This window comes from Homarus americanus, unplaced genomic scaffold, assembly GCF_018991925.1.
Source record: "Homarus americanus isolate GMGI-L3 unplaced genomic scaffold, GMGI_Hamer_2.0 scaffold57965, whole genome shotgun sequence".
Taxonomy (NCBI): Eukaryota; Metazoa; Arthropoda; class Malacostraca; order Decapoda; family Nephropidae; genus Homarus; species Homarus americanus.
This window is the reverse complement of record NW_024725031.1, coordinates 4,193,111-4,262,602: the sequence shown is the minus strand read 5'-3', so window position 1 is coordinate 4,262,602 and position 69,492 is coordinate 4,193,111. Positions and strand designations below refer to the sequence as shown.

Genomic DNA, 69,492 nt, shown 5'->3' with positions numbered 1-69,492 from the left:
TTCCTAATGCCCGGGATTAGTCTTGTCATTCTCCTCTGAATTCTTTCCAAGGATTCTATATCCATTCTGTAATACGGTGACCAGAACTGAACTGCGTAATCCAGGTGTAGTCTCACAAGAGCAAGATACAGTTTTAGGATGACCTCGCTAGTCTTGAAACTAACACTCCTTTGTATGAACCCAAGTACTTTATTAGCCTTGTTACCAGCAAAAACACATTGTTTACTTGGTTTAAGGTTCCTACTTATCATTACTCCTAAATCACTCTCGCAGTCGGATTTCTCTATGGCATCGTTGTTCATCTGGTATCTGGTTTCCCTGTTTACATCTCCTATACTGAGTACTTTACATTTGTCCACGTTGAATTTCATCTGCCATTTTTCAGATCATTCGAAAAATTTGTTTAGATCTTCCTGTAGTTTTGCGGAGTCCTCGTCAGATTTAATAACACGTCCTATTTTAGTGTCATCAGCAAATTTGCTTATGTTGCGGTCTATGCCGATATCTATTTCGTTTATGTATATAATAAATAATAATTGTCCAAGTACTGAGCCTTGGGGAACTCCACTTGTGACTTTGCTGCAATGGGACTTAGTGCCATTAATGCTCACTCGCTGTGTACTGTCCTGTAACCACGCCCTAATCCATTTAAGGATATTACCTTTGATGCCATGTCATTCTCCTCTGAATTCTTTCCAAGGATTCTTGACACTGAAACGGTTTGGTCTGATATATTCCGGCTATATCTGGTTCCCTGCGGTTTGTGTTCGGCTTAGTGATGTGCTCGCCCCAGTGCTTAGAAAGTTACACCTGGACAAAACATCACAGGACAACATCCCGTTACCAGTACTTAAGAAAAAACAAATCTTGAGTGGGGTGCCGGGTCATTTTTGAATCTCCTAACTCTCCGTTTTTTAATAATGTTGAGTACATAATACTTTATACTTATAGGCCCGAAGCCAAAATTTTATCAGGGCGGGTAAAGTATACAGAGTCAAAGGACACATTTGTAATTTTACATGTCAAAAGTCCAACGCTGCTGAATGAACTAATAGTCGTCGGGAACTTGATAATTATGTCCTAAGTCCTTGTGATTGAGAAAAAGAGGGAAGGAGGAGAAGAAAAAGTGTGAGTGTATTCATATCGACGGGAAATGTCAGCGTTTATTCTCCAAAATCGTGGTAACCAGTTTGATTTTTCTTGCTTTTTCATAACACCCTCACATGCTCTAGTGAAGAGTGCACATAATAGTAAATTGAAAATATATACATACAAATCATAATTATATGCACCATATTATAGTACGTATAACACCACTCACCATACCATTTAATTACTTCTTACACTAATCTAACCTAACCTAATCTAACCCCTAAGTAGCGATTTTTTTTGCTCTTATTCTTCCCAGTGTGTTTGATACTCTTGCCGGCCTGTCCTAGGATGATGCTAGGATGACACTTTATAGTATAACATAAGAACATAAATATAAAGAAAAATGGCAATAGGCCTATTGACCCACACTAGGCAGCCCTGTTTACACCCAACCTGCCCAACCAATACGGTCTTTTTTTTTTCTTTTTTTAGGTTAGGTTAGGTTAGGTTTTAACACAAACTTGAAATATTTAGTGATAATTAGTTAAACTCGTATCTTGGTACTGTTGATGAAGTAAACAAGACAGACAATGGCGGTGTTTACCAGTGTGGGGGCGGTTACTTATGGTGGAGAACGTGACAACTCACTCCAAGCACCCTGGGTACGAATTCATATAAAAACTACGTGTAACATGCAGTAAGCAGGTGCTGATAATAAATGAACCAGCTCACCTCATAGGTTTTTCTTTTTTTGCGGCTTAGTAAGTATTGCTTCATGTGTCTGACCTTGTGTTTTTCTCAACCTCACAGATGCGTTTCATGCTTGTTCTCGTACTCCTCACACTATACCAAGACGTGTGAGTGTACTTCTATCAGTCTAGTCACGTTGTATCAGTCTCACAGTTCCCCAGTGTGTGTAATCTGTCGACCCCCCTCTCGTTTAGCCTGTCATGCAGTAAACAACATTAAGTCTGTTACCTATGGTGTAGATGAAGAATGATTCCCCAAACTGAGATTCAGTGAAGTGGCTGCTGGTCATATGGGCCCTGGCTCTAATAGGTCCCAGTTCCATTGGATCCCAACCTAGTGGGGGCCCACTAGGATTGCAAGAATTTGGTTGGGATCCGATGGGACTGGGTGTTTTAGGGTCTGGGGCCTATTTGACCAGTCACCAGAGAAAGCTTCATACGCTTGTGTGTATTTAGGCATAGACAGATTGGCCTAACAATATGGCCACCTGATAACAAGAACGCATTGTTATCACTGTAAAGGCCTGGGACTTAGGGATAGAAATCCCTTACCAGCTTAATCAGGAACTTATAAAAGGAAAGTCAAGGACCAGGGTTTCCTGAGGAATAACAAACAACCGTTTGAGATTGACATCTCTTTACTATAAAAATATAACACAAAACTCTGACACCACTCAACAAACATGAAATAACAATTACGGGAGTCAAACAATTAAGAGAATCAACAATTAATGCAGTCAAACAGTTAATGGAAGTCCAACAATTAATGGAATCAAACATTCAATAGAATTAAACAATGAACAGATATTTCCTACGGCAGCGGCCCTGGGGAAGGTTCTGGAACGCTGTGATCCACTCTCAGGGGGAAGGTCCATTCAGCTCCTCACTCGAGCAACAGCGGCCGATGTCTTGATACAGCGGGAGAAACACCGGGGCACAGACGGAGGAGATGAACTGAGTCGTGGCAGCCGAGGTAGTGGTTTGGGGTAGGTGTCCAGAGATTGACAGTCTATAGGTGAAGGTCTGGGGACACAGCCTTTGATGACAACACCACCAGAATTTGAGAGAGCAGCGGGGAGGTGTGTCTGGGCAATGTCTGTCCGTGTCGCTGGTAGCAGCCACTTCCTCACCTCCGTCTAACCCCACCCCTCTCCAAGTGGGGGTCGCGCCAGCAAACGACCAAGTGAGCAGCGGTAACGAACAGGAAGATCGTTACCGCCCTTACTTGAGGATATCTCTTGGCCTAGTAGTACACGAAACGTTACCAATAAGTTCATTAATAACACAATAATACCGATCGTAATACAAGATTTACCTTATATAGAAGCAGGTAAATATCTCACTGGCTCTCATATTACAGTGTCCAGTACATGACAGTATAGCAGGTTAAAATTGTACAGACCAGTTTTCACAAAAGAGAACTGCAAACTTCCCCAGAAGAACTTATCTTACACCAGCAGTTTTGGGGTTACAATATATCCACTAACACCAGCTAAATATATTCCCATCATCTACATCCACTCCTTTGCTTGATCCATATTTTTTCTCCTATAAGTTGATCCATATTAGCACTTTCTCCTTGACACCAAATAGTGGCAACTATAATCCCCGCAACTTCCCTTTAGTCAAACTTTATTACCATTTTCCTCTTTCATTCCTCGCACTTCTCGGTTTAGGAATTTTCCCCCATCTTTTCATTAGCATAAAACACACAGCTCTTTAAAAATATGGTATATATCCCTTCTATTATATACCTGATGTTATTATTTACACTTTTTTACTTATAAGATGAGGTTTTATCTGGTGAGGGTGTACTGGGAGCTGCGAGGTTTGAACCTAGTACCGTTGATGCCATATTTGTGAGGTCACGCGAATTTATCTCCCAAACGACGGGCCGCCTCGCCTCCACACCCTGTAGATAGGCGTTAAAGGTAGAGGAATTTTCCATTGCTATTACCTGTTAATAAAGCACCTGAGGTTGTTATCCCGCCTTAATAATACATGGGCAATAACAAGCATTCGTCCAGCGTCCAGAAAATGAATGTTAATAAAGATGACATAATGTATTCTTCTGGTTAACTTTTTTTTTCATATATCAACCCTCTTAGGTGCATTATTTTATCTACATTTACGAGAAATGTTTTTTAATTTACCATTTCTACTATTTCCCAGCAACTGGGCGGCCGAGAATTCAAAATTTTCCCTATTTTGACTTTCGTTATCCATATTAACTTTACGATCCTTTGAGAAGCTGAACACCTGGAGCTGAATGATATGACCCATCACTGATAGCAATAAAATCTGTATCGCATTATGATTAGATAACATCTTTTAACAACACTACGAAAATCTGTACTGATATGAGTGAAACGTTCCAAATTACAGTTTTCGGAATGCGTTGACAAGATAAAGTACCTGAAAGACAAAATATAATCCATGAATCTAAATCAATATTGTCAACAAACTGATTATGTTTTCTATACAAAGCGACGGGGTTCGACTGTAGGACTCCGGTGGGTGAGGGTTCATTCCCATATTTGTTGACGTTAGTTACTATTGGTCAACCGTGGCTTCTAAACTCTACCCAGTTATCAGGGACGCAGCTTATCAAAATCATATTCAAGGAGGGAGCTGGTGAAAAAAATATATACGTCCGTTCTAAATGGTCACTTTCCCTGCAGTATCCGTCATTATTCAAAGTTAGTCCCGGACATAAAGGCCTTAACGTTACAATTTGGGGAAAACAAAACCATTTAGAGGCATTAGCTTGGTTGATTGATTGATAAGTTTATTGAGATATAAGAAAATATAAATCATCCCCACCCCAGTCCAGGAATGTCCCTCCCAGGACTCACATAAATCCCAAATACAGATATATCTCATATAATCAATAATAGTACATATAGTTATAATCTAGATGCAAAATTTCTATTTTTCTTTAATATTTCATCTATTTTCCTATTTTTAAACTTCCATTCTATTTGCTTGGGGACATTATTTATCTGGGCATCTCTATATACATTAAGCAATGGGCATCCCAGTATATAATGTGGCAGGGTATGGGATCTGGATGTTCTACAAACTCTACATTCCTTATCCTGTTCATTTCTCTCAGCTCCAAGTTCCCAGTAATATTTATATCCTAATCTTAACCTCATATACACTCAATCTTTCCACCTGCTCCTATCTTTCCCATATGTAAAATTTGTGTTCATGAGAACCTGATGGTAATGTTTCATTGTTTCACTTTTCTCATATATTTCATTCCTTTTTAAATTATCTTCTATTGGTTGTATTTTCCGCAATTTGCTCCTTAATTGTTTCAAAGTTTTAATACATATTATGTCGGTCTCGGCCTTTTCCGTGGCTCTTTCTTCTATTATATCTATTGCTTCATTAAGACCAATCCTCACATGTGAAGGGACCCATACAAATCGAACACTATGGCCTTTTTTCCTTATTGTATTTACTAATTTTCTTCATGAACTAATAATGTGTTCAAAGACTGGACTCCCGCTGTTCAAAGAATCCAAAGCTGCTCTACTATCAACAAAAAAATATGCATCTTTATTCCTCTATACAAAATTGTCCAATCCTACTAACACTGCGTATAACTCAGCTTGTGTTGATGATATAAAATTGCTCAGCCGGAGTCCAATTTTGGTGTCATCAGCTAGGGAAGCTTTAGAATGGAGCTCTAAGTTGGGAGAAATCTGAATGAAAACCCACCCATCCTCCAGTGCGGTTTATACCCACGGGGCTAGGACGACCTGACCTTACTCTCGTTTCGGATACACTGACAGGTGTTGTGTGTGTGACTTGCCGTAGCTACAAACAGGGAATCATACTCCTTGTGCTTACAGAAAATCCTCCAGCACACACACACACGCACACACCTCCAGCACCGAGCATAAGGTAAACATATACACAGGGACCTTTCTGTCGTGGGCATGATTTCATCTCGTGCAGTGGCTATGGCTGGGTGCGCGAGATCTACCCAGTGGTGCCCCTGGAGCGAGCATAAGGCCATCACGTGAACAGAACTAGCCAGAGTGAGCATTTTGTCGTGTCATACAGCAGCTGACAGGGGACATAAGGTATGCGTGTTTACCTGCCCTTGCTGCACACCTACAGTTATGAAGAAACGTACACACGCGTTCACAAGCACATACACATTATACAAACAATGCAGTTACCTAACACTCATGAACATACACACACACAAACAAACGTGCTCTCTCTCTCTCACTCTCTCTCTCTCTCTCTCTCACGACCCTGGAAGTTCGTAGCTGAGGTTGATGATGTAAACATTGTAGAGAGTACTGTGAAGGTGCTGACGTCACTTACATCTGATAATATTACAGGTGGAGACAAAGTACACGTGTTGTAGATTTGAGTAGATATGAAAAAAAAACAGAACCTGCTGAGTAGATGTGGTCGTAGATGATAGTGTAGTGGTAGCAGGTAATGATGTAGTGGTATCAGGTGGTGTAATAGTTGTGTTATGGTGGCAGAAGGTGATGTTATAGTGGTATTAGATCATGTAGCTGTAGCCCCTCTAGAACCTTGTGCTGTGCTGGAGGTGGAGATAATCATTAAAAAAACAACACTACCTTGGTCACGTGGAGCCCAACCTGTTGCTAGGCTCACCTTTCTCTCACAGTGCAACCACCCACACGTATACACCACATCCATAAACTATACACAATATTCCTTTACGTGTATATGTGTATTTTCTGCGGTAATTCTTTTCTCTTTTTTTTTTTAGTTTTCTTAATATGGTGATGGTAACAGGGGTATTGACGACCTTCTCTGTTACCTCTAAACGGAACTGGATCCTGTAGCCGTTTGTTTCTCTCTGTTTATCGTTTTTGTTTTTATTATCCTGTTTATGCTGTTTTATTATACTATTTCTGTTTATACTTCTATATTCTACTACTACTGTTTACACTGCTCTATTGTACAGATGACTTCACGAGTTTTCCACCATAATATGCACACTCGCGTCCTCTTCTAGCATGGTGTGTGTTAAGTCCTATGTGACTTAGTGTTGTTAACCACATATTTATTTAATCAAGACAAAATAAATTAACACATTCATTAATATGCCTTCGACAGTGTTCTTTTTTTTCTTGATTTATCTTTGAGCTTCCCGCCGTAATCAGTACGTTTAGAAGTTGGGCAGTGTGGTACAAGAGGCAGATCCGGAACTTTACAGGTTAGAGGAAGTAGGTAACTAGTAAACGTGCCAAGGACTAAACCCTGAGACACTGAAGAAGGTTTAAGTTTATCCATAGAAAATGGTACTGCAGTCTATTTCAACAATATTACTACATGTTTACACACACACACACACACACACACACATATATATATATATATATATATATATATATATATATATATATATATATATATATATATATATATATATATATATATATATATATATATATATATATATATATATATATATATATATATATACATATACGAGGTAGTAGTAGGTAGTAGGCAGCTACCAAACAGGGAGGTACTACCGCTTGGGAAGATATTGAAAGCATATTGTGTTGTCTAATGGTGGACCCTGCTGCTATATGGCATCACGAAAATTGTGACCAAGTCCCGGGTTGCTGATCTGACTTTCTGCCTCATTAACACACAATTGCAGGGTCTCAAGTGTTTCTCTTGCTACTGACGACACAACATACATAATATGTATAAGATATGTTATATCGTTTCTTACTATCGATATTTTTTTATTTTTTTATTTTTTTATGGTCTTTTATTATTATTATTATTATTATTATTATTATTATTATTATTATTATTATTATTACCAAAACAGAGCGATGAGACTCATCCTCGGCTGCCCTATGACCACCAGAATAGAAGTCATGCGAACTAATCCTATGCGAACTAATCCTGTTTCCTGTCTACTATCGAATTGCTGCTCTCAATGCCATCCTTGGTGTTAAACTTCTTCGCAGTGAGAAACCGACTCCCCTGTCGCGCTCACTGAACTCACATCTTGACTCCCTCCTGCGCCGGCCTGTCCCCATTACCTCTCCCTCCCTCTCTGAACACTGGCCCGTCCACACTGCTGCAGACATCCTGTGTTATCACCTCCACACCCCCTCGACCTCTCTCCCTCCCGAGTACACTCATCCACCTCTACCGCCGTGGACCTCCCCGTGTGTTGATGTTGTCGTCCACACCTTCCCTGGTTCGTAAATCCACCTAACTGAGGTATATGCTCAAACTTAACTGCCTTGAGCAGATTGATGTTGTCGCCTCTTCTCTTACGACCTCCCTCCTTCCTATCCTCGTCTACTGTGATGGGTCTGTCACCACGCTGGGCTGCGTTGGGGCAGCTGTGTGGATTCCTGAGCGCCAGGCCCGCAAGAAAATCAGGGTCCACGACTGAGCCTCCTCCACTGACACTGAAAGCATAGCCATCCTCGCGGGCATTCATGAGGGGGCGACCTATGCTCGCACTGAACGCCGGAACCTCCTTATAATCAGTGACAGCACTTTAGCGCTAGCGAGGCTCAAATTACCCTCCCCCTCCTCCCGTGCCGCCCAACACACCCTAGCCGCCGTCGCCAGGCTAGAACAAACTGATGACATCCGTGTCAAGTTTATTTGGATCCCGTCACATATATGAATAACTGCCTGTGACACTGTTGATCGACTTGCCAAAGAAGCAACACAAGAAGAAGATATTGAAGCCACCCTCGCCCACTCCCTGAATCATCTCAAATCCCGCATACACGCCACACAACGAGAAGCATTCGACGTAAAATGGAAACACCTGAAACAACGGGATAGCATCACACTTTGCCACTATGACGCTGTAACCGGTGACGCCAACCGCCACTACAAAAAGTATCAATCTCTGACTCGATCTCAACAGATTATATACATGAGACTGCGCCTAGGGTACAGGTACCTATGGTAGTACATTGGCAACCCTGAGCCTGGCCGCACTGTTTGTAAACTTTGTGGTCAACCCGACTCTCACACCCTCCCTCACTACATCCTCACTTGCCCTATGACCTCCTCCTACAGGTGTTGTTTTTTTTTGTTTTTTTTTATTATTATTTATTGGGCACTCCCCTACATCCTTGTGTAAGGTAAAGCGCAGAAGCGTTCACAGCGCCCAACAGGGAACCATGCTAAGTTCATGCTTGCCTTTATGTCTCATGAGTCAAGGGCATAGAAGCCTGAAGAGTCAATGGTTTATGTCATCAAGTTATTGGAAGCTCCAACAACTTGTCCCTGAATACGAATTCGCAACTTTCGATTTACACCAGGTACCTGCTTTACTGCTAGGTGAACAGGGACCAAGGGAGGCTAGGAAGTGTCTCCGAACAACTTCCACCTGTTACATTTTCGCCCCCAGACCCTGATGTGGGTCATTGACCTGTGCCCTGGTGGGCTAATCCCTTAAAAAAAAGTGTCAGTGGCTTATACAGTAGAATAGAATAGAGTCAGTAGTTTATGTCATCAAGTTATTGGAAACTCTCGGGATGATCCAGTGCGAACCCTCGCTGTGAACAGGTATTAAAGGAGACAGAGTGGTAAAAGTGTAAGATTAATTTTTTTGTTTAACAAATTTATTGGCAGAGCTTGTAGTACAGTTTGCCTATTCTGAGTAATTCAGTCAGGTCTTGACACTGAGGGTGGTATCACTTCTCACTGTCATGCAGGACAGAGGTTCATACACAAAGAGTTGCATCATATTCATTAACAGCTATAAATGTATAGAGGTCAGATTCATATGGGTAATGTCACTGTTCACTGCCATGCAGGGCAGAGGTTCGTACACAAAGAGTTGCATCATATTCATTGACAGTGCATATACATATGTAAACACACACACACACATATACATACATATACATATATACATACACATATACATGTACATGCACATATACATACACACACGCACACATACATACATATACGTCGGTCAGAGTCATGTGGGTAATGTCACTTTCCACTGCCATACAGGACAGAGGTTCGTACACAAAGAATGCATCATATTCATTGACACTATATATAGGTCAGATTCATGTGGGTAATGCCACTGTTCACTGCCACGCAGGACAGAGGTTCGTACACAAAGAAGGAAATACATCACATTCACCAGCAGCATATATAGGTCAGTGGATCACATACATTGGAGTCATATTCTAATTGAAGACTAATCAGTGTGGGCTAGCAAATTTGGGATAAACAGCAAGAATGTCCTCAAGCACACCTGATTCAATGAAGTAATTACATAGTTCAAGATACAATAAGTCAGGTGGCCTGAAGTCTTTGACAGTGTCAAAGCTCCCACTCAGTATATGGAACATCACATTCATCGTGCTGTTTGCCCAGCATAAAGTTAATAAGATTACTTCTCTCTACAGACTTCGCATCAAGGAGTCCCCGAGTCCTAGCTGGTAACATGTCATAGCTAGACACATGAGCCCACTTTGAGAGCCAGAGCTTGACGTGTGTTTGTGCTTGTGTTGTGCAATATATGGAAATGTGACTTGAGGTAAAAGCTGATCCTCGCTCGCTGCTCGCTCCCTGGCCCGTCAACAACTCACCGCTCTCAATAAGCCCCTCCACTGATCTTTGTCTTGTGTTATATGTATCCGGGGTATGTGGTGATCCTCTGTCAGGATATCCACATCGTCTTGTACACAATCTGCCCCCCCCCCCTACCCCCTTTGAGGAGTGGTCCTGTGGCATGGTTTCTGTTGGGTTTAGGGGTCTGTGACAGTCTGCTGGTGTGTCTTGGAAATCACAGCAGTTGTCAGGAGATCCCATGTCTTTGCAATATGTATGTCCCTCCCTCACTTGCCTCCAGTAGATGTTCAGAGGGAGGGTACCGCTAGTTATAAAATACTCGTGTTTATGTCCAGTATCCAGTGTAGTGATTCATTTTGTACACGTTGCAGTCTGAGAGGAGGGGGGAGGGGAGCAGCAGAAGAGTGGTTTCTGCCTCTCGGAAGCTGTACAGTTTAGCTAGTGCATTACATTACGTATACTACCTTAATTTTCTTAACATGGGTATTCAGGCTCAGACCATCATCATAATCTAGACCAAAAGCTTTGTTACTGTACGTTAATGGGATTTGAGAAGAATTAATATATACTCGGAGGGATAATGTGTCTAAACATCCTGAGAATCATAGGGATGTGGTCAGATCTGCCTGTATAATTCTTGTGTATACCGTGGAGGAACCACCAAGAAATTATAGGTGTTTTTGGTATAATTCATTAAGTTGCAGACGTATTCAGGCTGTGATGGAAGGTTCTAGGATGTGTTTGTGGACGGACAGATGAGTCATGTCTTGTCAAGTTAGCGTGTTGTGGTATTGTGGGGGTACGTGAGATGTTTCTCCTCCATCCTGTGTGAGTGCGAATCTCCGGGGTCACCATTTGTGGGGTTTCGTGATGTTGGTTCACACTCAGGATGGGATGGAGAAAGGAAACTTACAATGTGCTCTCTGTATACATATTGTATTGGAAGTACAATGCAGCTTGGTGCTGGGAAGGCAGCATGGTTACAAGTGTTGAGTAGAGAGAGCTGGTTGGTGAGGGTGCTCAGAGGAGGACCAGCTTGTGGGTCGCCATGGTCGCCGGCTGGAGCGGAGGTGGAGGTGTTGCTTGCTGGTGGCTGTAGGTAGAAAGAGAAAGAGGTAGGTCACCACGAGGTGGGGTCTTATATAGCGGGGGTAGGCGTGGCTTAATAGTTGACCTCAGTCATTGTTAGGCGGCGCTGGTTGCCGACCTAGACCACGAGGCATACACTGGGGAATTCGAGGATCGGCTAGTCAGCGACAAACGGCGTTTGTAGGGGAGGAATCCACTACAGTATTATGTGTATCAATAGGGACAGGAGCAGAAGTGATTACAGCAACAAGAATGGGGACTTTTTTGTTAGCTAGTGGTGGTGGTGGGGGGGGGGGATAAAGTTCAGGGTAACCTAAACCTTAATGGCTGGTTTCCTGTGAGTGTCAAGAAACCTGGGAAGTATATATATGTTCCTGCTGGTGGGTTGCTAGACGGTTGCGCAGAGTAGGTCATGGTATCTACCCTCCCTCTACTCCTTCGACCATCACCGCTACTACCCCTCCTCTTCTTCAGATACTCATGGTCCAATGTGACATATAATAACTGTGATAAGAATATTAATGATAACTGTAGTTTTATTATACACGTATGGGGTTGATCTCACTTTACCGGTAATTTATTATCCACGACGTTGGGCTTCCGTGTCCTTCTCTACAACTTTTGGTGCTTCATCACACTCACGACGATCAATGTTATAAATATTTTACTGATAAACACATTATTAGTCATGCTTCAACACTAAGATCTCTCTATATAGAATCAAACTCAGGTAAGGTAAAGAGATAAACGTTCCTTCAATATGTTAATGTTAAGGTTACGTATGGTTAGGCCTTTATGTCAGTTTGGGCAGGTTTGGTTAAGATCTGTTAGTTTGGCTTATTCTATATGGGTATATACAGTACAATGGTGTACCGAGTGTTGTGGTGCCTTTAGATATGTAATACAGGACTCTTGAACACACAGTGGAAGTAAGTGTTATGGACTGACCTTTGGCAAGTCGATTTACTGTCTACCTTTACTTTGAATACAACATGAACCATAGTGAATTTGTGCGGCGATTTTGTTAAATATTTATCCATCTATGAACACCTGTATGCATGTTTCCCCTACTTTTACTCTTGTCTGTTATATTATTTATTGACGGGTGTTAGTATGTCCGTTCCATACATGCTAAGCTGAAGTGAAGATGGACCGTAGTTAGGTTCTCACCCTGCAGTATGGCGGAGTATAGTCATGATAGGACGGACTTTTGAGGTTAGTTGTGATGATGGCGTCAATTACCTTACGTGTGGTAAAGTTAAGTAAGTGTACCATTAATCATTCTCAAGTTAAGAACTAAATTCAGTGCAACTCGATCTAAAACTTGTGGAACGCTGACACAGACGCCTGACCGAGGTAACACCGTCACCTGTTCTTCCAGTAGAGGAATAAAATAAACGGACAGGTTAGGATATAATAGATTGTTCTTCTGTGATCACAAGTCTGTGGTATTCCCCTGCAGCCGCTGAGCCAGGTACAGTATGATGGAGATTGAAGGACAGTCAGAAGTAGGAAATCAATTATTCCAAGACCAGTGATGGCATTTAATGTTGACTCTGGTGATGGAGAGTTGTGAAAATCAACAGTGGCACTTGGCGTAACATGGGACTCTCGATAATGGAGCCGGGACCAGTTTCTCAGAGGTTCCTACGTAAATATTTTTCTCCCTGCGACAGATAAGAAAACCACTTGTTAGGGTAGAGTCCTATTGTAACATCAAGGTTAATGACGTTGTAATTTTACTGCCTCACCTTAACTGAGTCATTAACGTGTAAATCTGAGGCTCCGGATTATCAAAGATTTATGCAAGATTTATTTATTTTATTAATTAAGGGCGAGAGATGTCCGACTACCATCAAGAGACAACTGAACCAAACCAGATTTACGCAATGTCCTGGCAGGTGGGTTTGGCTTGAGGCGAGGAAGTAAGAACTGGCACAAATCAATGTTTCTGAGACAAGTAACAGTATAAGTGGAGAAGAAGAAAACGAAGGAGCATAACAAACTAATCTTAACCAAATCAACCTAAACCGAACCTTATTTAAACCACACAAAAATATATTTGTACTCAGAGAATATATTATCTTTATCTAATCTGTGCGCTGTTCAATAAGTGCATGCGTAGTTGTTATGGATATCAACATACTGTTAGTTGAAGGAGTACAGGTTATGTCAGTTCAGGCCCAGTGTTACGTACACCACTCTCATGGCACCATCATTACCATAATTATGAATTATCAGAACATCTGTAATAGGTTCTGTCAGGTGTTAGTGACCCATTGATCACTTTCACTTTATTAGCGACATAGAGGGTACGAATAATATGCATCAAGTCAATAATATGCATGTATTTACACATTTACATTCTCAACACCTCGAGTATAATTTCAAAGCTAAGTCACAACACAGACGCCAGGTGTGGTTGACGATAGTTCAGGTACTGCTGTCAAGTGCCCAGTTCCTCCGAACAGGTGAATCGTTCTTCACCATCACAGGCCCTGGATAGAGCGTCGGTTGTCAGCGGAGTTCTCGGGGAGTATTATGACATGCACAGGATAAAAGGAAACTGTTTGTGTGTGAATCATAAACTTATTTATGTTTGTTCTGGACGAAGGCTTCACCTGTTTATAGTAGCAGTCGGTACTCTAGCGATTGAACTATTTGCTTTACAATATACGGTTCGAGATTTGTTATCAAGCATATTGATCTATACTCAGTGCTTATCTACAGTACTTGTCTGTCAAAGGTCAATGCGCTTGGATATCCGACCTCTCCCGCTCAGATAAGTTGTTACTCACGTCCACGATACACAGTGAGAATAGGCATTGTCATAGCTTGTTTTGTGAACGAGTCTTCTATACCTCTGAACTCTGAACTCTGGTACAGTATTTCCGATATCTAGCCTCAGTGTTGGACAATGAGCACCGCCGTGAAGTATTTCTTGCATCATCTTTCCAATCACAGCCCCACATGTCATGGAATCTTTTAGCGTTTTTATACTGCTTCATAAGTAGTTCCTTCGCTGGTACACCAATTTAATTGTCAATCTCGAACACTTTCGTTACGTGGATGTCCTTCAGCTTGTGGGAATACCATACTGGATTAGCGAACTACATATAGGGTCACCAGTGTCTTGTATAACCAGATTAGGCCCTTCATCAAGATCATATTTTAAACTATTGTTTGTTTAACCTTGAAGCGTTAATATGACTTCCTTCCCGACTACTCTCACTTGTTTTATCCATTCCTGCAACTACTCTTAGTGTATCGGCCAACATTTGAATGGACGAGTGAATAACATCTGATGTTATATTTCTACTATTATAAAGTCACTGATCTATGGTATCCCCGTATCCCATGACCGTTCAACTTGATTTGCAGCTTTTTATACGGCTGATATTGATATTGAAACAGTTTATTTAGTCAGAAAAATACAGATACAGGGTGGACAATTACAAAAACATTGACCATGCTAAACCGAGAGCCTGAGCCCTCTTAGTGGCACCTGATATAGTATACAGTACACTGTACATTTATCGCAAGGAATTATTATATAATATATAATATTATTAACTCGGATTACAACATGCAACATGGCGTTAGTAAATATGTATTAAATGCTATCACGTTTATCACATTTTTATTCTTTATATTTTATAAACATACACACATTTTTACAGCAGAGTATAGTTGATATACAGTAATCTGATAAGTGGATCAAAGTGATACAACATGGGAGGTGTTAGGGTCAAACAAGGACGAGGGAAGCAGACCAGTGGTATATTCATTGCAATGATAATTTCTATCAACGTGACAGTATATGATATAATGGTTTCTAATAGTACAGTAAAAGTGTAAAGTAGAAAAGTAGATGGGAAGGGTGGGCCCGGCGGTATCTGTCCAGATGGGTCTGGACACGTAGGGTTGTCAAAATCCTTCGTCCGTGTATACCATATTGTTTCACACCGAGTGGGGATAGATACTTCTTTTACCGTGTGTGCCTCTGATCAGAGCCACATAATTTAGCAAACTGTTCGTTTGTGTGATCAGTTTTTTGCTCTCAATTACTGTCAGTCATTGTCCGCATAACCCTTCAAGCAGAGGATGTGGGTGCCAGGGGCCCCCATAGTGTATGACAGTGAATCAAGTATTGGTAAACAAAATCATGGTAGATTTCTTTCATTGCTGCAAGAGTGAGTGACTGACGAGCGTGGTATTGGCTACCTTACCGTTTATTGATTTAATTGTTAGTAGTTTGCATGTGGTTTCGCCAGTTTGGTTTATCACCAACCAAAACTCCCAGGAATTTATTATTCTGTTCACGTTTGATGACTCTACTACCAAGGTACAGGGGGTCCAGATGTGGAGGTAAGCTTTTTCTTCGGTGAAAGATTGTGTAGTGGGTTTTTTCGAAGTTTATTACATGTTATCTAGTTCCTGACTTTAGTCAATTCACGGTTTATGATTCTCATTAAGGAATGAAAATCTGAGTGACTAGCATAAATTATTATCGTCTGAAAAGAAATTGTAGTTTGCGAAGGTGTTGGAGTGGACTATGTCATTTATGTACAACAAGAACAGTAATGGGCCGAGGCAAAATAGGTAAGGAGTCCTACTGCTGATTGTTATAACCGACTTACTGATAAGAGGCAAACCATTTGTGGGATAAGCCTTTGACGCCATAATATTCTAGCTTGTAATATTCCAGATTGTACAATCGGTTGCCTCCATCCATGAAGCGCCTGAACTTGCCTAGCTTATACTACAGACGGACAAAGGGCGACCTAATTGAGGTGTATAAGCATCTCAAGGGGCATTCCTCAGTCGAGTGTCCTTTATTGGAGCTTGCGGACGCTCGCCCCACAAGGGGTCACAGCTCAAGATTGAAGAAGCCCTAAGTCCAGAAAACTGTGAGTGCAAACTTTTTCGTAGTGAGAGTTGTGAACTCTTGGAACAATCTACCAGAAAGTGTTGTGACGGCACCGAGTGTGAGCTCTTTCAAGACCAGACTTGACCAGCAATGGAACAGGTTCAGGTACATTCAGGAGCCGGTACATGCCTGTTATTTGCCGACAGTGCGTAACAGAGACTTGACCGATCGCCCAAGTGGCTACCGAGCCGATCAATGGTGAAGAGGATAAAAGTAAAAAGTAAAAGAAGCAACTGACAACTGTGGAGGCCTTTAAGAAACAACTTAAGATCTTTTTTTTATGTAGTGATCCTGAACAGGATATATTGATGGATAATACAGGGTTTAGGAAGTATTAAAACTTAAGGGCATAGGAATGATAGAAATCGAACTGTCATTTTCTGTGATCTATTATTGCAATACAGTATTTCATTTTATTATGAGTCAAGTCTTTGTAGTGCTTCAAGCGCTAGTGAATTCTTTAAAAGAACTGGTGCTTTTGTGAAACAAAAGACCAGCTATTATTATCATTATTATTAAGATGGTACGGTCAACGGTATCAAAGGTTTTTGAAGTCCATGAATATTCCGACTGTGAACTGACTGTCATCAAAGGAGTTCAAGATGTCATTGATAGAGGACAGCAGGGCACTCTGGGTTAACCTTGCTCTGAAGCCAAACTGAGAATCTGTAACGATACGACTGTCACTGCACAAGTTTTGTCTACTACATGCTGGCTTCTCGATTATCTCACTTAAGGCTGAGAGGACTAATATGAGCGATGGTCCTTGAAAAGACCTTAATCGCCTGAATTTTATATGCTGGATGAACTTTAGCAACTTTCAATTTATCAGGAAAGACACCACTAGTGAATTTGTAATTATGTAAGAGAACAGGTGGTAATAGGGGTGCCATTTTCTTGATGATATTCATTGGTAAGTTGTCGTCGCCTGTTGCTGCATCTTTGGACATTTTTATGGTGTTTAATAATTCATTTGCCAGGATAGGGGACAAGAACAGTATATTTTGCTGTATGTTTTGCAGGAAGGCTCTAAATTCCTCTTGGTGAGGATGTTCTCAGCAAGATTCATGCCAACACCGATAAAGTAATCATTGATTAAGTATGTATAGTAAGTTAACGTGTACAGTCTATTTTACCACCATGGTCCAGACCCAGAAACTGTGACCCCCAGAAGCTGTGTTCAGCAGGGGCATCTTGGTATAAATCCAAGCTGGTATTCCGTAACATTAAATTATTTAAGTTAAGATTGTTATGTGTTACAGATGGTCCATGGTGGCATTATCTATGGTGTTTTCAAGTGCATTATAAACAACACAGTTAAGTTCACACGCTTGTAATTATTGATGCATTGCTGATCACACTTTTTACATATGCACGTTAACAAAATCCCACATACATGCATTTTCAATAAGAACTGATACTGTACATCTACACGAGTATTCAATTTCAATTTAGCGAATCAATAGATTTTTGGTGCATATGCGTACGTGTATGCTCAGGTATGCACATTTGTTTTGTGTGCATGATGAAATATTGATGTTGTAAACCAGGATAAGTTAGAAAAATGAATTAAACACACAGGTTGCGCTCCTTGAGGGTCACTTTGCTCCAGCAGACGCCGCTAACATGGCGAATGATAACAAGGCAAGCAAAAATGACACTGTTGGTTTATTTCTTCAGGCAATGGGTAAGTTAAGTGTAATGTCATTCTTAAAATTATTAAATTACATGTTTAAGATATAAAGAGATATTTGATTAATAGTAAACTACCATCAGAGGTATATTGATGGTGATTTTGTGATAGGAAGGAGAGTGGAGTTAGGTGTTTAGGATTGGCCGCGGGGGGGATGGGCGCGGTGATTTGACTTCACACCAGCTACTAACACTATATATACTTTGTGTCTCTATTTGTATTAACAGATTCCAATGGTAATATGAATGTCAGGGATTATGTATCTGTTAGGGATAAATAAGTGTGTTGTTAATTGATGCCTTGACTGTAAACACTAATTTAAGAATGAATGTTTGTCTCATCATCATTAGTCATTAATGTTATTCCTGTTAGATATGTATTGAAGAAATTGTGCCATTCACTAACCGTTATAATCAGAAAGTTAATAGAAACATATTTGCAAATTAGGGTTTGTCTTTTTGTACATTGGTTATGCTACACTGCTTCCATATTTTACTCTGCTTCATTAACAATAATTACTTATATATAATATGAGTACAGTATATGATAACCATAAAATGTTACATATTCGTATCATTAACTTAATATTGTGATACAAGTTATGGAAATGATTCTTATAGCCAAAGTATACAGTTCACAGATAATGAGAAGAAAGAGTGTTGTGGTAAAGTTATTAATGTAATAATAATTTGTGATATGAACTTTATTTACAGAACTACTAACCACTGCTTCTTGTAGAGGAAATGGATGGAGGGGGTAAAACAATATAAGATATGATATGTAAAAAAAATATGAACCTGATCAGTATTTGTATGGGTTTTTGGAAAATTGACTTAAAAACAATCCTTAAGCACCAGTATGACCACTCTATGCTGTAATTACTCCAGTAGGTGTGTGCCATTACAGTGTTAAATCACTAGAAAGGATTGAATACATTTTGAATTAGTAAGAAATCATTACAGTACATAATACCATTTGTATGACTGTAATTCTTAATAAAAAACTTTAAAGAAAATATATTGAATTTGACAAGTCTTTTTGGCTTGTTCCTGCTAAAATCTGACATAGTTCTGTGATGATTTGTTTTGATTTACTTGATTAGCCGGAGTAGAGTACATGGAGGCAGTGGTCTACAGCCCTGTTTCTTATATGTAGTAAATACAGAGTCTCAGCTGCTATAAATAATTTGCAAGTCACTACTTTCCCCACCCAAAATTAACACTTCATAAAAGTAAGTTCATATTAATGTTTTCTAATATTCACGTGTTCCTTAATTATAATAATTTATGGATTTAAAAAAGAAAAGAAAAAAGTGAGAACAAAGTTGATAGTACAGTATTTAAGAAGAGTTTGCTGGCTAGACTGTTCTTCTTATGACTTTTGTTCTTGTATATTTTAAACTGGTAATTTGTCTGGTCACAGTGAAGTAATCAATACGTATGGCACTGCAAGTAAGTAAAGGTCCATCACCGGAAAAATAACCACTTCGTTTATTTTATCCCAAAGTCATGTAAACAAGGATCCTTCAGGGACACTTCAGACCTAAGCCATTGATGATTACTGGCAAACTAAACCAACCGAATTTAACTTAACTTGTTTTATATATCCCACCAATCTAAAAGTAAATTATTTTTTAATTAGGCTAGGTTTGGTAGGTTCATTTTGCCTGTCATATTTAATGTTTAAGGCCCCTTTTTGAGGAATCTTTATGAGTCAGTAACTTGGCTACCAACACAATCACAAGCCATGGTTTATAATAAGAGGCATGGAATCTCCCAGCAAGCATGGCCATCACTGCAGCCTGACTGACTGAATTTGTCTGTTGTAAAAAAAAATCAAGACCAGTGTGTGCTTGAGCCTCTCTTTGGGCTTGGTAGTGATGACATTTTCATGAATTTCCAGTTCTGTGGCAGTAAAATATGGGTTTTAACATTTTTTTTTTAATTTACAGTGGACCGTGAACCAGGGAAGAGGAAGGTGAAACCATCAAAAGCTGCACTGGTTGACCTAGCAGAATTAGATTTGGGAGAGAGTTCTGACGACAGTGACTTTAACGTAGATGAAGCCAAACTGAATGATGATGATGATATCTCCATCAATAGTGACCCAGATGCCCCTGATATTGATGATGATGATGATGATGATGAGGATGGTGATGATGTGGATGATGAAGAAAGTGAAGAAGAGATTGAAGTACCTGCTGAAAAAGAAAAGAATATGAGTGTCACCCAGCTGTTGGAACAGGCTAAGAAGAAGCAAGTCTTAGAGGTACAGTACCTATAACATATTTACCAAGAACATGACAAGGGTACAGTATACAGTAACTTATATATTAGGTAATATAATCTATTGTATTATATTGATATTTTATTTGAGCTTTTTTGCCTTTCTAAGGAAAGTCAAAGGACATAATGTTTCTATTTTCCTGCTATCACACAAGTTTGTGCACAATAGTATCTTGAGTTCTGCTACATATAGCTTCATCAAACTTCACATATGGCTTATACTTCAGTCATATTATGATTTTTGTGTTAAGATCAATGATCTTGGTCACTACAATGCTATATAAATGACAGAATGCAATTTATAAATATACTGTACTTTTACTTTAATTGCAATGCTCTCAGTAAGTCTTCCAGTAAATGCTTGTCAATTTATGAATTTTGTCAGTTGTGTGTGGTAGAATGGGGTAAGGAAAATGGTGGAGGACAAGCCTTGAGAGGACCTTTTAGAGAGAGTTATAGATATATGTTTATGGTAATAATAGACATTTAAAGAGAGAGTCAATATTAGCAGATGAGTATTGTACTGTACAGTATTTGGGGAGGAAATGCACAATGTAAATTATTTATATTGGAAGGAAGTAACAAAGGAAATGAATTAGCTTAATATAGGGCTTTTATATGACTGAGGAACTAGTTCTGCATACACCATAAACAACAATACCCCTCTAGTTTGCCTGGATGCAGGACAATATCAGGTACAGTACTTGTTTGTCAGTACAATACATTTAGAACTCAGAGCAGTACCAACTGAGTTATAAAACCCTACACTAACCATCTAATATTGTTATAGTAGGTAATGAAGTTTATCCTCTATGCTTTCACTATATCTAGGTACAGTACATCATTACAAAAATATAACATTTTCCAGGGAGTGGAACGTCCAAAGATCTTGGTGTGTGCCGTATGTCTTGGTGATCATTCCGATGATGTCAATGAAATAGTGACCTGTGATGGATGTAGTGTGTCTGTCCACGAAGGTTGCTATGGTATTAGTGACTCAATATCAGTATCAAGCACAGTTTCATCAAGTTCCACAGAACCTTGGTTTTGTGACGCCTGTAAGGCAGGCGTCGTTGATCCACCGTGTGAACTCTGTCCAAATCTAGGTAAGGCTATTACATTATCACATTGGATTAGTCGTATCATGAACTTCATGTGGATAAAGCACTACAAACATGAAATAATTACGAACCCCATTTTTTATGTTGTGAGACCACTTTATGGATCATGGGTTGTACCAGTCATGTAGACGTTCAACTGCAATGTGAATACAGATATTACAATAATATTTACTCACCACTGTAGTTGAACCTGAGTACAGGTATCTAAAGTGATGAAAGCTGCTCATTGCATGATGTGTACCTGTCATAATGATTGAAATGTAGGTGTTATAACTTTATATTATCTTTTGTTAGAATTCAGAATACTGTACAGTACTATATAATCATTATTACTCAAGCATTTATCCTATCATTGATTATACAGCATAGATCTAAATGCTTATAATAAGAGTTTTCTTTTGGGATGGACTGCCTAAGAATCTGTATTATTTAACATCTTAAATATTGCTAATACCCTGTACAGGTATAAACTTTTGTCTATTTCTAAATAGTACTAATGTATGGAAGATTTATATTATAATTGTGCCTTTTACCCTGAGGCCTATAAGGGGGAAATGATACAAAAAACAAATTCTTTGAATCCTCAAAATGACGAGCTTATATTTACTAATTGTGATAGGGAATTCATTCTTTACAGGCCATACAATTTTCAAGGAAACAGAGATGGGGAGATGGGTGCACTTGGTGTGTGCCTTGTATATCCCTGGTGTTGCCTTTAGTGAAGTAAGTATGATTTTATGACTTCTTTTTGTACTTTTCGTGAAGCCTTTGGCAAAGAAGGAATGTTGTGTCACTGTCTTGGCACTTTAAGTTCAAAGGAATGTTTATAGATAGACATACACAGAGTTACAGTAAGGAAAGACCGAGTGAATATCTTGGAAATGAAAGTACAATAGTAGATAGACCATTTTCCAAAGACTTTTCACTTCTGTAAACCTGCCTTAGATTGCAGTTTCAGTTATTTCATACGTGATGGTAGCCCAGGATTACTCCAGATGACTGAACTTGGAGCCATTTTGGCTTCTGTGTTACTTCTCAGCTTTAATGGCAATGGAGGCATTATGTTGTTGGTTTGGTAATTTAGCTTTTCTTATCATTCATATTATTCTCTGCCCTGTGTTCAGATCATGAAATTTTGCTGTGTGTAATGTTGCCTTACTTTACTGTGATGATATGTATCTTTCAATGTTTATTTTTTATTAGGTGGATAAGCTCTCCTTCCCAACATTGTTTGAAATGCCATATAGCAGGTGGGGTTCTAAAACATGTACGCTTTGTGAGGATGAACGTTATTCCAAGACTGGCGTGTGTATTGGCTGTGATGCTGGGATGTGTCGCGCCTACTTTCATGTTACATGGTAAGGATGCTTCTCTTGTTTATTTTTGTCAAAGACCATTGTGTGTTAGATAATTATCAGACATAAATAATTTTTTTTTCATTAGAATATTTAATTCAGTATTACCATTTCTATACTTTAAAGGATGAATTACTAGACAGAAATACCATTAACTTGTTTTAAGAAAGATACAGTGAAAATTCTTTTGAGAGTATGCATATGGAGTACAGTACATTTAAGATTTGGAAATTTACAATAAGGAAGGGAAATTTTTTATTTTTAGTCTTGTCTTGATCATTTGAATGAAGTACAGAAGGTTATAAGGCCGTCCTTGTTCACTGAAGAATACAATTATCTTGCCTTTATCACGAAAGAAATTACTTTTTGCTGGTTTGGTCACAATTTTAGTCCTTAGTTGTAATGTACCTTTTTTCTACACTTGGTATACTTTACATACTGATAAGTAGTAATATTAGTATGCAGTACTAAATATATACAGAATACTGTATATGTGTTGTTATTGACAGTGCTCAACGTGAAGGTTTATTGTCTGAGGTGAATCATGGTGAAGCTGACCAAGCTGACCCATACTATGCTCACTGCAAACTGCACACTGACAGGGAGCTCATAAGGTAAGTTCACAGTGAATACTAATTAAAAAAAAAACTTTAACCTGCCTTAAATTGTGATAATGATATTCAATTTGTTTTATTGAAATACTCATATTTGTATTGGTTTGTATCTTACCATCCAACCTTAGGAAATGTTGTCTCACCCATTGTGGTTAGCAGATTTACACAAAAAGTATTGAGCATAGAACTGTAAATTTCTGTAAGTTTCTTTATATGCATCTTTGGATCACCTGATTCAGATTTTCAAGCTGTTCAGTAAATATTTTGCACCTATGGAACATACCCTGTGTTTATTGAACACATTATTTTTTGTCATTATTTGTGAGTGTGTTTGTCTTTGCTTTTTTTATAAAAGGCGAAGAAAAAGAAACTGGTTGGCCCTACAACTTCACATGAAACAAGGAGAGGCAGATAAATCTGGATCCAGTCAGGAAACTCAAGATCGCATTCAACGTAAACTCGGGCGTTACCGAGACAAGTATCTTTTCAATAAGAATAATAGACCCACTCCTTGGTGTAAGTAATTAGGGTATCATTTACAGGATTTCATATAATGTGCTGTACAGGAAATCATTAATTTTTGTAGTTCTGTGAGTGTACAAGTAGGGAACCCAGTACCTCTTCTCCAGGCAGTAGCAGAACCTCTGACCTTTATCATAAAGTCATTATTATTGAGTTATCATACCTAAATTGTGAAGGAAAAATAGCTGGAGTAAAAAAATAATAATCATTTAGAGGGAATCTGTGTCTAAGTTCTGCAAAGTGTTTGTAAGCACACTATCCAAGTTATATACATTATCTGTAATATTGTGTTTACTTTGAAAGCTGTGTATTTCTTTTTGAAAAATGAGATTTTGAGTGGTGAAAAAGTAATTTTTTGAGATCCAGGAACGCATCCTCTCATATCTCATAAGAAGTTAAACTCAGTATGCACTAGTATGAACTACACATGTATTGAAGAAAATAACCCTGTGTGATCTGAACTGAGGGCTCACTGTACAGTACTACATACTTTATGGTATGGCATTGGTTTATGAACCTCATGCTCCTCTTTAACTGGCCTCTTGCCATCATTTCATCATGCAATTTATGTCTTCCTTACTTCTTTCTTCTGCATGCATCGTGTTCATGTGCATTATTTATGTACTGTACTCAAGTTTACCTTATTTCATCTACTCCAACTTTTTTTTTAAGGATATTATACATACAGTACCTGTATTGTGTCTTTTGGTATATTTCATGTATTTTCTTGCCATTAAACTCATGCTGCTAATTACACATTCCGTACTGTTGTCTTCCATCCTTTTGATGTGATATTGCCTCAGAATACCCTGAGCACAATTACCATTTGGTGGTGACACACTTTTATTAGTTTAGTTTATTTATTCATTGCCCAATTTGTGCTTGTCCTCATGAAATATAGAAGAGCTTTTGCCATACCTCTAGCATTGCTGAAGTGTTTAACCCTTTTAAGCAATCATAGTTACTCCAAAAGTTTTGCAGTTATATTATAACATCGATTTGCTTTGCAGGCAAGTTATCTTCTGATAACTTTTGTTCTTATTAAGCTTACTAATGCTGTACAGTCTCTCCCCAATTTACGACGGGGTTAGGGACCAGAATCCAGGTCGTAAGTCTGACATGGTCGTAAGTCTGACATGGTCGTAAGTCTGACATAGATAAAAATAAAAAATAAAAATAAAAAATTCAAAACAATAATCTACAATGAAATACAGTACAGTAAAAGTAATAAATAATGAGGAATGGATACAGTGTGACTGAGCACTTACCTTTAATGTAGTCAGCTGAATGCACATGGGGCCCCCATAATTTTCTATTTACAGGATACATGGAGACTATATTAATTGGATGAAGCAGAGGAGGAGACAAGGCTGGTGGGTCATCAATGTCGCTTTCTTCAGACAGGTTTATGTACTGTGGAAACTTGCTGGTTGAAGGTATTGGATCATCTTGAGGGAGTGAAGAGGCAGCACTGGTGGGGCGTGAGGAGACAGTACTGGGGGACTTCTTGAAATAGATGTCCAATTTAGACTTTACAGTTTGCTTTTTCTTTTCATTGTAAATCTCCCTGTAGCAAGCAAGTGACTCTTGGACCATTCTGTCAACTTTGGCATAATGCTCATAATTTTGATCCATGCCATCAAACATTTGCATTCCTTTATTAATTGTAGCAAATGCCTCTGCCATTTGTATCACTGAAAACTTTTTGGGGGGTACAGGTTCTTCTTCTACATTTTGTCTCTCTTCTTCCTCTGCAATTTTCTGTGCATCTAGTTCAATGAGATCCTCGTTACTGAGCTCTTCTGCTACACTTTCAACCAACTGTCCAACATCTTCAGTATCAATTTCTAACTCCAGCTGTTTACCTAACTCCACTATCTTGTTACTAATATCCGAAATACTTCATTTTCATTAAATCCTCTAAAACTGTTCACATATCTTTTCAGGGTTTTCTTCCATATTCCAGTCATGCAATGTTTTGTAACCTGATCCCATGCTGCACTAATGTTCTTTATACATGACAAAACTTTGTACTCCTTCCAAAACTCTCTGAGCATTTTCTCACCTTCAGTAGCAGCAACAGCCTGAGCGAAGGTCGTGCGTAAATAATACGCTTTAAAGGCAGCAATAGCACCTTGATCCATGGGTTGGATGATAGAGGTAGTGTTAGGTGGAATGTAGACTACCTTAACATCAGGGTGCATGTTGTCCAGGTGTGGTGGGTGTCCCAGAGCATTATCCGAAATCAGCAAAATCTTGAAGGGAATCCGTTGTTGCAGACAATACTCCTTGGTTCATGGAATGAAACAAGTCATGAACCAATCCTCAAACAGTGCTAAGGTCATCCAGGCTTTCTTATTACTGCGATAAAACACTGGCAGTGTGTGCTTGCTGACATTTTTAAAAGCCCTGGGGTTCTCTGAATGATAGATCATGAAGGGCTTTAGCTTGAAACCAGCAACATTCCCCCCCAACAGAAGTGTAATTCTGCCCTTGAATGCCTTGAATCCTGGCTTTGTTTTCACCTCTGTGGATGTATGTCCGCTCAGGCATGCACTTCCACAATAATCCAGTCTCATCCGCATTGAATATTTGCTCAGGCAAATAATTCCCTTCAACAATCACTTCATCTAACTCCTTAAAAGCTTCGGCAACACCAACATCGGCACTAGCTGCCTCTCCACTCACCTTAACATTGTGTAGACTGTAGCGTTTTTTAAATCTATCAAACCACCCATGACTTCCTGTAAAGGTTTGATCACATTCATCTCCTGCCTGCTCCTTCAGGCTTTGGAACAGGCTTCTTGCTTTAGCCTGTATGGTTAGAAGGCTTAAGGGTACTCGCTTTTGTATCTGGTCTTCTATCCATATCACCAATAATTTTTCCATATCGTGAATAGGACCTTGTCTTTTCTTTGAAATTATAGTTCCCTTTATTGGTGTTGTTCCTTTCGCTACATCACGAATACTTTCCTTGTCCTTCAGAATAGTGAATATGGTCGAGTGTGAGAAACCTAGGTCACGTGAGATTGTTGCTACAGTCTTTCCATTCTCATGCTGAGTTATTATCTTCATTTTCATCTCAAAAGTAATTGCCTGTCTCCTTTTTCTTGGAGCACCACCAGCACTCTCACTTTTACTCTTTCCAGTCATTATAAAGTCAATTATATACGATAATAACGAAAGTTCACAGCGCGATCAGTATAGGATACGATAGCGAAACACCAACTAAGCGCTCCACTGAGTGAGTGTACCCACGCGGCGACCCAGCCGAACCACGCTATCGCCCGGGACAGAACGTTTCGGTATAGAAAATGCGCGCGTCATTTGAAAATATTTTTGGTCACGACTGCCGCGGTCGTATGTCCCGACGGTCGTTAGGTCAGAGCAGGTTGTAAGTACCGATGGACGTAAGTCCATGCAGTTGTAAGTCGGGGACTACCTGCTATATGATTCAGATATGTTTCATTTCCATCCTTAGTATTATTTCACATTTACATGTGAATAAATTTGTCTTTACTTGATATTATGAGGTTAAAATCTATTAAAGTATCTCTTTTGATATCCAGATCCAACGCAGAAGATGCCAAGAGCACTGTCCACATCAGCCTCTCTCTTTCGCTCTTTGTTGCACAAAACCGAACTGATGGGCCTTAGCACCGAATCTCAACCATCTCAGTCCACAAATGTTGGGGACATAAGAAAGAAGTGGCATATACCTCCAGCATTCAAGTGAGTGTAGAAATTTTAATTGTTAAAAAAATGTTTTATGCCTCTTAGGGATAAAATGAATGGTGGGTTGGTGGCCCATCACATTTTGCAAAACAAGTGTAAAATTACTGTTTGTTATTATTTCATCATTATATAGTATAGCAGATTTAGGTAAAAGTACTCGTGTGAATGTGGTAAATAAATTTGTCTAAAATCACTTATTTGTGATTTTCTGTGTTTATATTCTTATATTAATTTATCTATTACAGTGTAGAGTTCATCAGTTACTATCTAGACCGCACAAATCGTCTGTCTGAGATGAAAGACCGTCTAGATTCACTTCTTACTGAAAATTCACAGTTAGTGCAAGAGGAGACAGAGCTAAGAGTCAAGTGAGTTGGGGTATTTTTCCAGTTCACTGCAAGATTTAATGTGTACAGTATCAACTGATGTCATCTTTTCTCCTCCTTTTTGTTGTTTCCCCTGTTTGCTACCAAGTGTCAACTGTACAGTATATGATGCATTTATTGATTAAGGATAAACATGATAAAGAAGTCATTGTGGGAAGTGTTGACTTCTGAATTGAGTACAGAGAGATCTTCTGATCGCTGTCAAAAAATTTTGTGTGAGAATAAATGGTGATATGATTTGAGAAGTTTCAGTTAACTGATAGATTATGGTAAAAGGAGTAAAGATAAACAGCTTACGGATTGGCTAAGGACAATGTATGTGATTGAAAATCTTCAGGAATTTGAGTGGATGATTGCACATTGAGATAGTATGGGTTAATAGAATTCATGGCTGGTGAGAGAGTGGGATGCTGTAGCTTTATGGACATCATTTTGGTAACAGTGAGTGTGTGAATCTTCATTTCTGGTAATCTCCTCTGGATTTTTATTTTCATTGATTGTTATCATTTATTATGGTTTTCTAATTCTAAAGTGCATACATGTGGTCTTGTTATTATATGTGAAGATATCTAGTAAGTTTCCTGTATTTGGTTACTTGTCAAAGAGTTCCCAATCTTCATTGGTCTCATCCAAACTTGACCTGGACAATAGTAATGAGGTTAAGTTCTAAGTCCAATGGGTCCCAGTTTTAATGGTTTGGCCATGTTAAGTTTTAACTTATTTAGAAATGGGCCCATTTGACTTACAACCATTTATTTAAATTAAATGCTGTTCATCTTTAACTTTTTGTTTTGTTATGTTTTGTTTTTCCGTCAAATTAATTTTATTATTATCACTACAGATGTAACCACATGGAGTCAGACTGTGAAAACATGAAATCTGAAAATGATATACTATTGAATAAAGCCCTAGAACTTCACGATCTTCTCAAAGGCCTTGCAGGGCGGCCCCTCCCCCTCCCACCTGTTGTAGCTGCCTTGCACAACCCTCCAAGCCCTCCACTGCCCACTAGACCACTGCCAAAAGGCAGTTTAAGGGGGCCAATCATGACTAAAGCAGCAGCTAAAATGATGATGACAGAGCAGGCACCACCAGCAGGAGGTGAGTGCTGGCCTGTCAGATTTCAAGGTAAATGTTTCTGCCATTGTTATTGTCTTCTGGCTGTCTTCAGTGCCTCCTTTTTCTGGTACTCTTCTTCAAGGGAGACCCGGGTAGAATCTACAGTATTCCAGATATTTCACCTGCTCAAGTTCTTCTCTTTGCAAGTATTTAATGTACTATAGTTGCATGTTCAGAATGACTTACGCTAATTTTATCTACTGTATATACACATAATATAAGTGTGAAGAATTATTGGACACCTGCACATCCAGAACGTGATAAGACTGAAATTGTATTCAGAAATAAGTATATACTGTACCAAAATAACAGTACTATAGTGAACATTATGCTCATTTGTGAGTTTGTATAGATTTGATTTCTGTTTACTGACATGGAATAATTAATCAGAAGCTTATCTTATTGAGAAAATAAAGGGATACCCCACACTGCTTTCCCTGTTGAGTAGTCTGTCATCCTTAAGAGTTCCACCATATTTATTGTTATGGTTTGAGCTTGGAGATGGACATACGTGATGTCACATATGATAGTTCGTTCAGAAACAGGGCCAATCTGACCAAAGGTTGGAGGCGACATTGGATGAAAAATGCACAAGTGTGATTGCCCCTTTATACTACAGTGTAGTATATGGTGTTCTGTCATCACTATTATAAAGCCAATCAACATGTCAGAGGGTGTGGTGTGTAGGGAGGAGCTTTCTGTTTTATTGTCCTGTCCTCATCAGTCTAGAATAAAAAGCTTGTCATTATTACTGTACTCTAGTAGATAATCTTGTCATAGGTCACGTGTTATCTATTTTTCCTTTGTACTGTACTCCCATGTATGCTTTCCGGTATTTCCAAATACCGTATAGGTATTCCTCACTATACTGTACATTATTTTGCTTATACATTGTTGATGAATTTGAGAAAAAACGCTTAAGTATTTTTTCCAAAAAATTAAAAATAATATTACCTGACTGTGGTGGATTACTTTGGGTAGCCTAAGAATATTGAACAACCAAATCCCCTCCCAATGTTAGTTTATGCATCACTGCCACATTTACTTGATCTCATATCTTTACAGTAGTAAAACATTATCAACACCCTGTACAATGAGTGGAAATGCCCAGCCTGTGATATTTTGCCTGTGTTAAGAAAAAACAAGGCAAAGTATTAATCTAATGGTTAAATTAGACGTTCTAAGTCATTTTGAAGCTGGTGAATGAGTGTTTGCATCACCAGAGTGCTTTGCCTACCTACCAGCTTCAGTGAATGTGATCCAAACAGAGCTCAGCTCTACAGTTATGAAGTGAATAACTGATGATATTAACTGCTCCAAAGACCTGTACAAACAGAACATTAAAAAAGCTGTCCAGCTATCTTTATACCAATATTTTATATGTCCAGCCTTCATCTGCTTCATCTCAATAACTCCACCACACCCCACCCCATCCAGCCTCTACTAAGCAATCTCCTTAACCAGCTCGGATAAATGAGACGTCCCGCATTGTAAGGTGCATTCAGACCATCTGGGTGAAACCCTTTTTTGTTGGAAAACACTATTTTCTGCCAAGCTCTATACGATGGTAGTTGATAAGATCTCCTTACTACACTGTAAATAAGGTTGAAAGCCCTTTGAAAATAGGGTAGAACATCGATTTTTGGCAGACAGGAAATTATGGGCTTGGCTTTCGCATCGTCAGGTGCTCTCATCCTGTCAGTGAGTGAGTGAGAGGAGCGGACGGCCAATCACAGCGGCCGGCCTACAGCTTCCTCCCCCATCTCGGCCAACCACAGTGAGCGTCTGCTATCTACGTCACGGCCCCTCCAGCCAATGAGGCGGAATCCCTCTCTCCCTCTCCCTCAGTTCTCCTTTGATGTGACGGGATCTACACTCTGATATCAATTAAAGTAAAAAAAGCCATAAGTGGGTGGGAGTTTTGTTGCTTCAAGTCAACATTGCAATAACCCAGTACATGTATACATTACTTCATGACTCGCTACCTACCATCTGCAAGTACAGTCCTTTAGCTTCAAAATGCATCAAAATGAATGCTGTATCTCAAAAAAAAAATTATGCATGTTTGAAGTTGGAAAAACTTAACTGTGCTTTCTCAGTCTCAAATTTTTGCTCGAATAACCCATACGATGCGGGGTGCCTCAAATGTTATCTCATTGACATATAATTTATATCTAAATATTATTGTAACTTACAGTAACAACTTTAGGTATTTAATTAACATTTTGACTAGAAATATCTGGTACATTTCTATTCACTATACTGTACAGTACAGTGCAGTACATTGTGTAACTTAATGTCGCACTTTTCAAGAATGAATGTCTGACATACTTATAGTGAGGTATACCTGTAAACATACATCCTCTTGAGCTTGTTGCAGCCCACAATGATATACAGTTGTAACATAGCATGTTTTCTTTGGCTTAAATCCAGATTTTAGTTATTTACATATTATGTTATTTCAGGAATACTGTATTTTCTTAGGAATGAATAACTGAGTTAGTCAGTTGCTGTTAAGATTTATTTCTGTCTATATCACTGATTCCCTTACTTGCTGGTTATGTTGTTGCACAAATAACATAGTCATTATTTTTATGTATTGAGAGAAGTAAGGAAGGATGTGTTTGTGTAAGGAAGCCAATACTGTACAGTATATATATACAGTATATACTAATTGATAATTTTCACTTCCTTTTTCAGAGACAGTATCAGGTTCTCTGACACTCAATAGATGTCGTGTCTGCCAGCTGACAAAGGAGCAGCATTTACAGATCGAGTGTGATACCTGTGGACATTATTACCACCTGTCTTGTTTAGATCCACCTCTCACTCGTATGCCTAAGAAGACCAAGCAAATGGGCTGGTATGTAATTAATTTATTTTTTAAGTTCTTGGATTTTACTAAAATCAGTTTAAATTTGAAAATTGTAATGTATCTTCAAATAACTTTGAGGATATTATGACATTGTGTGCACTACCATAACCCCATCCCAGTTATATTCTTTGTATGATCATGGTGTATATTCTTGAAGCCTGGTAAGGATGTTGGTTCCCACATGATCCTGAATTTCTTTACTTTGATGATAGGTATGATCTGTTTACTGTATAACCTTGGAAATCCAGTGGTTTTGGGGCTGAGAGATATTTAGATTTGTAAATTTTTCTGGTTTTCTGAACAAAGTCTCTCCAAGTACAGGAAAGTATGTTGAAATTTTGGAGGTAAATTATAATTCAGATTAGTTTTGTGTAATTGTTGGCAGAGTTTCCCTACAAAAATCACACAAAATTTATTTTTATTTTGAAACAACAATTCATCATTCCAAAACTATGTTGAATGAGTGAAAATGTGAAAGAGTAAGATGGAGTGGGCCTACTATGAGTGGCATAGTGTTTTAAACAAGGTGAGTGTAAACTGTTTAATGTTGATAAACAACCAGAATCAGCTGAACCAAGCCGGACCTTATGTAATGATGATGTTGAGGTTATTTCCTGATTAAATAGGGTTTGGTTGGTTCATGTTGCATGTCATCATTCATAGATTATTCTGGTATTGTTTACAGGACCATGGCTCATATCATGCCTATTTCACCTTATTTTAGTACATTTCAATTTCTGAACTTCTCTGGCAGAGATTTGAGATAAGTGACACATACTAGCATTAATATGTCATTATATTTAATAAGTATTGTTGATATTTTTTTATTCATTCATTTGACCACATTTTTTTTATTATTCCAGTTAGGTGATTTTGTAATAATCATTTACAAATTAAAGTTCTCTAGTTAAAAATACTTTCATTTGGAGAAGAGTATGATATAACTGAAAGTAATGAAATATAAAAAAGGTTTCTATTTTATAAAGACCTTGTAGCACTGTTTGAAGAAAGGAACAGTGAGAGTGATCCCTGTTACCATATGTCAGGAGTTTATCATATACATTACTGATTATTCTTCTTTCCTCTTACAGGCAGTGTTCAGATTGCTGTAAGTCCTCAGACTCAGATAAAGCACCAGAGGTGGATACAGCCGCACCACGCAGATTACGTAGAAATATTAAAGAACCTGCAAAATTTTCACCTTCAATAGCTTCAGAACCAAAGGTATAATAACAATTTCATAAGACATTGTATTGATAGTGATTCGTCCACTGTTCAGGATGACGCCGAGGTGTCTGTGCAGAGCAATGGAGTTTGTACCGTTAATTCAAATGGCTAATGCCGCACATGAGCAATAAGCTCCAAGAAGGGTTGTCATGCAACTTTTGGAGCTTATATCCACTCCTCCCTTTAGACAATGTGCGAATGGTAGACGAGTTAATTTATACAGCAGTGACATCAAGTGATAGTTAATCGCTTTATTCTGAAAACCCATTTATTACAACCAAGGAATAACAACTTGGGTCTCACCCACCTCCCTGGAATAAACTAGAGATTGGTGCTGTGAGCTTGGTATATGACTGGATCAGTCAGATAAGGAGCAGATTGTGCAGTGCCATGACTCATCAAGCTCCTAGCTTTCAGTGGTGACTGTGGCCTCAATATTCCCTTTTTAGAACTAGGGCTAAGGGGGAGTAAACTAATCTTTAGAAGATTCCCCAGCCACCTTAGTTTAGGGTTCTTAAGGTTAAATCCTTAAGCTTTGGTTAGATAATATACATGAATTGCCTGCCTCTGAGAAGTTGAGTTTTCAAGGTAAAACCATCAGTTTTAGTTTTTACAAGGTTTTAGAGAAAACAGCATATATTACATGCTAAGTTTGATTTTAACTGTTCTAAATTTTGTTGTTCCAGTGATATGCTTTCTAGGTTATAAAAAAATCTTCTAAGTACTTCCCTTATGTGACTGTTTTTATTTCTAAAGTTACTAGCCTTAATTAGAGAACCAAACAAGTCATTCTCATGGTAAGAAAGAATAAAAATAGATGGCAGCACATACTTTTAATTGTAAATTAACACAGGCAAGCTGCTAGTGCATTGTTTGAGTGTCACACTATTAGTAAATGATATACTGTGTGTAATAAAACCCCTCTGGGTTAGTGTGCCAGTGTAGTCAGTTGTTGGCCTATACACATGGCAAAGTAATAAATTTCTACTGTAATTTATAGTAACTCGAATATCATGATATACAACTGATGGTGCATATTTTGTGTTTATTTATTAAAAGTGTGTGACTTGTTTTGTAAAAATCTGTTAAAAGAAGTTTTTAGAGGGAAACAAACATAAAATTACTTAACAGTGGTCAAGATTTATTCAGTCTGCTGACGTGAAGGATTGGGTTTCACCCTTACACACTAGCCCCCACATCTGGTACACTGGTGAGTGTAACCCATGTTGGACTACTATACCACCAAGAGGGTTGGTTAACACTCGCTACAGATTGCTAAGAATCGGGGGATCAGTTCCTGCTTTCCTCTTCTATATATTCATTTTTCCTAAATACTTAAACCTTTTGAACATACAGAGGAAGGAGTCATGGTGATGAATTAACTTTAAAGGCATATTGAATATTACTAATCATAAAAGTATTGGGGAAATCTTCATTCACTTTATTTTAACATATTGAGTTGAGGCTGTTTGGATTCTGTTAGTGTCAAGGCCTGTTGCATCTCTTCCACCTAATTTCATTGGAAATTGAGTAAGGTTGAAAGAGGGATAGATAGTTATTTCATCTTCTCTTTGCAGGGCTGTGATATTGTAGACAAGGGCCATCCCAGTGGGGTTATGCCTACTATCCTTACAAGTACAACCCAGTCTCAAGATGACAAGCCTCCTGTTCATCTCTACCATCCTGGAGTAGCCTCATTGCCCATGAACCTTGAGGAATCTGTTGATTCTGCAGGGAAGAAGAGAAAGATTTGTGACAATAAGAAAGTTGTAACAAAGAAAAGAAGAAAATCACAGGGTGATGTGGAAATCTCCTCAGGAGATTCAGTTCCTGGTAACAAGTCAGTTGAATCCAGTCCTTCAAATAAGATGTCCCCTACCACAGCCACCACAGCCACTGACCATGGAAAGAAAGTTTCTGTTGAAGATGCTGGTCCAGAGATTCTTCAGGTCTCACCACTTGAGACTCGCTCAGGTCGGGGTAGGAAAATTCTACCAGAACCTAATGTAACAACAGCAGCTTTTTCGACAGTATCCACAACTGTATCTGTAACATCCACAGCCACTTCTGTGACAGCATCCACAACAGTAATGACATCATCTGCAGCATTGTCAGTAACAACATCTACTATATCCACAACACGAGCCCCAGAACCTACCTCTCCAACCAAGACTCGCCGAACACAAATAGATTCCTCACCTCCATCTTTAGTGTCTCAGGCTACATCCTCACCCTCTCGTCAGCGACGGCAACCATCTGAAGCTATAGAAACTCTTCCTCATTCCCGTCTTTCATCTCCCACCCGTAGTCGGAGGAATGTTATTGACCTTACTGGTGATACTACTGATGCTCCAGTTCATCCGCCTACACAACCAGATTCAGATACTTTGTCAAGTGCTGGAAATCCTCCTGCTCCAATTACTGAAAATTCAGAAGCTTACTCTCGTCGTCGTGCAGGTTCCAGTATTCACTTAGATACCAGTGTAGAATCCCTTCCTTCAGCTGCCTCACTACACTCTCCTACATCTGAATCACTCCACAGTGCTGAAGATGATCCTACATCTCCCCGCAAGGAGAAACGACATCGTGATGGTAGTAAGAAGAAGAAAAAGGATAAGGACAAAGAACTGGAAGGCGGTAGAAAGAAAAAGAAACACCATCATCGTGATAAACATGGTTTAGGAGAAATGGCATCAGAAATGGTCACACCTGTGAGAATTAAGGTTGGTTAGGTTATGTTTTTATTACATAAGATAACATTCATGCTTTTGTCTACGTGAGTAATTATTTGGTAGGGATAAAGGGTGCAAATGGGAACTGAGGGAAATATTGTTTTGGTGAAAGATACAGAAGAAAAATTGCAAATGTTATTGAATGGGAGAGTATTTAGTAGGCAAAAGTAAGAAGAGAGCATTAACAAGAGTGATGTGATATAAGTAGCTATGAGAAACAGAGAAATTTGAATGGAGGAAGTACCGAATGTGTTTCTTCTATCTTGGGAGTGGATGTGTCTGCAAGTGGAATATAAGATAATGAACTGAATCATTCAGTAACCAAGGGAAAAGTCATAATAGTTTCAATGAGAAATGTATGGAGAGAGAGAGAGAACTGTGTTAAAGGAGGCATAGGAGAATGGTTGAGCCAACAATATTTTATGAATGTGAAGCAACTATTAGATAGGGTGGAATCAAAGGCATTTCGTCTTATTAACTCTCCTCCTTTAGTCGACAATCTCTCTCCCCTTTCTCTTCGCCGCAATGTTGCTTCACTCTCTCTCTTTTACAGGTACTTTAACGGGCAATGTTCAGGGGATTTGGCATCCTGTGTACCGCCGGTAAGGCCGTGGGTTCGTAACACACGTCTTGCCCGCGGTGCCCACCATTTCTCTGTAGATATCGGTCACACGAGAATAACCCGTTATAGTTCCTCCTTCTTTCCTCACACAGCCAAACTGTGGAATGCTTTGCCGCCTTCTGTGTTTCCATGCTCTTACAATCTCTCACTTTAAAAAGCTGGTTTTCCGGCATCTTCGTGGTGTAGATTAATACAGTATAACCTTTCTTTCTATATTTTCAATTTCTTTCCGTTCTTTTTTTTCGCCCCCCAGGCTCCGTTGTGGGTCGTTTGACCTGTGCCCGGGTTGGCTAATTCCTGTAAAAAAAAAAAATACAAAAGGACATTATGAGAAAACAGGATGCAAGAGATTGATAAAAATTATATGATTTGGAAGTGGAAAATTAAGAAGGTAGTGTAAGGATTGGATGAAGGAGGAACTGGATGGGAGGGGAATGGTCATCCTGGAGCAGTGGTGTTTGTTTATCATCTAAAACAGTGGTTCTCAACCTTGTTTGCCCCATGCACCCCTTTCACCATATGTCAGAATGTCATTCCCCCCTCCTTTCCAAGATTGTCTGCCTCAAAAAGTGCATTCCAAATAATATGCATATAATACTGAAAATACTTTATTTTTTTCCATATTAGTATCAGTTCCCCCCCTCCCCCCCTGAAAACCTGAGGGGGGAAATTCCCCCCTGGTTGAGAACCCCTGATCTAAAAGCTTGACATTAAAAGGCATTGGAGATAGATGTGAAGCTAGGGTCTTGCATAAAGCAATTGGAGTAAACTAGATGTATGTCTTGGGGTTTCATAGAACGGGAACACCATTGTAAAATGCACACCTCAGAAATTATAACGGAGATCCCTGGGCCTCTGGAAATTTGGAATAAAATTAACCTTCGAGAAAGTAGGAAAGGCTAGAATAATAAAGTTTATTGATGACATGGAACTTTTGTGTAAGGGCGTTAATGTGATACACAGTGGTCCCAGTGTATGTGCACCCAGTTATAAAATAATGTAAGTTAACCATTGAATGTAGGTATCTATATACTAATGCTCTTGGTGCTTAACAGATCAAACCTCTTCCACCACGTCCAATGGAGGAAAATGGCTGTGGAGTTAATTCTGCACCTATCTCCTCATCTTTAAATCCAAAGGTTGTGACCAATCAAGTTTCTTCTGCCACCACCACTACCAGCACTTCACATGTTCGTCCAAACTACCAGACTATGACTCCACCTGCGGGATACCCACCTCTCCCTCCTGGTTACACATTAACTCAACCAATGGCACCACCCTCTTCCTCAGTGGTGCATACATCTGCACCTAGTCATTCAGCGAACTCACACTTCCCAATTTTCACCACCAGTCAAGCTTCTATGGTGAGATACTGTGCTGACCTTTTATGATATCTCGTATTAATTAGTGCATTGTACAAACAAAATTTTATTACTCTAATCTTGAGCCAGGTTTTGAAGATAAAAATATTTTCTCATCCCATTTGTAAATTTATGACTACAACCTTTGTTGATGACTCATGTTATCAGAGCTGTCTCAATGTTTGGTATTAGAACCCATATAACTTTGAAAGAATTATTAGTTGTTGTAATTCAGTATCTCCTTCCCCCTGTTGTATAACCAAAGCTCAAAAAGAGTTCATAATAACTGGGGACATTGAGATTAACATTTACTTTTAGCCATGCACAGTACATTGTGTCTGTTATCTGTTGACTCCCTAATATCATTTTGCTTCTGGTTTTACACCATTTGGAGATAACTAAGTGGATTATATATCCTTTTTAGTAATTTATGATGTTTGCAGTGATAGCAGACCATGCAGTACTGTATTTGCATATCTCAAGGTAAGATAGTTAAATAACTGCTTCCTCAGATCAAGATGTACAGTACAAGTCTATTTATTTATTTATTTTTGTATGAAGTCCTCAGGGGACTCACATTTTATCCATTGCATCAAGAGAATGTTTCAGTCCATAGTAAGTACGGTAACTCAGCTGTCTTGGAAAACAACTTGCTAAAATTATGAAAGATGCCTACCATAAACTGAGTGATTACAAAATCTAAAAGAGAAAACAAGATTTAATGTTTCAGCTGAGGGAAATTCAACAGTCAGGATATCAGGCCTGCAGGTAATGCAGTACAGTATCTACATTTTCAATAATTTTCTATGTCACATTGAAAGTGTAGGTGCCTACACAATGATTAACATTGCCAACTCATCAGACAACTATTGCTGATGGTGACTTTTGCCTCCAAATCATCCCCTTTAAAGGAGATGGTTAGACTAATCACAAGATTAAGTCCGAACCACTAATGTTGGGTGTTTCTTGGGCCCCGTCCTTGTAAACTATCGTGTTCCTTTGCTAAATTTGATGTGATTTAACATAATATAATTCTGGCTGCATTTATGTTTAATACTATACTAACTCAATTCAATGTCTAATTTCACATATTTAGAATTTTAATTGTTTTGGGTGTCCTATAAAACTCTAACAGTAATACTGAAATGCATAAAAATGTTAAAACTTTCAAGAATATATAGTAAATATTCTCTTTAAACATCCAAGAGATGGCAGAATGAGCTAGATAATGTAGGCACCAAATGCTCCACTTATGATGGTTGTGCATACACAGGTGATTGTTGCAGCAAAGGGATATTAAAGTTTTCCCTGTGGAATGAATTCACATTCTGCAGCCATTGGGTGTGAAAATTCCTTCAACAATAATTGAGTGAAACAGCCAAAGGATTAAATTCATACTGAGACCTTACAGTGTCTCATAAAATTTTAATTAAAATATTACTGCACACACAATATAATCTTTAAGTAGTGAAGTACAGTCTAGGAAATTTTTTTTTTTTATTTGTATAATGTTGTCTATTAAGGCAAATAAAGTCTTAGATTTGGAATGTTTCAAATTTAGGTACTGTTCTTTAGAAAGCAGTGATAATTAAATAATTAGAGATACTGTATTATACTAATTCACATTCACTTTTTCCAATTATTTAAGAGTAAACAAATTCAAAAGTCCCTGTATAAATGATTAGGACATAGAAAAATGGGACTTTAGTAGAGATGGAAAGTACCTCCACTTTTTGTTCTGTTTGGTATGAATATGAAATTTGTAAATTCTTTTGACTTTTTTATAACATTAAGTTAAAATGTTGAAGCCAAAACAGAAACTGAGCTAAGTTTTCTCGTGCATAGGAAATTATAGTTATCTAAGTGCCATTCAAGTTAATTAACATAGTATTCTAATCTACAGTAGGACTATGTATAATAATTTATAAATCTTAATGGAAGGATTGGAATATGAATTTCCAGTTTATGGCTGAGGGGATAAGATGATTGACATGGTTCCCTCTGCCCACCCATAAGTGCTGACAAAAGTGAAAGGGTTTCACTTAAGGATTCTTGGGATGAGCATGTGGTGCCCAGGACAAGGAATGAATTTTGACAGGTGACCAATGTTAGGTGAATTACTTATTTTATATAAAAACATAATTTTTAAGTAATAATTATTTTTCAGAGTCATGCAAATACCTACACTACCAGTGGTTCAGGTAGTCGAAGAAGATCAGACCCTAGTGATCCACAGCAGTTTAGCAAGTGTGATGTTTGTGGTGAGACGGGAGGTGTTACCAACACAGTTTCGTAAGTAAAATGAAAAGTTTATTGTTGACTTTTTCAAAAGATACTGTACTATAGCAGTGAAATTGTAAGATTTTATATGTTTTCACCATTGCAGTCAAATGTTATGAACATGGGGCACCTTGGACTAACTGACTGGCTTATGCTGAATATCTGCATTTGTTGGTTGTGGATGTCCAAAAAATTTGACTAATGTAGCAGAAGGGTAGATTTTTGTTTGTGATACAGTCTTATCAAGGTAGGGAGTAATATACTTATCTGTATACTGTACTTCTAAATAAGAATGTGTCTTCTTTTTCATGCAGGTGTGATGAGTGCAATAAAGCGTATCATTTTAATTGCCTTGAACCACCTCTTAAGAAGTCCCCAAAACGTCGTGGGTATTCATGGTTCTGTGAAGACTGTGATAGTGCGGTAAGGACAATAAATTTAGCACATATACAATGGAGCATCTCTGTTCCACAAAGTTTTTGATTTTTGTCCCTTTTTAAATAAACTATCCTGAATTTTTTTTGAATGATTTTGTTATGTTTTTATCTTCTTGCGAGATAGTATTCCCCTAGAAAGTGTAAAGGCTCTTTTATGTCCTCAGCATGTTTATGATCAGCCATTTACAGAGCAGAGTGAACAGTTCCCCTTCCACTGTACTCAGGGGTGGTTGACTGAATGAGTTTGTTGAGCAGCTAAAACATTACCTCTTCATCTTCGTACTGTATACTGTACTCATAGATTTTTTGTGCCAGTCACTCTACAAATATTGATAATTGGAAGATTACAGTACTATACCTTTTCTTACTGTAAGTTTGAGCTTGCATGTGCATGTATGGTAGCAGTAGTATGTGTTAATTGAAGGTATTAAGATCACACAGTGTAGAAGGGGTGAACAATATACATAATATGATTACTTGGTTCATAGTTTATGTACTTGTATAATAATTATTATACAGTAATTGATATTCAGACAATTTGACCAAGGACAGCTGAAAAAGCCATGAGATGCTTGTTTCCAGTAGAGTCCTTATGCCAGCAGCATCTGGTGTTCTTAGGGCCAGGCGGTCACCCATCCAAGTACTAACCAGATCCAACATTGCTTAATTTGGCTGTTCAGGCAAGAAGCAGTGTTTCCAATGTGGTGCATTGCAGAGAATTCCAGATTTAACAGTATCAGAAAATGTCAAGTATTATTATTAAAACAAGAAAATTGGAATGAAATTGGTTGGGTCAGAGGTATTTGACAGTTCTTAAATAGTTTGAAGATAAATGTAAAAAAAAAAATCCTTCTTTTCTTCCCATCAAAATTTGAAATTAGATTTAAGTAAGATTTTCTGTTATGACCATGATATGATTTTGATTATTTGCTTCAAACTTAAAATATTGTTTGATTTGGACATTAGCTTGATGAGGATGAATCGTCTCGGTAACTACTGTACATAGATTTGAAATCATGTAATTTATTCACATTGCATAAATGTTTTCCAGGCTTGCTTTATTTAGTAACAAATGAACAAGAATCCTGATAAAATCACTTCAGCAACTGATAGACCATTGATAAAAAACACTACAGTATGTTACTTCTGGGTGCTTGTATGATAGATAATAATTCTGCTTTTCATTGAGTAAAAAGATTTAAGGTATTGGTTTAGCTTAAAGCACGCCATACATTGAACTTAATCATTTAATTTTTGTTTAATTATGTGGGTTTATGGTATTTATTGCAGTAATACATCGATAAACTTGCTATAATATAGCCAACCATATTACACATGGACAAATGATATTACTTTCTGAAACAAAGAAATCGATGACACATATAATTATACAGATAGGGAAATATAGCTCCAGTGTCTGTAACCGACACTAGTTTTATAGTTATACATTGGAAATGCATAATCTTGTATGGTCAGCAAATTTGGAGTTTAATCCTCAGGCCTCCCAAGGCCCTAACTCATGTGAATAAGATCTTAAGATAGAGTACATATGCTAGTTACGGATGTGAGGAAGTGTTTGTGGATGTTTTCTACATTTTGTTGCAGCCTTTTCCTGTTGCATTTTTATTTGTCTTTTACCAGGGTTGGCGGATTTAAACCAAATAAAAAAACTTTGTTTTTGTTTTTTAATCTATGCATTTTTTCTTGGTTTTAATTAAGTTTTTTCTTGGTTTTTATTACTTACAGATGGTTTAAAGGATTTGTAATGTATTTGGAAAAGGCATATGATGGGGTGAACAGAAAAGCATTGTGGGAGGCATAACAAGTGTATGGGATGGGAGGAAGGCTATTAAATGCAGTAAAAGCATTCTGTGAGAACAGCACGACAACAGTAAGAGTACATGGGAAAGAAAGTGAAATATTTGAAATGAATGTGGGTGTTAGAGTGATGCGTTATGTCCCCGCGTTTGTTCAATATAGACATGGATGTAAACTATTATACACTGGTGAAAGTGGTGATAATTGGCTTTCTTACAGGGCTGCACATATCTTACATTGATTATAAGGGAGCCAAGTTACTACTGTTCTGTATAACTGGTGACTGCTTCTGTTTATGGTTGGGCTCTGAGCCTCTGATTCTAATGTGTTCAGACTATATATATACAGTATACAGTATTATACAGGTTCAGGGGAGCTAAGTTGCCACTGCCCATCTCTTTCTCTCTCTCCAACTGTATTTCAATGAATTCTTTAAAACTTTCAACTGTAAAAGTATATTAGTTTTTTCCATGCATTAAGATGAACTTATTTTAGTTTTTGCCTTTAAGCATGTAGGATGAGTCTGGATGACTGATCATAGCTTGTGTTTTTCAAATTTTACTTTTGCACAGTTATTTTTTTAGATAGAAAAAATTATAAATAATTGCTAAATCATCCTGAATGTAATGTTTATGATTAATAATATATTAAAAAGTTATAAGAAGGGCTAAAAATATTTAGAACTTATTAAAATCAACATAATAGTATTAAAACAAAAAAATATTTTAATTAGTTTTTTTTTTTTATTGTTTTGGCCTACTCTGTATTTTACGACTCTCCCTGACCATTCGTCCCTGTCTTTTAAGTTTATGTACTGTATCCCTTAATTTACCTTTCAAAAAGAGTCAGAATTTTTAGAAACTATGTACCTTAGAAGACTTTAAAATAAATTCTTGCATGGTGATGTACAGTAATCCAACTGCACCTATCACTACCCTGTTCTTTGATTGTATATAGGAGTATAATCACATTTTGAAGAGTTTATTAAGCCTTCTTGAGAATGCCCGAACCAAAATTTGAAGTTTCTGTATATTTCTCTATTGTAATAAACTGAATTTGATAATTGTATATTGAAAGATAATCTGAAATTTAATATTGAATAATGAAGTAAAATCTTTCCTGTAGTTATTCTTGTAAAATGTAGTTAGGAAGAAATTTGGTATCATGACCCAAGATGTTTCTCCTCTTTTTCAGACGTAGAACCCTGGGTGTATTCCTGTTCTGCACGTGAGCATTTCTTAATGGTTGTGGGACCCTTCTGTTCTATCTCATTTCCTACATGTTCAGTACTTGAGCCAGGAACCTAGTTATTTTGCAGGTAGGAATATACTGTATAAGTTGAAGCAGACTCTAGGTGTTGAGATGGTGGAGCCTTAATAAGTTATTTCAGCATTATTTTGTGATGCAGGTCCTGCCCACTTCTCCGTGTTTGGCTTTGATCACGTAATTGTTTCCTGCAATTTTCAAATGCATGAACATTTTACATACAATTTAAGCTTTAAATGTTGACGTATTTGACCAAAGTCCAATACCATACCCTACAACAACAGAAGGTGAAGGGGTATTTCTACATGGCATTTATCAATATTTTTGTTAGTACAGTATAGTCTGGATTTATGCGGGTTTTTTTTACGCGCTTGGTCATTTACGCAGCACCTTGCCAGAATGAAATGTTTTAATTTCGCGGTAAATTTCATAATTTACGCGGGTGAAGTACAGTTTGTTTATTTACTGAAGACATATATGTCTTTAGCTCATAAAATATATAATTTACATTGCTGGAATCCTTACAAGATGGAGATCATTTTAAATATAAACATCTTAAAATTTGCATTAGACATACAAATTTTAGATGTAATTTAAGGGGATGATGAAAATGAGCAAAAATTTTATCTTATGCAAAATATATGACGTTTACATTCAAAATATTCCCTGTCCTGCAAGGAATCCAGCAATATCAATCATATTATCCTAACTTTAGTCTGAGGTATTATTTATTACTAAAAATGTAAATATACTGTTTTCCCCAAACCATTTCTCTGGTAGGGAGGGAAGGTGGGACCCAGCGAGCGTGGGAAGAGGGGGGGAGCTGGAGGTGGGGTATTTTGATTGACAGATAGTGTCTGGGTGAAGTATAATTTGTTTATTTACTGAAGAAATTTGTTTTTAGCTCATAAAATTCATACAAATTACCCGGCCAGAATATAATTTACATTGCAGGAATTCTTACAAGATGGTGATCATTTTAAATATAAACATCTTAAAATTTACATTAGACATACAAATTTTAAATGTAATTTAAGGAGATGATGAAAATGAGCAAAAATTTTATCTTTTGTGCAAAATATATGATGTTTACATTCAAAATATTTTCTGTTCTGCAAGAAATCCAGCAATGTCAGTTATATTATCCTAACTTTAGTCTGAGGTATTATTTATTACTATACCTTAAAATCTAGTGTTTTCACCCAAACATTTCTCAGAGAGGGAGGAGCCAGTGAGCGTGGGAAGAGGGGGGAGTTGAGTCCATTATTTGAAGACATTAACCGGGTGACTGTATTTCTCATAAATATTAATTGTGTGTGCATACCATCATAAATTTAAGATGTTATTTTTACTACAACGTAGGTATTGTGTTGGAAAAAGTGGAGTTTGGGGGTCGGCCCAGTCTCTATTTCAATTAATCCCATATGTTCTGTTATTTCATTTACTCGTTTCTCGTTTTACGCAGGCCTCCACGGGTTCAATTGACCGCGTAAATGCAGACTCTACTGTATACTGTACCTGTACAGTAATATGGTTCATTCTAGAATACTAATATTGTGTCATTTTGCAAAGTTGTTTTGAGTATTCAGTACTGTACTGTGTAGTAATCTACAGAAATGTCAGTTATTAGATATACTAAACAGATGTTGATGGATTTCTACAGTACAGTACTATATATTGTACTGTAATAGTTTATCAAGGAAATCTCTCGACAAGAATCTCGATAGAATGAATTTAATGGATATCTCATTACTGTAAAATATCATATATTTGTACTGAATCTGGAGTTTCGGTTAAAAATTGTACATGCTGTGAGTTGAAAGTCTAATAAAAATCTTTAAACCTCAACAAATTGTCAACTTTACAGAGCAGAGGAATTGTTATTCATATCAGATCTTGACTGAATTGAATAACTACTCATATACATACCATGACTAAACCACATAAATTGTGCATACAAATTAATTACATATACAGTATATACAAAATATTGTCTGACATTGTAGGGCTGATTTAAAAAAAAAAATTATGATCAGTGTAATTGACAGTCTTATTTATTGAATACTTCTGAGGGATTTTATTTTTTCTCAAGAGTTGGAGACCAGGTAGAGGAAAATAGCCTTGATTTAAAAGCATCTCACAGATTCACATAAATATGGTGAGCTTGATCCCATTGCATACATTTTTGTTGGGATATATTTTATTCTATTTAAGTACATGTAGTTTGTCTTGTGTTGATGTTAAACATACTCACAGTCTATGATTAATATTTTTTTACGACAAAGAACAATTTTCATTTATGATTTTCGAAACATGCAGAAAGGAAACACTTGTTTTCCATTATTAAAGCACTTGTGTAAGAGAAAGGGAGATAGTGATGGAGATTTAGTGCATCTATACATGTACTACACATAACAGGAAAGAGTATAAAAATAAACCTATTTTGTCAAATTATTAAGTACAGTATGGTACACTTATCAGGTGTGAACTCTGTTTACCTTATTGCATTATACAGTATGTAAATAGATAACCATTTGTTTATATTATTTTATTTGTTGTTCTCTACAATAATTATGGTGGTGCTAGCATAGTGTCAGTCAAGATTATTAAAGATAAATCTGTTTATAATTTTAAATTACAGTATTAATATATTTACTGTACCCTGTTCTTTGAATATGATGCTGTGTTTACTGTATTACATATTAGAATCATTTGATTGTCATGGACTGGATTTGAGTATGAAATGTAGGTCTTCTCACCTTAACAAATTTGATAAATGCATTCAAACTGTCTTAACTGTATCTTGAAGGACTTGACCAAGTTCTTACAATATCTCCTCACATACTGTATGCACATTTCACTCCATGGACATTTTAAGTACAGTACAGTACTCATTCATTGACTTTTATCAGTAACTTTCAAAACAGTACTACAACTCTGATGTCCTCATTCATCTATTTATTCTTTGTATTACCATAACCACGTCCCAGAATATCCATGACATTTGGTTGTGCTATCCTAGTAAGTTTGCAGGCACAATTCATTTTTCAGTAGCACAAAAGCTTTAATGTTTTTTGTTTTTGCTTTTTTTCTATTTGTCTTTCAATACTTTCCTCTCATTTTTCACCTTTGTCCTATACCATGTCCTCTTTGAGGTTTTTATATCGTTTTTATCTACCAGTACCTGAGTTACTAATTAAACTGTTTTCTATCATTTAGCATTGAGAAAATGTTAATGGCAGAACAAAGTGTAAAAAAAGAAATTTGGAATGCTATAAAAGGCAGATAGATATCGTGAAGGATAACATAGTTTGAGAAAACTGCTAGCAATCCGTTAAAATGCTTGGACTGTGACCGAAGAAAAATGCGATTGTTTCCATTGGTGTATGTTCTTTATTCATGTGGTGATGACCTGGGACACTGGAAGCATTCTTAGGGATCATGAAATACATATTAGTGTTAAGAATTTTTAGGGGGCATGTACATACTGCACATATGTATAGATGTATAGTACATATACAGTATATACTGTATGTATACACACACACATGCAGTGAAAGGATTAATAAATTATAAAACAATGAAAATTCTTGTGTTATATACTGTATGTAGTGACAAGTGAAATACAGAAGCAGGAAAGAGTAATGAAGTAGGAAAAGGTAATGAAAGATAAGAGAAAAAATAGGAATTGTGTTGAGTTAGAAATTGTGTATTCCACCAATTGTTTAAGGTCTTAGTGTGGAATAAAACTGAAAAATTTACAATACGGTGGTCCCTCAGTTAACAAACACAATTCGTTCCAGAAGGTCGTCGTTAACCGAAAATTTCGTTAACCGAATCCATTGTTTCAATGGGATATTGGGTAATTGGTTCCAGCTCACCGAAAAGTACATATAAAGTAAAAAAAAAAAAATGCAGTAAAGTATGTACACTTACTTTGAGGTGTGTATGTGGAAGGTTCCTGGTTGATGATGATGATGGGACTTAGAAGTGGGGGTGGAGGAGAAGGGAGAAATCACCTTTCAGTGGATCCATGCTTGATGCTGTCATTTAACCGATAAAATTTTAAGTTCACTAGGTGTAATTTAAGATTATTTTCTTTAAATCAACACTGCACTGCACTACATATTATCAATATGTTAACTAAATTTCATAATTACCAATAATGTCAATGAAAAATGCAAAAATATTCAAGACACCAACAAAATAGATGTTCACTCCACTGTTTTCAAAGCCCAACTGATGCCTTGTGGCTGAGTCAAGCTGCTGGTGGGCGCACAAAAAACTAGTTCCCTGTACTGCATATATTATCAATATGTTAAATAAATGTTATAATGACTAATAATTTTAATATAAAAAGTGCAAAAATATTAAAGACCAAAACTTTATTGATATTTACTCCACTGGAAACGAATGTAAACATAGAACAGATTACTGAATTGGCAGACTAGCCCATCAGCTGATGCTCACAACAAAAAACGTGATGTTCGTAAGGATTTCGTTAATCAAATTTTTTTTCATTAACCGAATTGAAGATTCTTATGGAACGTAATTCGTTAACCGAACCGTTCGTTAACCAAGGGACCACTGTACTCTATAAGTAACGGGTAACATTTTTTCCCTCCCATTATAGTGTTTTCATGTTCAGTATATCTGAGGACAACCTGTTAACTTGAGTGTGAGAGTACTCTTGAGTAATATGTTTATTAACCTTCCATATTTCTTTATTGTGCAGGGAAACAACGGATATCAGGGTGTAATTGTATTAAATGATTAAAGGTTTTTTGAAGATTAAAAGAAAAAAGCAGAGTACAGAATAGTACTCAATAATTATTGCATTAATACTCATATAAAAGGCACATGTTATATGTAGGTTTGAACTATATATGCTGAGTTATAAGTACCTGTATTACTTTTTAATATAAACATTAATGTAAATTTAAGTGACATGATGTACAGAGTCCTGTTCATCTTTTTGCCTTGTAAGGAGAGTCAATTTGTCCCCATGTAAGGAGAGGAAGAGTAATTTATTGTCACTGCAAGAAAGAAAGTGATATATATCACTGAAAATTGCCACATCATGATACCTGTATATGTGCTGTAGGTGTTTTCTGAATTTTGCAAAAAAAAAATTCTAAAAAACTACCTTGGACGATGACAAAGTTTTAAACAATATCTCCAGTAATATTGCTTGACTTTTTCTAGTTTATCAGAACTTAGACTGTTTGGAACAAAAAAATGCTGCTTTAGTCTTTCTGATCTGAAGTGTTCAGTCACCCTCTGAAAGGGCTCTTCTTTGAAGGTTGTTTCTCAACTGCCCTAAATTACTTTTCATAACTTATGGGGCATCATGGTCATTGGTAGCTTTGGATTCTAACCCCATAAGACATAGGTTCAGTCATTTAGACAGGCAGGGTTAGTAGGACTTAACTTGCTATGGCATGCACTGATGATTGCTTGCTTCATCAATGCTCCCAGACTAGCTAAGCCTTCCTACCTGGAATATCCACCCCACAAATTGTAAGAAACAGTGTAAATGATGAATTAGTTAAAATATTTAAGTATTCATATATATTATTAATGATATCTGATGTCCATATATATTATAACATCAATAATTCCAATGCAGTGAAAGGTAGATAAGATGTAATTATGAGATTGTTTGAATAAATTTAGATGTACTGTATATTTTATTATAGTATTTAACTACAAAGAGTGTGATGCATAAATAATTTCTTCAAATGTTCAAGTACAGTTATACTTATTTATTTATGCAAAGTTTGCAACTCGACTCAAATTGTGATTTTTTTTGTACTGTACAGTACTGTATATGTAAATATGGAAATTTAATTTGTTTGTATAGTTAAAGTAGATATTGCTGGAGTAAATGGGTGAATATTTCTCTACTGAAGGAACTTTTAATAAATGTTTTTTTTACATACATAAACTTTTTGTTCCCTATACTGTGTCACATCCCACACTGTTGATTGCGTATACTCTTTGCCTCAAATATCCCCAGTAATATTACATGTACTGTGTGTCAAAAGCTTATGTTTATCAGTGTTATTCATTTGTTGGAATTGATCAAATTTGGCTGATAATTCTCAATATCTTTTATGCAACTTTGAATATTGTATAAATTTATTGATCTTTGGAAATCAGATTTATCATAATGTTAAAATAAATCTATCTATCCTTTCTTCACTCTCACATGCATACAGGGAAATAGACATTGAGTAATTTCACATCTATACATAAAAGTTGGCACAAACTCTTTCTTGCAGAGTCCTTACACAGTACACAGACACTAACTACAAGTATTCATTATGTTACTTAGGGCTTTACATGTTCTTTGTAACCACTAATTTTTCATTTCCAGTTTTGTTAAATATTGTTAGCAAATATTGTATGCATCTAAATTTATCCACCATACCTTTACTATTCCCAGCATTTCCTTCAACATTGTTCTCTTGCAAATGTTATATAAAAAAAATATATTTACTCCAATTAATCTTTTATCATCAGTGATAATTTTGTCATAGTCATCCTAATATTCTTAATAACAAAAGCAGCAGAAATACAGAAGTACAATAGTTAGATATTCTAAACACAAGCTAATAGAAATAAATTGTGTACAATAATGCAGGTTTACATTTATCAAAATTACACCAAATATAAAATGGTTATACCTACCGGTATATTTTGAAGTGTTTACCATATAAACTTAACAAAATAAGATTCAAAAGCATCAAAATGAGTCGTTTCTCCATAGAATTAACTTAAAAATTCCCCTCTTCTACATATTACAGCAATTGAAGGTACGAAAGCTTTACTACTTTGTCTTCTCAAACCCTAATTTCATGTTTGTGAAATTACAGTGATTAGAATGCATTTTGACTTCTTTGTCACAGTATTTAAAACTCGGGAATCCAAAGTAATGTACGTACATAGTTTGTCTTGACACAAAAGTGTGTAGACCGTTTCCAATACTGTACAGCAATTACTTAGTATATTGTTGTCCTTCCTTGCCACTTGATCTGCCAGCAAGAGCTTTATGTTCATCAAGTCACTGGGGATGGTAGACCATGAGAAAATTCCACTAATCAGTGAATCAATAACAGTTCAGTATTAAAATCTGTTTACTTTTCAGCTGGAATCAGATTAATTATTTGGGTGTCTCATCATGTTCACCATGTTGTAGCTCTAGGAACTACAGGTTACACTTGAAGTACTGTAGGGTAGTTGTAGTACACTACTGTTTGGGATGGGCATCAGTAGGGTGTATTATCAATAATATTGTACAGAATTAACAGATAGATTTAATTCCATGACCACTTCCCCAAACAAAATCATATATTTCATGGATATTTCTGAATCTGAAAATGTCAATCTTATTTTCACATCCTGAAGACATAACACAACTACAGTAGTCTATTTAACAAAATGTCTACATCTATGGTCATGCCTCCAAGCCAAAAAACACCTCAAAGACACCACAGACAAGGTAAGGATGTGTAATAATACTGTAGATAATAATAATTAACAGTTTATTTAGATAAAATAGCAGCCAAGGATTGAAAATACTGTACACAATAAACAGATGATATACATTACATGCCTTCTGTCATAAAGGTCACTGGTTCACTCCCAAGGCATCTCCAGTCCACTCAACTGTGATTGGGTTCCTTGGAAATTGTAGAAAGACTAATGCAATGCTGGCCGCACTGCCATCTTGTTTACTGAAAAAGAAAGATGATGCTGCAATGTGTTATATCTATACTGTCCCCTAACAGGCTGTCAGACCTTTGGGGCCAACTGTCACTTTTCATTATATAGGGTTAAAAACTGGTCTAGCTTTAAGGTTATGGTACATCATGTTTCAGAATGTAAATTTCTCTTGAATAAATACCAATCTAGTGGATATCTTCCTGTTGCTCTAACTTTGTCCTTGTTTCATGAGGATGTTATTCAAACTTTGCTAATACACATTATAACTCAGTGGAGGAGATAGGATATCAGTGTATCAGTTATCAGGGAGTGAGGGAAAGATATTGGACCTCTAGAGCCACTAATGACTGGTAAGGAAGGTCTTCATTTGTTATCATTGTCATAGCAATGGTGATGCAAGAACATGTGTAATGAGGGTAAAGTAAGAATTTATAGTTGTAGGATTGTATAGTGAGGAAAGTTTGGTAGCGTGGCCAATTAGTTATTTAACTGCAAATATGTTATTAGGGGAAAGCCTCTAAACACCACTTCTAAGTACAGCTATTTATTAGTTAACTCAATGGCATGGACACATTAATAGATCAATATATTGACTTTACTAGACAATGACTCTGGGACACAAACATGAAATGGGTACACTTCTCACCATAAGTAACACACCCTATGGATCGCTCTGATAATGACTCGCGTGTAACCTGACGGAGGCCCAGCGGCTGGGAAATCTGTCTGCAGGTGCTGCTGAAGAAACTGGTCTTCTGTGGGGGACTCGGTACTAGGAAAGGAAGTCCCCCTCCCAACCTCGACTTGTGACGAGTGTGACTCCATCTGCCTCCGAGTTCTGTCTCCCTGTCTCCTGTGGGGGAGACTGCTAGCTGGGAAGGGAAGTCCCCCTCCCAACCTTGACTTGTGACGAGTGTGATTCCATCTGCCTCTGAGTCCTGTCTCTCCTTGTCTGTTCCTGGGAAGGAGCTGTCGGCCCCTTATATTGGCGGTGTCAGGCCAGCAGATGTCACTAATTAACACTAATCTGGGTGTGTCGAGACAACTGTGTTTAATCTGGTGCAGGCAGGAGGGTAGTTTCCGTAGTCTCTTGATTTAACACGACGGCGGTGAGAACCGTTTCATTGTGACCTTGACCTCTGCTGGGTCAGGCCTTAATCTCACTTTAATTACGAAGGGTGGGTCAACTTAGGTGGGTGTACACATACACATCCAGTTACTGCCATATGTGCTGTTCTTCTCTGGGCTGTAAGCTATGGTCTGATAAACCATCATTACACATGCATCTACCTCTCAAGCAAAATTTTGAAAATGGCTTCGAATTCGAATTATATGGAGACCCCCAGGAACTATGTACGCATTCATCAGTAATTGTAGGATATACATAGTACAGTACAGTACTGCTGTTTGCCAGTGGGAATGCAAGAATTTCAATTAATCATTCATATGATGAATTTAATTAAAAGGTATACTTATAATACTGTACTGTAATATTTACGTGAACAGTGAAAACATTAACAAATCATAATCAGTGTTTGGGAAAGCAAATGGAAAAATGCTAAGTCTAAAAGATTTTGACAGGAGAGAAGGGTTGGACTACCAGCAAGATGTGACTCTCCTTTGCATAAGCAGATTCAAGGGAATTAGTACATCATTGCTTCTGTCCGACTAACCTATTCCTCCCCCCCCTTATAGGTAAATGGAATTAAAATTAAGTATTCAGGTGCTTATACAGTATAACAAGAGTATGAGTACTATTTATCTTTCCTTATCCTCTTTGCAAATATCGTCATTACTTAGATATTTTATAACAGAATTTATAGTTATTAACATGCCACAACAGATAATTAAAGTCTTGATGCAGGATAAATAATTTTTTTTCTTGGATACTGTGCTTAACCCAGATATGTTCTACCTAAAATCTTCAAGCGATATTTTGTGATGTTTTGAATTTTTTATATACAGTATAACAATATTGATCGATAATAAACACCTGTTCTGTTATATCCATACTTCATCTTCAACTGCCCTTCTCTTTATATATCACTGGATTTTGTAAATTTCCCGACATTCCCAAAGGATACCGGGCTAACATCATGTACAAGTTGTTATTAAACGACCGGTGAGTATAAACAAAAGTTTTCATTCATTCACTAGTTCTACCAACACGAAATTCATGACAAATTAAAAGGCAAAATACAATACATAACTTCTTCTCTTTTGGAACAGAAATCCTACATCTAATAAATTCAATTGATAATTAACTACGTATATACAAACACAACAATATTTTCCTTTAAAAGTGGAATATATAATTAGATTTACAATGATTAAACTGTAATTTGCATATACAAGGGAGAGGAGATAGTAATTCCTGCAGAGTGTGGGTGACATATTGGCCGGCACAGTGTGGGTGTTGTGGTCCCGCTTGAACCATCCTCTGTGGTCGTCACTTCTCGCCACACCAGAATGATTTTATAATATGTTAATATAGACGGAGAAGAAAATTATTTATTAAGGGCACGACATTTCTATAGCAGTAGCCGTTGATTGAAGGTAAGACTCTCACCGACATAACAGCAAAATGGTTTTATTTGGTTCAGGAAAGGGTACTTAACATGTGTGCATTTTTAATATTGTACTAATCAATCCCAAATTTCCCCGCAGAGGTTATGAATATTTGCACAAATTGCAAATCCATTGGCAATGAAGACATGAAAACAAGGTGAATATCTGCATATGACAGGAGGGAGGTAGACGATTTATTTATTTGACATTTTTGGTGGGCTATTCATTGATATGTTTGTTTTAATGTGTTAATTCCAAATCTGTGAGGGGAAGGAAGGACATAAAATTGGACTAAGGAAACTCATAAAATGGTATCATATCAAATTTCAATCGGATTATGATCTTGTCAGTTGATAATTGTTGTGATGTTAAAGTTTTTAACAATTTATAGACATCTTTTGTATTAACCAAAGTGTTTGCCAAACACTTACAGATTCTCTTGTCAGTACAAAATATGATGGGCCTATATATTCATAGAAACATGTACAATTCAATTGAGTGCTGAGTATAGCAACAACAAAGCAATGGTGTTTGCTTTCTGGGGAAGGATGTGACTCTCTTATATATGCTGTTGTAGCTACATTTCCATGTTGATATCTGTTTTTGTGAACAGCTTATTTGCTTATACTGTGTAATGTATAAAACTTACTGAATTTTACTTTTCATCCTGAAGTTCTAGTGAGGTATTATCTTCTTCCATGATCCAGAATAGATAGGAGTGAAGAATGGCTGAAGTTCAGTTTTGGGTGAGACCAGAGGTGATGGAATTGGGGGTTCTGCCCATACTTCCTCCTGATAAGATTTCTATCGAGGTAATGTAATAATAATCTTGACAGTAACATATTGTTGTGATACTCTTATAAATAACCCTTTAATTGAATACAGCTTGGACATATTCTCGGATTTTTGTTTTTACCATCTAACAGAACAATGCTGTATTGATGGCACCAACCACACCATCTGGGGCAGGAGGGAATCATGCTTGATAATTTTGAAGTGTTAGGCTATACAGTATTTCATGTAAATTGGCATCTTGTTGAAGCTTGTTGAAAATAGACCAACATGATATATGTATTTTAAGAGGATGAGAATAATCATGATTAGTGAAACAACCTTGGATACCTCAGACATTACAGTGTTTAAGGTAGCCTGTATAAGATAAACTGAAAAACAAATTAAAATATGAAAATAGATTGATGAGAAGAAACTTATAAAATAATGAAAGTTTAAACTACTGTACTGTATATTGGAACACTGGGGAAGTTACAGGTATGGTATGATATTAATCTCTTGTTATAATAAATATGGTAACTTGCAATTTAAATTCTTCAGATGCTGTCGCGATTGCTGCAGTATTCACAAGATCTTGGAGAGCGAGGTTATCCCCAGATGAATTATGAAACTTGGAAACATGTTGCAGTAAAAAAGGTATAGTAATGTAGTTTTGTACATTATATCACTATTGTGATATTTGATGACACAAATTACAAATTTGTAGGACCCACACACTTAGTGGGGGAACCTTGTTTTTATTGCTTGGTTATTGCTGTTCCTTTTTCTTGCTCCCCTCCTTTCTCTTATTTATCTTCTTCTTGCACCCATTTCTTGTATAATCTGTGCCTTCCCTACCATTTGCGCTGGGATAACATTGTAGTGTCTGACTTAATTTCTACAAGAAAATGTAAGCTTTTCTCCCTGCACTGCCTCTAATGGCTGAGACTGTACAGTACATGCCTTGCTAATATTTGTTCTTGTACAGGTATTATAAGTTCATCATATCCTCTTTCTTTTATTTTTTATATCAGTTTCATTTACAGTATTAGTTCCTTTGTTGCCAAAACATAAATTTCAGTCACATCACTATCATCTTACACACTGAATTCCAGTACTCTACCTGTCTTTTAAGTTTGGTACTGAGCTCTTAGTAAGATTTAGTGCCTTTCACTTTAGTAAAATTGCATTGTGCTCATATTTTTCCCCCACATACAAGTTGCTTCTTAGGTGATTATTGAAATATTTATAAGCATTAATAGGCCTTAACCTTACCATTAGGGTTGGAGCTCAGATCTAATGGGCCTTAGTCTTTATGGACTCCTATCTTAATGGTTAGGTAGGGATCCATAGTGCATGCATCTGCTTCTTATATGCTCACTTGTGATTTATTAATTAACATTTATGTGAATTACTGTAATTTGTTTGCATGATGTTGATGCTTTTCATACTGTAATATACTAATAACTGTAAGATACAAAATTGTTTTATTGGCATATATGGTACAACTTTATTTGTTTAAAAAATTAGAGAGAGAAGATTTTGTTCTGTCTGATTTCCCATTTTCCAGTCTTGGGCCACTTAGCCCTAACATCAGAATTCTGATTTGAGAGTTAAGAGATTGAAAAGGTTATTGTATTCTATCTCTCACCTCTTAAACATGTGCCAGTTTATTAAACCAGATCAGCATGCTCTTTATTCAATTCTATTTTACTAATCACTACAATAAATATTGTACTTTTCTGTGTGTTTTGTTAAAGTTTACTGGTGTCCCCCACATGTATAACTAACCATGTCCTTTTGTGGTGTTTCTCACAGATGGGTCTGAGTGTTGAGTGCAGTATGGTTGTATTCTTTTCTTGTCTTCTCTTCTCCAAGTTACGGCCTGGTCGTGACAGAGAATTGGAAGCAACTCTAGCAGCTGCTGCATCACAGAAAGAAAGGGGTGAATTGAAACTATATACAATACTGTTATTTTACATCATTGTGATGAAATGGAGACAGTAATGGTTTTCCAAGTGCCTTCATTTATATATGTTTATTACACTATGTATGGGAATTATTTTTAAACTGTTGTAAATTTATTTTGAATTTGTTTGCATTTATTAAGGTAGTGAAGTGGATTTGCAAAAGTTGTAATTATAATTTTGTGTTGAGCATACACATACAGTACACATAACGCCCAAACCCAACTGTTCTGCCATGAAGGGAAGAAATTTTCAAGAACTCCACAATTTATGTACATTGTAGAGAGAGAAAGGACTTGAAATGCCTAATTAACTCATTATGAAGTAAATAGTAAAAAAAAAAAATATTGGGACAACACGAAACAATATCTGGGTTAAATTTGCATCTCTGATAAATATTTAGCATTTGTGACCATGTAAAGTATTTGTCTAAAATGCAAATTGTGGGATGCATTCTATGTTTTCTAATACCTCAAGCATTGTTCATCTTACTTTACATTGCAAGGCTGAACACTCAACAACATATATTGAACTTTTACCAGATTGTGTTACAAGTTGATTTTACTCATCATCATAATCATTCTTATAGGTTTGTTCTTTACTTGAATATGTAATGATTTACATATGCATAGTGTATGTGGAAAGATATTTTGCTTTAGGGACATAATACCTTGAGAAGTCACCTTTTAATTTTTCTCAAGGGTATAGTGGTGGAGTGGAAATAGGTTTTGCTTTCTGTCCAAAGGGTGGCTTGGGGAAGTGAAGGCAGTTGAGTGCAGTATCAGTTACATTTTTCCATTGCACTCAGTGTGCTGTATCAATACTGTCCTCATAAGCCATCAGTCTCATGGGATCCTCTCTTCACTTAAATGATTCTTATGGGTATATGGGAGACTGGTTCTCTACAAGTCCCCAGTAATACCTAGGGGTTGAAGTGCCCAGAAATATTCAAGGGAAAAAGTTGGACAGTGTAATTTGGAGAGTTTAAGTAAAAAAGTATAGTAGTTAGTAATGAATAAGAGTACATTACATTATTTCAATAGATCCCCATAGATGTAACTGATGGAATGTACAGTAATATTAAATCCAAGGTGTTGCTACTATAGTGTCCTAACTAGCATTAATACATTGGTACAATATTTTAAATACCCTTACGTGGGGATTCAATATTTTCATAGTCCAATATAATTGTTGAAATTTGCAGTTTATATACCAACAGATTTTTAAGTTGTCTTGAAAATAAGAGGGTAACTTCCTACCACATATGTGAGCATAATCCAATAAACAAATGTTCCTGATATTGGCCCAGTCTCTTGTGCCCCTATAATGGAGTTACAGATTATTATTATTATTATTTTTTTTTTTTTGTGTTCATAAAAAAATATTTCTTCATAATGGAGTTACAGATTATTATTATTATTATTTTTTTTTTTTTGTGTTCATAAAAAAATATTTCTTCAGATGAGGTGATGGGTGGTGTGGAAGTTTGGACAATGGAGCTTATAATACTATTATATCTTCACCGAGTTACCAGCGCCCACCCCCGGGCCATCGCTAGACAAGCCTCCCTACAGACTCTCACTACAGATCCGTATCCTTTTATTATTTTTCATCAATCGCCCAATAATTTTGAGTACTGGACGGCACTTGAGTTTAAGGGAAATGAAGATCACTTACAGTAAGCAGTACACTGACTGTATAAATTCTGATGTCTCCCATTTTCAGACATCATGAGGTCTTTTTATTTTTCTCCATCCTTATTGCACTTTAAAAGAGTTATCAGCTGTACAATTTTTATTTATTTTTATTTTTTTAAGACTTTTTTTTTTGTTGGTTTTCCCTTAATTCTGTTATGCAGATGGCCAAATAGCAATATTTCTGGAGCAACGGCCCGGAAGCAGTTACTGGAAGAAAAGCATGCGGGATTTGTACGGGAGGCCCTGCCAGAGCTTCTCAGTTTGTTAGCTGGGGTAAGGTGCTCTTACTTTTAAGTATATTTTTGGCCATAGGCTCAAAGTAATAGAGTACCTGTATATAATAGGATGGAGATTAAGAATATTACAAGATGAATATTAGTTACATCTGGGTATGATTTATGTTCATTCCGTTTATGTTTTTGACCTTATGATAATAATTTTTCTTTCTTTTCACATTCTGTATGGACGATTGCGTGTGCATGTAACAGTATATCTGTAACAAAAAAGAATAAAATTACGTACTGTATATCTACCCGAAAATAAAAGTTGAAAAAGAACAATAATGCAGTTCATAGCTAAGCCTAGTAGAGAGAGGCTGAGATCCCCAACACCACACCATCATAAAATTAAGATGTTATTTTTACTAGAACATAGGTATTGTGTCGGAAAAAGTAGAGTTTGGGGGTCGGGCCAGTCTCTATTGGAATTAATCCCATATGTTCTGTTGTTCACTTAACGCGGTTTTCACTTCACGCGGTACCCTGTGGGTTCAATTGACTGCGTAAAGCGGGGTACTACTGTATATATATACCATAATATGAGATAGTAGTGGTGGAATCAACACAGAAACAAGAAAGATTTGTTTGTTCATAAAGTAAAAGTATAATTTGAGTGAATGAGAGGGATGTAAATAGATGAACTGATTGATAGATAAAAAGATGATGTAGGATCCATATGCTTAACGACTCTCCATCCTACAGCACCTCCAGGTTGAAGACACAGAGAAGAAGAAGAAATCAGGTGACAAACGTACACCCCGTGAACTACTAGGCTTTATGAAGTCTGCAGGTGTTTTGTCTGTAGATGTTGTTAAATCTCTAGGATTTATAATTGGTACATCTCTTCAAGGCGACAAGTGAGTTACTGAATTATTTACGTTTGTGTTTCTACCTAACTTATTATAGTATAGTTTCCTACAAATTATTTTAATGTTTCTTCTTTACTTTATGTTAGTGTACAAATTATTTCAGTGTTTCATTTTACTTCATAATAATAATGATTATTGTTACTTGCCAGCATCACAAAATAGTTGGTACAGTACTTGTTTTCCTCACACTTGATTGACCAAATTTAGGGTAATTCAGACCTTTTGTTCTCATATTTCATTTCATATCAATCATTCCATGTGACTATTCATTACATGCTGATGTATGTAAGGAATTGTTTTAAGAATTTCATTTATATTCCAATGTGTATACAGGTACAGTTGCAGAAATGTGTTCCTACACCCCCTGTGGTAACATGTGTCTTCAAACGGCAACATTGCAGTAGTAGTATCACTATTTATGAGTGAATGGGTATTGGTCGTCTAGCAACAGACGTGTTTGGTGGATAGGATTGCTATAGGTCATATAGGTTGTCTGTTTGGAAACACGGGTTACCACAGGGGGCATAGGAACAAATTTCCGCAACTGTACAGTATACGTGCCTAATTTAATTACTAAATTGCCATTTAATTTATTCTGAGTAGGTAAGCCCTACATTTCTACTGTATTAGCACAGGGCCAAGAATTATTCAGTATTTTATTGAGAATTGGGTTTATAACTTGATACAACATTTTCAACTATTTAGTAGGGTAGTAGTTATAGTCTCTTAGATGTGCCTGTTCTTTCACATCTTAGCACACACTTTTATACTCCCACCCTCAACAACTACAAAATCAGGACTTGCTAACCTCAGAACCAGGAGCTTACCCTCTAAGCCAACTCACGATAACACAAAATAGCTTAATTTAACCAAATCCACAGATTAAGTAAGAAAATCCAGGTCTGGTCCCAGGTTTAAGTCTGTGGATTAATTTGGCTCCAAAAACTCACTCGCTGAATCCCTCCACCTTGTATTCAGATTTACTCTTCCTTTTGATCCCTTACTCAGCTATGTGTTGTTGGTTTTCATTACTGATGTTTTATGTCTTTGTAGGGCTGAACATGACCTGTTGTCAGTGGCCATGGACACAAATAATTGCTACAGGTCTGGTTATCTGAGTAAGAAAAATGCTTTCCAGAAAGGGTGAGTTCCTTTATATTACTATTACTATTGAAATCTGTAGGTTATAGTTACGTCCAAGTACATGGAGTAGTGAAAATATTCATAAATCTAGAAAAGAAATTTGCTAATATGTGGAAGAGTGAAGATGTCTGTAAAGCCTAAGGTTAGCACATTAAATTCAGTGATTCTTATTGCTGGTCATGTCCATAAAATGGAGGAAATCTTGGGTCGTATTCTAGATCGTTTACATAGGCTTTCCTCATGAGGAATTCTCACGGAGAGCTTTGCCCAAGCCATGGGCATTGGTCGTATTCTAGGTGGTACAAATCTTGGGGATTGCGTGGGACTTGCTCCAGGTCTGCCAACATAGGAAAAAGGGGAATGTTGGTATGCCGTATGCAAACAGCTGATCACAATTACTGTTAGTTGCAGGCAATGAAAATAAAATAAAGATATACTGAATAAATAGAATTATCATATATACTGTATTGTACAAAGTGCAAATCTTGTGGTATTTTTTTTACAAGTTGCCCATAATCTGCTGAGTCACCACGTTTCATCAGTTGGTTTACAACCGACCTGCTCGGTCCCAGCGTACGGTACTCTCATGCCCACATGAAATGTAAACTTATACCATGACGTTTCAATAAAGTTGCTTTCATTAATACCAGATAACAAAATAAGTAAACTTTCTGTTTACTATGGCGGGGGTCCGGGGAGCTGGCTAAGGAATTAGGTAAGGGTGGGTAGGTTTCTTTGGTTGGTTAGGTCAGGTTCTATTACATATTCACTATTATTCATTTATGACAGAAATGTATAGAATGAAAAGTACTCAGAATGATGAGATATATCTAGAACTGGACCCAAAAATATTTTGGGACATTATGGGCAACTTGTAAAAATTTACCAATCTTGTATACAGTGGTCCCTCGGTTAACGAGCGCCCCGGTTAACGAGATTTCGGTTAACAATTTACCTTCCATAAGATTCCTAACTTCGGTTAACAAGCAATCCCTCGATTAACGAGTTTTTTACAAGCCGACTTCAACATGTTTTCACTTGCATTTGGCGGTCCACCAGCTGTAGTATTAGTCCGCCAACACAGTAATCGGTTTTAGGGCTTAAATTCCTTACTATTTTAGTAAATATCAAGAAGTTTATACTATTCAATAATTTTAAAAGTTTAATATTAACTTTTTTTAGTCATTTTAACAATTATTGAACATAATTGTAGGTAAAGAAACTAGTTTCTGGCGTGCCATCCAGCCTGTTAACACACCAGACAGGCGCCAGTCTCTCTATGTTTTCAGTGGAGGTAACATCTTGCTTGAGACTCTCTTCAACTAAATGCTTTTTTTCTGTGTTTCCAAGCAAATTATTGGTCAATTTGAAATATATTTTACATAGTGACAATATATAATGCAGTGCAGTGTTGATTTAAAGAAAATAATCTTGAAATACACCAAGAGAACTAAAATTTTATGGGTGAAATGGTGCCATGGGGTGACTTCTCTTCCACCCCAATGCCTTCTCTTCTTCCTTCTCCTCCACCCCCATTCTAATTCCCATCATCATCATCATCATCATCATCATCATCATCCAGGAGCCTTCTACATACACACCTCAAAGTAAGTGTACTTTTCTATCTTTTTTGTTGAATTCAGGCAATTTTCGGTGAGCTGGAACCAATTACCCAAAAACCCATTGAAACAATGGTTTCGGTTAACGAACGTTTCGGTTAACGAACAACCTTCTGGAACGGATTGAGTTCGTTAACCGAGGGGCCACTGTATTTGTAATTGCAATTATGTTATTAGTCAACATTGATTTATCCTAAGGTTTGCTTAGGGTGCCCTGCCTCTTATCATGAAAATTCCACGCTTCTTGAATGCAAAACATGAGGATTCCTCCTTGAGAAAAGGGAAATTAATAATGACATTATTAAGAGGTTCTCATCAACAAATTACATTGAGATAGATAGATAGATATTTTAGGCCAACAGTAATTAATTAGGAAAGTACAGTTGCCTCATTACAGTTACAGATTTTTTCTTCAGGAACTTTACATCATGTAAATTTGGATGTGAAGTAAACAAAATTGATTTCACTTATAAAGAAATTTAATCTGCCATTCACCCTCTAATAGCTGAGTAGTAACTAACCATGACTAGTTTTAGGAAACTTAAATACAGAATATGAAACTTGATTTACAGTATTTACAATGACTTACAAATATTGTAGAAGTGGTTGTTCTTAATGTAGGCAATTTTATTTTGCATATCTAGGATGATTGGAGATTAAACATATGAACATTATAAGATAATTTAACTTGTAGTGATATTACAGCCACCTGTGCAGTGTTAAGTGCTTGAAGTAATAATTTATATTTTTCAATTACATATTAAAAACAGTTTGCATTTTATGATTTTCTTGCCATGAAAGAATGTCATTAATATCAGACTTGACACCCATTGGTATTTATTTTGTAGTGGTCCCTTAAATTATACAGTATATATACTTGTTTTTATTGGTGTGACAAACTTATCCATTGTCAGATACGGTATATAATGCTCTTCCAATATTTATGTAATTATTCCTTTATAGAATAATGAAATGCATAAATGCAATCACTGAAGTTTTTAAGGTTAAAGTGTTTTATTTATTAGCTAAACTATTTTACATCACCAAACAAATAAAATATTTCTGCATTACAGCTTATTTGAGCAGTGGCTGTTGAGAGGTTTAGATTGGGCTCCACATGGAGAGTGGCTTTGTGTACGTCGTGGCTGTAGACAATCTTGGCCTGTGGTGTCTTTAGCACCTCAAACACACCATCGTTTTGTTACTTCTCCATCTTCTGGGTACGTATTGTTTATATCAACAGATAAATGGATAACTTTTGAAGTGTATAGTAAATGTACTTTTCATGTATGTTTGTGAAACAATATGATGCCTAAGGACTTACTTTGTATACAACATATGCAAGTTGAGGACATGAGCAAGTACGTGTAGGTTTTCTCCTAGTTGTTGTAGCCCTTTTCTGTCACTGTCCAGACTTTCTTTATTGTTCCCCATATTTTGATGGTTCTGTGTGTTTGTATGATTTATTTTTGTTTCTTGAAAAGTGAAGACTCACTACGGTAGTTTTTGTGTTGTATAAATTACTTTGAGCTTCAGATAATCTTCACTTTCCTCACTTGGCTGTATTTGTGATAGCAGTCATACCATTTGATTTTTATTTCATAGATCAGAAAATTGAATATGTATTAAAAGATGACATACAGAACTTTCCTGAGGGGCTAATGGCATTTCAGGTAACAATTTTATTAGGGTATTGTTGGTACTTGTAGTGTACAATTGGCAATAAAGCAAACACCCACTGTCATTATTTCTAATTGCACTTTTATCTGCACGAATCCTTGGAATATTCAAGTTTCTTGTTGGATCAGCTTTAACTATTAATTGTTTCTAGGAAAATACTATTATTCATTTACAGTTATTAATATTTTGTTTTATTTCTTCTAGTCATAGACTCATGTATATATGTGAGTTGATTGATGGCTTGACCGCTCACATGGGGGACGAGGCAGCACCTTGTGACCTGAAAGTACGAAGATGCTCCAAATCAAATATCTACATACTACAGCCAATCAGGTGATTTAGTGTGTAATACTGTACAGTGCACTATTATTTTTCTTAGGAAAAGTTATCGTAAAATATTTTTTCTTCGCCATGAAGCTGGTATTCAAGCAAGTGTTTATTCTTGTGGTGTGGCAAACATTTCTAGACATTGATGTAATACCTGTACAGCAATTGTCATGTTTAATTCTATAGGAGTTTTTATACAGTATATTTCCTAATTTCATTGTATTACAGTAATGTAAAACACCTGAATGAATGTGGTTGTAGATCATATGGGCTTCTGACCTGGTCGGCCCCAACCACCCTATTAGGATTTACGTCCTTAAGTTTAAGGATTATTAGTTCTATGCCCTCCTATTGATCATTAGTTTAAATTGGGGTCTATTTTGACTGGACATTTTTCTTTATGATTGATGGAGGTTGGGGATTATTAGGACCTAGTGATAAAGTTATACTGCACAGTATCTGACAGTAAGTTTATATTGGGGTTTATTAGTACTGAGGCCTATTTGACTAATTCCCATCACCATTACTCCCTTCTTGAAGCAGCTTTTACCCTCTTAACAATAATATTGTATCCCATTTCACCTTATGAATTACTGTATTACCATCAACATTTGTAGGGGTAGTACAGTACACATCATTGTACCTTTTCTGTCTAGGAATATAAATTTGTACATACAGTAAACCCTCAAAGATTTGGACCCTGTAAATCCGGATTTTGGAAGATTCGGACAAAATTTGGGGGCTCCGGGGGCTAAGAAACCTCCTTAAGAAGCATTCCCAAAACAGAGCAAAGATCATCTAAGGCCTGTGTAACTATGATGTCACCACACGGGAAATATAAACAGAGTTGTCAATTGTTGTTTGTGGGCATATTATTTCATTCACTTTATTAATGATACAATGTTTCTTGTTATCATAAGTAAATGGATGGTTTATATAATTTGTTTATCATTGTGCCCTTCACCATATGTATTTTTGATCGTACGCCTGGCAACGGGTGCTAGTGAGTCGAGTGACCACTAGTTACATCGTTGTCTGCTCTTGTAAATCTCCTCCCTCCTTGCCATATTTCAGGATAGACTCATCACTGTAACCACCAGGCTACTGGGCCAAGCTGTGAGGTGTTATGGTTGCTTTTCAACTCATAGTTTTGGGTAGATATATGTAACTTTCTTCATTTATTATTACTCAGTTACTTGCACACACCATCCTTCATACATATTGTGAAAAAAGTAAAAGAAATAATTGTCCTAAGGGCAAACATGTAAAGGGAATATACATTTTGGGAATATACATTTCTTTGCACATGAGTTAGCTGGCTCAGTGAGGGAAGGGAGGAGAGTGTAGGGGGTGGGGAGCTGGTCTTCATTACTATGGTGAAATGGGGAGTGTGTGCAAAAGGCGACTGTGTTAAGCTTTCATTTGGCTCTTATTTACTGATTTGGCAATTCAGTATTTTTTTTTTGTAATTTATTTATTGATATTATTTTTATTTATTCCTCAAATTTCCTGGTACTGTATATACGTATTATTTTAAGAAAACTATGACCACAGGAGGAAAATACATACAAGTTTTTTCCTAAATACCCCCTGCTAAAGTACGGTACTGTATTTTTGGTGTTTTTTATATCCTTATTTATCGTTTTTATACATTTAGTACATTCGCCGGAAGATACGGACAATCGACTTTTTCGGACAGGTGGGCTCCCCTTTTAGTCTGAATCTTCAAGGGTTCACTGAATATTTACAGTATCTGCATTTCCTGTTTCTTATCATTATCAATTTGTAGATTTGAATGTTCAGTGGACTGTAGGTGCTTTAGGTCTCCAGGGACATAATTATGTCCTAGCAAAAATTCTGCCACCCACAACTGGGTACCTCTCAGTGTTAGAGATCACTCACTGGCTCACTTATCATTGAAATTGCACAGCTATTTGCCAGAGTGAAACAGGACAGTTTTAGTGGTTTCATGGACTGTAAGAATGAAAGGTTAACCAATCAACACCCTCTTCAGCTTACTTTCTTAACTAATGACTCACCTGGGGAAATTCCTCATCTATACAAGTTCCTGTGTGTTGTAATGAAGTTTTTTTTATTTCTAAACTTCATCTTCTGAATATGTATTTTACCATTTTACATGACAAATGTGTTTATTTTTTAAACTGCTAAACTTCCATATCATTAACTCACACAAAGACTCATTTCAGTCTTTTCTTCCATTATGCCAAAAAGATACTTGTATTTACTTTTTATTCACATGTGAATATAATGTGACCAAGAAATTTTATCCACAGAAATGCTGTGATCCACAAGTGCCATGATACTCGAATAGTGCTGGGCCCTGTTTCAGGACGTATACGCTTAAGTGAATGTCGCAATACTGTGGTGGTGTGTGCAGCACGGTCAGTTGTAATAGCAGATTGCCGAGGTGTGATAGTACACACACTAACACCACAGAGACCTTTGTTAGTGGGAGGACGCACTCAAGGTGTCTCGTTGGCACCACTTAATATTCATTATCCTAGACTCAAACACCATATGGCTAAAGCACAACTTCAGTCACACATCAATAGGTGGAATAGACCATTACATTTAGGTAAGTTCTAATTTTTTTTTGTCTCCTTGCTATCTGGTAGAAGAAATAACAAGACCAATCAAATACCTAAGAAAAAATGTGAGATAAAGAGGACATTGGTGGACACAATAATTGCGTTAGTGAAATAGTAATAGCATGTGTAAGTAAAATATCTTGAGGTGCAGAACAAAGTGGCTATGCACCAGATGTTCCGATAAAAGTTGCCATTCCAGAGACGCTAGTTCTTTGAAGATAGGAGGATATTTGGTGAAATTATTAACAGAATCCATAATTCGTGGATGACACGGAGAATACACAGAAGGAATAGGTTGTGTATATTGATTATTTGCACAATGGCAGGTTGTGGAGAAAGCTTTCAATTTTTTAAATTGAACTGAAATGGACAAAGGAATCTGCCTCAGCATCTTGGGCATTAAAGATTACAGTGGTCCCTCGGTTAATGAGTTACCTTCCTTAAGATTCTTAACTTCGGTTAACGAGCAATCCCTCGATTAACGAGTTTCTTATGAGCTGACCTGAACATGTTTTCGCTTGCATTTGGCAGTCCATCAGCTGTAGTATTAGTCCGCCAATACAGTAATCGGTTCTAGGGCTTAAATTCCTTACTATTTTAGTAAATATCAAGAAGTTTATACTATTCAATAATTTTAAAAGTTTAATATTAAATTTTTTAGTCATTTTAACAATTATTGAACATAATTGAAGGTAATGAAACTAGTTTTATGCTCGCCATCCAGCCTCTCAACACACATACAGGCGTCAGTCTTTGTGTCTTTTCAGTGGAGGTAACATCTTGCTTGAGACTCTCTTCAACTAAACTCTTTTTTCTGTGTTTGCAAGCAAATTATTGGTCATTTTGAAATTTATTATACAAAATGACAATATATAGTGCAGTGCACTGTGATTTAAAGAAAATAATCTTGAACTACACCAAGAGAACTAAAATTTTATGGGTGAAATGGCGCCATGGGGTGACTTCTCTTCCACCCCAATGCCTTCTCTTCTCCCTTCTCCTCCACCCCCATTCTAATTCCCATCATCATCATCATCCAGGAGCCTTCTACATACACACTTCAAAGTAAGTGTACTTTTCTACCTTTTTTGTTAAATTTAGGGAATTTTCGGTGAGCTAGAACCAATTACCCAAAAACCCATTGAAACAATGGTTTCGGTTAACGAGTTTTTCAGTTAACGAGCAACCTTCTAAAACGGATTGTGCTCGTTAACCGAGGGACCACTGTACTGTAACTGTACAAGTTTCTACAAAAGAATAATGCATGTGTGAATGTGAGTGAGTAAAATGAATGTGGGAATACACTAGAGCAGTTTATATTTTATGTGGATATGGTAATGTATGAGATGGTGTGTATTGGTGACATGGACACTTTAAATTCTAGGTGGAACAAAATTGGAGTTTTTTAGTTGTTTGCAGATATTCTGTTATGGTAACTATGTAAGAGAGTAAGTTTGGTTGAACAGTAAATAGAGTTTGTAAAGTATGCAGGCAGATGATTTTGAAGATGAATGCAGTGTTTTGTTTAAAGAAATGGAAAATCTCTATGTACAATAATGTTATTTGAATGGAGAGAAACTAGAAGTTGCATAAAATTTCCATGAATAGACTGAAATATTTCAAATTTAAGGTAAAGTTGCCTCAATTCTGTAATTTGATCACGACAGTCAATAATCACTGCCTGTGACTTTTTTTAAGGTTTAAGTTTGGCATGTGAGAATTAGACTCATTTACAGGTAGTGAAGGAGTTTTGGGTGGTGCCTGTGAAGTGATGAACCCAGAAGACTTCCAACTACTTGTAATTCCCTTCACTCAGACTCCTCCAATAGATGGCAGGCCTCCTCTTTTGCCTCCAGGGCTTCCACATGAATTTGCCAAGGTCAGTGACGAAATTGTTTGTTGAAGACTGAATTATGTTGAAGCTTTAAGGAATTGAGTTTTATTTTCCTTGGTGAAGTATGATAGTGAGGAAAATATAACTAATATACAGAGTTGAAGATGTAAAAAGTTTGGCTTTTTAGTAGTGGTTTAAAGGTTTAACATCAGAGATATGAAAGGATTAGTAATTTCTTGAAAATGTATCATGTGTGGAGAAAACTTTATTATAGAGAGGTAGGAAAATGCTGTGATATGAAAACATGTCTGAAAGGACAAAATGAGCTTTTCTTGTTTGAAAAAAAAAATACAGTAGCTGCTAAGAATTTTTTTTATTAGATCATCTGACTAGATTGGAGTACAGATTGTACAAAGGTATTGAAAGAAGATCTTTGGAAGAATCGAGTGGTGTGGATAAAAAATTCAGTAGATATAAGGATTCTCTTTGTGGTTTACAGTCAATA

General features: G+C 36.9%; 2 protein-coding genes across 8 annotated transcripts in view; both read left to right on the top strand.

The window, feature by feature from the left end:
* The first annotated feature begins 18,066 nt into the window (after positions 1-18,066).
* LOC121864666 (protein eyes shut-like) lies at positions 18,067-44,339 on the top strand. Of its 4 annotated transcripts, none has more exons than XM_042363811.1 (17): positions 18,067-18,136; positions 20,094-20,410; positions 21,296-21,533; positions 22,186-22,271; positions 22,752-22,906; positions 23,413-23,517; positions 23,873-24,033; positions 27,609-27,771; positions 28,020-28,142; positions 29,002-29,288; positions 31,980-32,142; positions 33,246-33,378; positions 34,959-36,104; positions 37,791-38,099; positions 40,264-40,388; positions 40,691-40,799; positions 43,826-44,339. In XM_042363811.1, the coding sequence occupies exons 1-17, from the start codon at positions 18,076-18,078 to the stop codon at positions 43,829-43,831; spliced, it is 3,687 nt and encodes a 1,228-aa protein (XP_042219745.1). In that variant the 5' UTR covers positions 18,067-18,075; the 3' UTR covers positions 43,832-44,339. The 4 variants fall into 4 exon arrangements, with proteins under 4 accessions (XP_042219745.1, XP_042219746.1, XP_042219744.1 ...); XM_042363812.1 differs by having other exon boundaries at positions 22,168-22,271; positions 29,002-29,261; XM_042363810.1 differs by having other exon boundaries at positions 22,168-22,271.
* A 9,681-nt stretch (positions 44,340-54,020) lies between these two features.
* LOC121864665 (TBCC domain-containing protein 1-like) overlaps positions 54,021-69,492 on the top strand; it is a 19,792-nt gene continuing 4,320 nt past the window's right edge. The window contains exons 1-12 of one of the 4 annotated variants that reach the window (XM_042363807.1): positions 54,021-54,181; positions 54,906-55,005; positions 55,526-55,621; positions 56,783-56,909; positions 58,393-58,522; positions 58,790-58,901; positions 59,609-59,763; positions 60,829-60,918; positions 63,611-63,757; positions 64,422-64,550; positions 66,839-67,140; positions 68,890-69,032. In XM_042363807.1, coding sequence (XP_042219741.1) covers positions 54,919-55,005; positions 55,526-55,621; positions 56,783-56,909; positions 58,393-58,522; positions 58,790-58,901; positions 59,609-59,763; positions 60,829-60,918; positions 63,611-63,757; positions 64,422-64,550; positions 66,839-67,140; positions 68,890-69,032 — 1,518 coding nt within the window. In that variant the 5' untranslated portion in view covers positions 54,021-54,181; positions 54,906-54,918. Of the gene's footprint in view, positions 54,182-54,900; positions 55,006-55,523; positions 55,622-56,782; positions 56,910-58,392; positions 58,523-58,789; positions 58,902-59,608; positions 59,764-60,828; positions 60,919-63,610; positions 63,758-64,421; positions 64,551-66,838; positions 67,141-68,889; positions 69,033-69,492 lie in introns of those variants that run through there. The other 3 variants (XM_042363808.1, XM_042363806.1, XM_042363809.1) reach the window with 3 other exon arrangements.

Bases quoted from the DNA above. Each gene is read 5' to 3' on its own strand.
- LOC121864666 (XM_042363810.1), top strand. From the start codon at position 18,076: ATGGCGAATGATAACAAGGCAAGCAAAAATGACACTGTTGGTTTATTT. The intron at 18,137-20,093 runs GTAAGTTAAGTG...TTTAATTTACAG, and splicing joins TTTATTTCTTCAGGCAATGG to TGGACCGTGAACCAGGGAAG. The intron at 22,272-22,751 runs GTAAGTATGATT...ATTTTTTATTAG, and splicing joins CTGGTGTTGCCTTTAGTGAA to GTGGATAAGCTCTCCTTCCC.